General features: G+C 33.9%; 4 protein-coding genes across 6 annotated transcripts in view; 3 read left to right on the top strand and 1 right to left on the bottom strand.

Annotated features, from left to right (window-relative positions):
* The window catches only part of LOC145597544 (putative 26S proteasome non-ATPase regulatory subunit 3), a 6,326-nt gene extending 3,388 nt beyond the window's left edge, over window positions 1-2,938 (bottom strand). The window contains exons 1-3 of the mRNA XM_081653735.1: window positions 2,806-2,938; window positions 2,626-2,721; window positions 2,345-2,535 (exon numbers count right to left, since the gene is read on the bottom strand). Of these exons, the coding sequence (XP_081509861.1) occupies window positions 2,345-2,535; window positions 2,626-2,704 (270 nt within the window). The 5' untranslated portion in view covers window positions 2,705-2,721; window positions 2,806-2,938. The remainder of the gene's footprint in view (window positions 1-2,344; window positions 2,536-2,625; window positions 2,722-2,805) is intronic.
* A 26,091-nt stretch (window positions 2,939-29,029) lies between these two features.
* LOC145598209 (aspartic proteinase 36-like) lies at window positions 29,030-44,693 on the top strand. The gene is made up of 10 exons (XM_081654532.1): window positions 29,030-29,447; window positions 30,123-30,252; window positions 31,482-31,729; window positions 33,326-33,556; window positions 36,517-36,679; window positions 36,758-36,831; window positions 38,147-38,234; window positions 40,786-40,861; window positions 41,803-41,874; window positions 44,317-44,693. Exons 1-10 carry the CDS (start codon window positions 29,161-29,163, stop codon window positions 44,469-44,471), a joined length of 1,524 nt encoding a protein of 507 aa, XP_081510658.1. The 5' UTR covers window positions 29,030-29,160; the 3' UTR covers window positions 44,472-44,693.
* A 16,342-nt stretch (window positions 44,694-61,035) lies between these two features.
* On the top strand, window positions 61,036-63,858 carry LOC145596547 (chitinase-like protein 1). Its single transcript, XM_081652728.1, has 3 exons — window positions 61,036-61,669; window positions 62,389-62,548; window positions 63,143-63,858. The coding sequence occupies exons 1-3, from the start codon at window positions 61,291-61,293 to the stop codon at window positions 63,555-63,557; spliced, it is 954 nt and encodes a 317-aa protein (XP_081508854.1). The 5' UTR covers window positions 61,036-61,290; the 3' UTR covers window positions 63,558-63,858.
* A 124-nt stretch (window positions 63,859-63,982) lies between these two features.
* On the top strand, window positions 63,983-66,541 carry LOC145596546 (uncharacterized). 3 transcript variants are annotated; one of them, XM_081652724.1, is made up of 4 exons: window positions 63,983-64,444; window positions 64,977-65,124; window positions 65,325-65,512; window positions 66,076-66,541. In XM_081652724.1, exons 1-4 carry the CDS (start codon window positions 64,040-64,042, stop codon window positions 66,310-66,312), a joined length of 978 nt encoding a protein of 325 aa, XP_081508850.1. In that variant the 5' UTR covers window positions 63,983-64,039; the 3' UTR covers window positions 66,313-66,541. The 3 variants fall into 3 exon arrangements, with proteins under 3 accessions (XP_081508850.1, XP_081508853.1, XP_081508852.1); XM_081652727.1 differs by having other exon boundaries at window positions 63,985-64,444; window positions 66,006-66,140; XM_081652726.1 differs by lacking the exon at window positions 66,076-66,541 and adding an exon at window positions 65,985-66,020 and having other exon boundaries at window positions 63,985-64,444.
* The last annotated feature ends 5,548 nt before the right edge of the window (window positions 66,542-72,089 follow it).

Raw genomic sequence — 72,089 nt, 5'->3', positions numbered from 1 at the left:
GGTAGGTTGAAGAAAAGTGGCGAAATTGAAGATAACTCTATGTTGTCTATGTAAACAATCAGATCTAGAATTTTTTGAGGAGATAGAAAATGAAAAATATGAGGGTTTTGCCAGATCTAAGCTTATACAACCAACAAATGGTAAAATTACTTGAGGGCCTTTATAAAGGGGACAAAATCAAGCAAAGAAATAGACTTATCAATGAAAAATCCAATTCGAATACGAAGAGAGAGAAAAAGTTAAAACCAGAGGTTGAAGATGAAGTTTGAGGGGGGAGAGAGAGAGAGAGAGAGAGAGAGAGAGAGAGAGTGATTGTTACTAATTAATGCCAAAAGGGATGACCAGTACATAAACCAAGAAACACCATCACTAGTATTTGAGGACAATTGGGGAGTTTAATAAGTAAAATGAGGGTATTATTTTCAAAAATCACAATCCTATAATAGAAAGATTCTCTTATACATGTAATTAGGGGACGGAGAGAGTAACTACTAATGTTGTTCCAAACAATTCTAGTACACATCTATAAACTCCACACCCAACTCCGATATGAAAACAAATGCAGAGGAAGAGTAAATAAGATGCAATGCATCATATACCTCTACCGCTGCCTTTATTATCCGATCCCTCACAATAAAAGAGCTTTGAAAGAGAGTACTCAAGGAAGAAAGTCGGATTACACGTACTTCTGTAGCTTTCAACAGAGCATGATAAGACTTCTCCTTTAAAAGGCTTACTACCCCCCGCCCTATCTCTTAATGACAAAGGAGTGAGATAATTACAGCCTATCAAACAAGGCTCTGCTAACTTCAGTACAGCAATCTAAACCATAATCATGCAGACCAAAAGAGACTCGAGATACAACTTAGGATACTGGATCCACTTTGAGCCTCGGCCTTCAGACATGGAATACCTATCTTATCTATGAATAGCCTTCAAATTCACTTCTATGATTTTCAAATAAGCCATTCATAAAGTTGGATAGACAGCCTCAATTCATACAACAGAACTTCAATTGATGAAGTGGAAGAGGAAAAAATTAAAGGCTTTAATTTTCAGCAAGGAACAATATGGAGAGAGGCTTTGTCAGCACCCAAGTACTAGCCAACCTTGCAGGTCTACATGTACTTGGCAGGAAGGCACTATCAAGAGGAATAGAGGATTGCTTTGTAAAAATAAATAATACATATTAGATTCCCACGACCCCAATTCCTTAATACCATCACTGAACAAAGGGTGAGTTACATCATCTAGAGACCATAACCTAGAAATCCAAGACCATACACAGACACTAGGGACAGCAACACAGAGAGAGGAGAATGTGACAGGCAAGAGATTTATTGCATGGAAGGTATATTCTTGTCATTTACTAAAGAAATTTTCATTTGAGTTAATGATTTTTCTTATTGCCAATGATTTAGTCACCCTGTCGGTAAGATAACACCCTCATAACAAGTTTTCATCAACAGTTATTTTAGTTGAGTTTTATGTCACTATTCTTGATGCTATAATAGCCTAATAGGCCTCATCAGCTTTCTATAAATATATGTGACTTGAATGATTATATAACCCTCATATAGCACATAGTTGGGATCAAAAGGCAACTAAGAGCTCAGACATGATTCCCACATACCTCATTTGAACACGACATTTACTTATTCTAAAGCAACAAAATGCTCATTAGCAGGTCCAGAGCAAAAGATGAACTGATCGTGCAACTACAAAAAATTTTATTTATTCAGTTCTAGCCCAAATTTGACAACATGAAGGTAAAGGCCACTCCAGTGCTTCCGTCACAGATTCACACTACTACTCACAATCATAAAAAAAATTTAAGTGTTATTAATACTTCTTCCTTGATCTTGCATGTTCCTAGAGTAATATTTCATGACTAGCTGCTTCTCATGCTCTATAAGGAAGATTGCTAATTACACAGCCCCAATACTATTGATTTCAATAAGGAAGATCTCACACCCAACGGCACTAACCCACTCTTACTTGAATTTAAAAAACACGACTTGGGCACACCTAGGCACTTGGTGAATTGATTCACATAGAAAATAGCATTGACCTAGTAAGGGCAAGCGCGTTACAAAATGCAAGCTAAAGTAAGCACCGGAGCGCCTTTTGTGCAGACGAACATAAGTGAGATTTTAGGTCCAAACCAGAATTTACTCATTTCTTTTTTCACTTCTATCTATTCATTTGTTAGCTTTACTCTAAATTCCAATCAAAAACAAAAAAATTCACTCTAAATGATTACTTCCCAGTTCAGCTCATTCATATAACAGGAAATCTATATCTTCCTTGTTTCAATTCTGCATTAAAATCATATAAACGATACCTTAGGAAGAAATGCGGAGATCTTTCCATGGGCCTCGGAACCGGGAGAAAGAGCGTAATCAAGGAAGAAATGCAGCACACGGGCCGTGAGCTTATGACGAACAGCAAAGGTAAGACGAATTCCACGAGAAATCCGACGAGCTTCTTTTGTATAAGAACCCGTTTCCAACAACGACGCAATCTCCTTCAAATCTGCAACAAATCAAGTTCAATCAAAACCCTAAAATTTGGGCAAAATTCAACGAAACAGAAATCAAATCGGGGTGAAGGAATTAGAAATACGCTTCAAAGTAGGTGGATCGACTGAAGAGAGAGAATTTGAGTGGGGTTGAGTATCCTTCATTTCCACATCTTGAGTCATTTTATCGCCGATTTCAACTGTTGCGAAGGATAAAATTGCAGAAAATTAATGCGAAAAGTTGTTGAATGAAGGAAATTGGAATGAAATTGATGAATTTGTACCTGAATCTGTTGAATTTGGGGGAAAATGTTAGGGTTTGAAGCTTCGAAATGTAGTCGCTTATGCTTCAGTAGTTCCTTTCTTCTTCTGCAAGAAGCTCAATGATGCTGAAGGCTGAAGCGGCTTTTCTTTTTCCTTTTGTTGGAAAAACTTACTCCCTCCAGTTTTTTTTTTATATGCATTACTTTAACAATTGCACTATTCACATACTATAATTGACTTAATTTTTTCACCTATAAAAAATGAATAAATGTTATTATATTATATGAGTATATCATTAGATTTGTCATAATATCTAGTTTCATAATATAATTTTGTTACAATTTTTACTAATATAGAATTAAAGATATTTATGGTCAAAGTAGCGTTTCGGCAAATGTGCCGGTCAAACTGATACATATAAAAAAAAAAAAATAGAGGGAGTATACGGCTGTTTTTTATTTAGTGTTACAAAAAGAAAAAATTCGTTGATTACTAATGCATATTAATGTCATTTTGAAAATTACTTCTGCAAATTAAAAAAACTTGTGAATTATTCGTAAAAAAATTTAAAAATTTGATTATACTACTTAGATTTCCTCATTTATAACATCATTTTTTCCCTTAACACACGTTTAACCCTTAATTAATCTTTTAAATGACCCCAAAAAAAAAATTGCCCAAAATAATCTCAACTTTGCTCCGTCCACCTAAATTAAACCCATCTTATGATTATTTTTAAATAATCTCAACTTTATACTGTATCTGCCCAAATTAGTCCCAACCAGTCATTCAACTTGATATTACAAGTTACCAGACACGTGTCAAACTATAATTGGTTTTAAAAAAATAAAAAAAAATAAATAAAATTAAAACAAAAAAAAACCACCAGCCTTTAACCGTTCAACGCAGCAACCTCCATTGCTACGCACGCCCAACCCAACCCTTGCCTCCCATGCACCGACCGCCAACCAGACACCCTCCCTCGGCGCTGGCGCCGCACTGACTTGCCTCCCCCTTCCCCTCAAACAACTTTAAAAAAATCGAATTTAAAAAAAAAAAAAAAAAAAACAATACGTTTTGGAGGATGAAGTTCGAAGGTGTCATTGAAATCAAGGAGATCAAAATTCTCAATATGATAATCATCATCAAAGCAATCTTGATCCCAATAGTATTCAATCTCGATGATGCTAATGATCTTGGTGGTGAATTGGTGATTAACCATAATTTTTAAGGTTGATTCTTAGGGGAGAAAGGGTGGTTTTTGGGTGTGGGGATGGTGGTTTAAGGGGCCGAGAGAGGGGTAGGGGCGGCGCCGACCGTGGGTAGCTGGGTCCGGCGCCAGCTAGGGTAGGGGAGGGGTAGCGTTGATCGCAAAGGGGAGGCTTAGGGTAGTGCTGGATGATGGTGGTTGGTAGTGGTTTTTTTATTTTTAATTAATTAGTTGATAATAATATTAGGAAAAATTGCTCCCATTAATCTGAACTTTACCTCGTCCGCCCAAATTAATCCCTACTTTCGATTATTCCTCATCACTCCCAACTTTAGGGGGTATTAATTTCTATTGCACCGAAATGACTTGCAACCGATCAATCAGGTAAACATTGTGAATTAGTGTTTTTTTTTTTTTGCACACGTGTCAATTTGTAATTGGTTAAAAATAGAGAAAATAAAAAAAATGTAAAAACAAAAAAAATCCTAAAACCAAACCCAGCCACCCATAGCAGCTCGCTGCCACCAACGACCACCCCACAACAACCCACGACCAACCGAACACCCTTCCCCTTGAGAGCTGGTCGCCGCCCAATCATCCTTCCCTTCCCCTCTCCTAGTGCCGGCGACGCCTGACCACCCTCCCCTTTCCCTTTAAAAACTCTCGCTGAAAAACGACCACTAGAAAACGCACCCCCATTTCTCCCTGAAAACGACCACCAGAAATGGCCGAAAACAGCCAAAATCGGTTGAATTTCGGTCAAAGTGGTTGGTTTTAACCCTAAATTGGCCGATTTCAGCCGTCTGTGGCTAATTTTGTGGCCTCCTTGCTCAGGATTTGGGGAACTATGGCTGGTTCGCGTGGTGATCGAAGGGGAAAAGGAAGGTGGTCGGGGCAGCATCGGCGACAGGGTAGGGGAAGGGGGAATGGTCGGTGGTCTGCGCTCCGGGGGGGAAGGGTTGGGTAAGGGGGGTGGTTTCGGGGGTGGGGGAAGGGAAGGGGTGGGGGGGTTTTTGGAGGTGGGGGAGGGGTTTTCGGGGATGGGGAAGGGAAGGGGTGGCTGGGCGGCGATTTCCGGCATCGGGGGAGAGGTTTTCGGGGAAGGGGCCGATTTTCCGGCGGGCTGGGGGTGTGATGTTTTCTGGGCTGGGCATGGGTGGTTTGTGGGTTCTTTTTTTGTTTTTTTTTTTTAGCCAATTATAGGCTGACACATGTCTTGTAACCTGTAATATTTAGGGGTGAGCGTAGCAGGGTACCCTGTAAAAATATCGGAACCCGGAACCGGAACCTGTTGCAACAGGTTCCTAAAAATAGGAACCGGAACCGGAACCTGTTGCAACAGGTTCCTAAGAATTGGGAACCGGAACCGGAACCTGCAGGTTCCGGTTCCTAAACAGGGTACCCTGTTTTTCAAAGTAAGCTTAATAGTTACTTGATAATTGTGACAATTCTATATTTTTAAAAATGGATGTTCACAATAACTTACAACTTTAGTAAACTGTTTCAAATATAACAAACCAACACTAATTGTCTAGAATATTCAATACCATATAGGTTTTGGTTTCATGTATCCTATAGGGAACATGTACTAACAGGGTACCCTACAGGTTCTAGGTCCAAAATTTTACTACCCGGAACCGGAACCTGTTGCAACAGGTTCCTAATTTTATTACCCGGAACCGGAACCTGTTCAACAGGTTTCGGGTTTGGAACCTGCGGTTCCGAACAGGTTCCGGTTCCACATCAGGGTACCCTGAATTTTTGCTCACCCCTAGTAATATTAGGTTGGATGACCAGTTGGATGCAATAGAAATTAATACCCCCTAAAGTTAGGAATGATGGGGAATAATCCTAAGTAGGGATTAATTTTAGCGGACGAGGTAAATTTCAGATTAATTGGAGCAATTTTTCCATAATATTAATAATAATTCAACTTTTGACCAATTATTGGTGACAGGTGTACATAAAACGTAAAAAAAAAATATTTACCAGTTTAACAAGTTAATGGTCACTTGGGACTGTTTTGGGCGGATAAAATATAAAGTTGGGATTATTAAAAAAATAATCAAAAGTTTGGATTATTTTGGGCGGACAAAGCAAAGTTGGGATTATTCTGGCAATTTTTCCAAAAAAAAAAAAAAAAAAATCCCCCTAAATCGTGATTAGTTACTCTAGCTAACTAATCTTCCTCCTTCACCATTGTTAAACATCCTCCAAGCTTCTTACTCCAAATTCACACTAATTCTTCCCATCTATCCTCTAAGTGCTCCAAGTGAACGTGTAATCTGCCTCTAATAAATTCGTCTTTAAGGTTTTCGAATTCTAGAGTTTTCGAATTTTAAGGTTAATAGATTATGATTTTGGTTAATTAACATAGGGCTTTTGTATTTTTTTTTCAAATTAAGTTATTGATTAAGCATAATATGTGATTTTTCTCTGAATTAAGCTATCAACGAATTCTAACGTGGATTTGTAAATTGTTTCTATTCGGTCCTTTTACTTCAGCGATCCCTCCCTTTTCATTCATAACTCGAATTACTTGTCATTTTAAGTAAATGATTCGTTACAGAGTGAAAGATTCGTGTGACACCAATTTGTAGAGTGGTGTTCTTCAAGGAGGTTGAAGGTTAGAGGGTTAAAGTGAAATTATGAGAGAGAAAGAAAAGAAGGAGGGTGTTTTAGTTTACCTGGGGTAATCATGGGTTAGGGCCGGGGAATTTTTTTTTGTTTTTTTTTTTTGGGTCTTTTAAATGCTTAACTAATGGTTAAACATGGATTAAGGCGAAAAATGATGTCATAAATGGTCTAAAGTAGAGTCAGGTTGTAAAATCAAAACTAGTGTGTGGCCCGGGCGATGCCCCGGGTTGCTAGTTTGTACTTGTTTAATTTGCTAGTCAAATTCGACTGTTTAGACAGTTTGACTTTTTGGTTTCGAGTTTAAGTCTTGCTATAAACATTTTTTAGTTGTCAAACTCAATCACTACATAATGGAAACAAATTTTATAAAGACACAAATTAACTTATCAAAGTTAAGTATAATTTTACTGGATAAAAAAAAAAGCACAATTAATAAATGGCTAAGATGGTAAGACTCTTAAATTAAAACTTGTTGGTCTTGAGTTCAAGTCTTGTATAAGCATTTTTTAAATATGCATGTCATAATTATACAAGTGAAAATGACATGCATGTCATAATTATAATGACACGTGGCGCCTATTGTTCACATGTCGAACTTGAGAAATGTGACACATGGAACATATTATGTTTTAGGAACCCTTTTTAATATATAATAATAATAATTATAGATTTTAAAAAATTTTACGGTACTAATGCACAACTTTTTTAATCCGCAGTAGTAATTTTCAAAATGACATTAATACGCGGCAGTAATTGGCAAATTTTCCGTTACAAAAATAAAGAGAAGGTATTGTCTGCGTACGGATGCACGAATTGTTTGGTGCGGGAGGCTTGGTTGACATATTTTACTTGTTGGTTGATATGTTTCATGTGTTGGCTTATATGTTTCATTTGTTGGTTGATATGGTTTTTGGGTTGGCTAACATATTCCTTTTGTTGGTTTATATACATATATATATATATATATATGTATATATATATGTATGTATATATATATGTATGTATATATGTATGTATGTATATATGTTGTATGTATATATACATGTATATATATAGATTCCTTTTGTTAGCTGATATCAGACATCATTTGGCTTATATATTTCTTTAGTTGGCTGACATATTTATTTTGCTAGTCGATATATGTTTATTTTGTTGGCTAACTTGTTGCTTTTGTTGGATGATACACTTCATTTGTTGGCTTTTATGCTTCATTTGTTGGCTTTTATGCTTCATTTGTTGGCTGATATGTTCCTGTTGACTTATTTGTACCTTTTGTTTGCTGATTTAATCCTTTTGTTGGTTGATATGCTTCTTTCGTTGGATGATATGTTTTGTGTCTTGACTGATAAGTACCTTTTGTTAGCTGATATATTACTCTTGTTGGCTGACAAGTTTTTTGTGTTGATTGATACATTTTTATTAGTATCTCATATGTCCCGTTGATATGTACATTTTGATGGATGATATGAGTTGTTTGCTAGCTAATATAAGTTGTTTGTTGGCTAATATGTTATCAAGGAGTACTATATTTATTTCTCCCTCTTCTTTTCTCCTTTTTCTTCTATCTCTCACACAACATCCCACTCCTCTTTCCTCTTTGATTCAGTAACATCCCACTCCTCTTTCCTCATGACCTATATCTCACGCCACACCCGACCAACCTAACCTTACACCACACCCAACCACCCACGACCACCCTAACCTCACGCCACCACCCAACCACCCATCGCCCTAACCAACGACCCTAACCTCACACCACCACCTCCAACATTGCAGCACCACCACCAGCCACCATCAATCGGCAAATCGCAACTACCAGTCGCAGATTGCCTTTACCACCAACCACACTAACCACCAACCACCATTGGTCACAAATCACATCACCACCGGCCACCAACCACCAGTCATCAACAACCGCTTCACCTTCATCTCCGTCTTCGTCGTCATCGTCATCTTCAATTCAATCATAAGATAAATCATTTTGTTCGATTTGGTTCGCTAATTCAAGCATTATGATGTTATTTTGTGAATTGTGAGCCCTAAAATTTCAGTTTTATTTGATAATTGAAATCAATGGTGAAGTTTCAATTGGGTTTGAAGGCGAAATCGACTTGCCTGTGCAAAAATAAAACTTAAGGTGTGTGTTATTTACCTGAATTTTTACTTTTTTTTTAAACGAAATTTCACTTATTTTAAACTTAATAAAACTAGAGCGTATTGGTGTCCATGCACAGGATATATGGTGTTTTTTTCTTTTTTTCTTTTTTTTTTTTTTTAAATTTTGAGGAAATGCATGGTATATGTAGAGCAAGTACCACTTTCTCAATTGAGATACTGGGTTTGTTTCTCAAATGGCGTTTTTGCAATAAAAATAAAAAAAAACATTTTCCCCTAAATTGTATTTTCTCATATATGTAGTATACTACTCCCTCCGTCCCCAATGAACGACCCATTTGGGTTGATTATGCGGGTATTAAGAAAGTTAAATAAAAAGAAGTAAAAGTATATTGAAAAGATAAACTTAGGGCCTGTTCTCATTGACTGATCTCAGCTGAACTGAACTGGACTGAACTGAACTGAGCTAAACTGAACTGAAATGAATATTTTATAAGAGAAGGAAATTAGGAGCTGACCTTCAAGGCCTAATTCCCCAAAAGCCGCCAAAACGGGGGCAGCCCACCAAATCTAGGTCATAGTGATCTACGTAAGGGCACAATTTCCAATGACCCTATAAATAAGGAGATTTCCCCCATTTTGGGGACACATTCATTTATTACATCACCCTAATTTTCTCTCACATCAGAGAAAACACCTGATCTCGGAATCCGAGAAGATCTCACTTTTACCTTTTCCGCACTTTTCACATTCTCCTTCGTGTTCTAACTTGATCGTCGGAGGCGGAGATCCAACCACCTGGAGTCTCCATTGTTTTGCGGGTACAGGCATCCCCGGACCAGTCTTCGAGCCGTAACTCTCTCGAGGGACTAAAAACCCCTAAAACATTTGGCACCGTCTGTGGAGAGAGTACCTCAAAGATGGTTTAATAGTCTGTACCACCTCCTGATCCCAAAGAACCTCAACCTGAGGTCTATAACTCTATACAGACCATGAAGATGATAATGACCGTCGGGTCTAAATTAACATGGGTCATTCATCTCTAAACGCATCCGTCCTGAGGATAGGCTGGAACGGGGAGACAGTCAGGCTCGTCCAATTAACCCTCCTGTGCAACCGTCTGATAATCAGGCGGTAGGATCAGCTCCAGTCACCCGGGACAAACTCGAGAAATTCATGAGTAGTTTCAAGGGTGAGATCAAGGACTTGATCAACAAAAGCAAGGCTAGATCTAGCAAGGGTCAGTCGGCAAAGAAGACTCCTCAAGCTGAGAGGAGGAAACCCGTCAGGAACAAGCAGACCACTCCACATCCAAAGGAGAAGGCCGTCGCAACACTTGACTGGTTTAAAATCCTTTTGCCCTAGAAGGGCCCGAAGAGACACATTCGCAGGACCAACCGGGTGGCAGTAAGAAATCAATCTATGATGCTTGACAAATCATTAAGGCCCTGTTCTTTTCACCTTAAAAAAAATATTAAGTAAAAATAATTTCAGTTCACTAAAAATAAGTTCAGTTCAGTAAAATTAATTTCAGTTCAGTAAAAATAATTTCAGTTCAGTAAAAATAAGTTCAGTTCAATAAAATTCAGTTTTCTTAAAGAAGAATTATAATAGAAAATCAGTAAAAATAATTTCATTCAGTAAAAATAATTTAATTTCAGTAAAAATAATTTCAGTTCAGTAAAATAAAGTTTAGTTCAGTAAAAATAAGTTCAGTTCAGTAAAAATAATTTCAGTTCAGCAAAATTAAGGTGAATCAAACAGGGCCTAAGTGCAAGAGAAATCAGCAGCTGTTTGAGTCAGCCTCTACCTCGAGCTTTCCAGACAGCTTCAAAGCAACCTCCGTAAGGAATTCACAATCCTTACTTGAGAGCCATACAAAAATGGGGATTACCACCGGTAAAAACACCGGTGGAAGCCCCTACAAAAATTTACAATTGAGATCAGAAGAAAAGAGATGAAAGAGAGAAAAGGAAAATAGGGAAGAAAAACCTTCAAAAAAGTAGAAAAAAATCTAGCAATGGAGGTTAGAAAAATCCTCCCAAGGGGAAACCCTAGAGAGAACCAAAAAACCCTCCCAAGGAGAAATTAAAATTGGTGAAATGAGGAGAGAGAAAAAGAAGGAAATTTTGTCTCGGAAAAACATTATATACTTAAGCCCTGTTCTTTTGAGCTTCTGAGCAGAGCAGATTTCAGCAGAGTAGGGCAGATTTCAGCAGAGTAGAGCAGAGCATAGCATAGCAGAGCCGAGCAGATATTATTATTATTATTATAATTGATATTAGTTATAAGTATTATTATTACTATTATTATCATTATTATAATTACTATTATTATTAATTATTAATTATTAATTATTATAATATTATTATTAATTATTACTTATTAATTATTATTATTAAATATTAATTATTATTATTATTAAATATTAATTATTATTATCAAATATTAATTATTATTATTAAATATTATTTATTTATTATTATTATTAAATATTAATTATTTATTATTATTATTATTAAATATTAATTATTATTAATTGTTATTATTATTAAATATTAAATATTAATTATTATTATTAAATATTAATTATTATTATAATTAATAATAATAATAATTATTATTATTATTAAATATTATTTATTTATTATTATTATTATTAAATATTATTATTATAATAATAATTCAATATTAAGTATTAATTTTAAGCAGAGTAGAGCAGAGCAGGGCAGAGCAGAGCAGAGCAGATTTCAACAGAGCAGAGCAAAGAGAGCAGAGCAGGGCAGCTCTAAAGAACAGGGCCTTACTAGTTTAGGGAAAATTTTGTAATATTTTCTCTCTCAAACACTATCTAATTTTTTGATATAGGGCTAGGGCCCACAAATATTGTATCAATTTATTTTTGTGAGATGAAAATCTATAACTATAACTAAAGTAATTACTGCTGACATCACTACTATCCACGTGTCAACCTCTAAAAAAAAAATCCCCGCCAAGATTATTAATGACATCATTATTTATTTTTTTAAGATAAATAAAGATTTGAAAATGGTAAAGTAATTATATATTTTCCTAAAAGATTTTTTATATAAATTGATTGACTACATAATCTTCCATGGAGTGATTAGACTTTCATTTTCCTATAAAAAAATTCTTTCCTCCTAATCTGTAAATTTTAAATAGATTGTATGAAATTGGTTCCACTCTTCATTAATTCATCAATTTATTACATTTTGCTTAAATCATTTATAATACGCATCACACACAAAAATAAATAAAAATTTTTATTGTTAAAATCGTGCATCGCACGAGACTAATCTAGTTGGGAAATAAAGTCTTTCAAAAAACTTCCGCCACACCGTAAGTTTATGTAAATCCGTCTTGTTAAAAAATTTATCGTATGTTTAAGAAGAGAAAAAAATAGAAGTGAAATTAAGGGTGGTTATTGATTAATCTATTACTCTATACTAAAGGAGAATAAAAAATAACACGTATCGAAATCTAGTTAAAAAAATTCCCGCCTTTTGGCCAAATGAAGTTAGAAAATATTTAATTTCAGTCATAATTTCCTTTCTACTTATATATATATATATATATATATATATATATATATATATATATATATATATATATATATATATATATATATATATATATATATATATATATATATATATATATATATATATATATATATATATATATATATATATATATATATATATATATATATATATATATATATATATATATATATATATATATATATATATATATATGTACATTGATGTGTCTCAAAATGGCATATTTTTAAAAAGAGGAATTATATGATTTATTTTGTAATTTTTTTTATACTACTTTTTTTTTTGGTGAATATTTTTTGTACTACGTTTTGTTCTTCTTCCTGCCCCTCTTCTTCCTACCCCATCCTCATCTTCTTTATGCTTCCTCCTCCTCCATATAAGTGAGTTGTGAACAACCACTGTCACCACATAACTGTCGACGTCATCGCCAATTAAACAAAAACCCTAACTGGGAGAAAAGAAGGGCAAGGTTAATCCTTACGAGAAAGGTTTAGGTCGTCCTCCATTGAAGTTCTTTCATTTTCGGTTGAAGTTCTTCAATGCTCCATTGAAGCCTTCTGTTATGTAATATCTTGAACATACATATCTTTTTGACAAAATTACAAAATTAACCCAAATTATGCACTAAAAATGACGAATTTGCCCCTTTGAGATACATAACATGTATCTCATGTTGAATACTTATATTTTCTCCTTAAAAAATGGTTTCCTTCAAAAAAAAAAACATATCATGTCTTCCTAACAAAAAAAATATCATGTCTTTCAAAGGGGTATATTCGTGTTTTTGCTCAAACAAGCAAGGGCCGGTATATGTGTCATTATAGCAAAACAGAAAACCTCATACTCACTGCCCTCTCTCCTCCAATAATGGAAGACTAGAGATCGAAGAATTCTTTAACAATAGACGGAAAGTTCACAAACAATAACAAACACCTACCATTTAGGGTCAACCATGCATGTCCATAATTTATATATTTTTTTCTTTGGGTTTTACTTAAATTCGGCGGCGGGGTTGGGGTTTGTTGTAGTGTCAGTGGTTTTGGACATGATACTGGTGTGCTAGAATTGATGTTTGTTATGGTACTGCAATTCATCCACCATATAAGATGGGAAAGGTTGAAGAAGATAAGGAAGGTTGAAGGAGGATAGGAAGAGGATAAATAAGCCACAAAAAAACAATAAAATAGTTATAAATTTGATATTATTAACATTTTTTCATGTTGACAAACATTATTGATAAATTGGGGCAAGTCCTAAATAATGTGTTCGTTTCTCATATTTTATACATCGTTCGTTCCACAAATATTGCAACAATTACCATTTTAAGAATTTTCACAAATATTGTAACGTTTTTATTTATATACATTTTCTCTCTCTTCATCACATGAGTCCCTATATCTATTCCATTCTATCGCTCTCATCTTCTCAAAATATGTGTCCCATGAATCTCATCCCCATATTGCAATACTTGGGGAACGGAGAAAGTAGTAATTAAAGGATGAAGGGAATACTTAAGGAAAGGCTAGGGGTACACTTAGGGCTTGTTAATATTTGCTTATTTGATTTGATTGTCTGTTTTGACTGAACTTTGACCTTATTTAATTTGTACGATGATCTATAAAGAAGAAATGTATCGAGTGAGGTCTTGTTAAATTCGTATTAATATGTATTTTATTACTATGTAATTTTTATAATTTTTTTTATTTTTTTCATTACATAACTAAATATATATAGAATTAAAAACCGCACGTCTAATGATGATCTGGTCTGAATTTAATTTTACTGAAATAAGTAAAAATAAGTTAAACTAAACAAGGCCTTAGTGTACAAATGAATCTTATATACCACTAATAATATAAGGAAAAAATGGTTTTATTAATCCAAAATTTACGCCATTTACTTTAATCTCAATTGTCGATTGTTCTTGAATAATCCCAATTTTGGAGGGCGTTTTCTTTTGGCAGATCCAAACGACCAGTGATGTGAAGAAAAGCTCAAATTTTTTTGTTTAATATTGCCACCCCTCCCCCTCCCCTTCCTAGCCCAACCCTCTTTCCATCAAAAAACCCATTTCTCCAAACCCAAATTGCCTCCACCCCCAGCCGACGATGCAGTAAGGGACCCTACCTTATATAGCAACTTACCCAACCCTAACCCCTGCCGACGGACCCCATCCAAAAAACTCCCACCTACCCAAACCGCTGCCCGCAAACCCTATATAACAAACTCACCTACCTAAATCCCTACCCGCGAACCTTTAGCCCCCTCCCTTGCTTTCAGTCACCAAAATTAAACCCCATCCCATTGTGTAACCTGCACTTCTCGCCCAGCCAACCACCATTACGGTGCACGCCCGTGGTGGTCTAGGGGAAAGGAGGGGGGTGTGCTAGCCAAATCGAAGAAGGGGAAGGGAATGGGGCCTTTTTCGAGGCGAGGGAAGGGAGGGGGAGATTTTGGGGGCGGGGAAGGAAGTTTCTGGGGTGGGGGAAGGGTAGGGAGGGGGTTTCGGGTAGGGTTTGCAATTTCCGATAGGGGTGTAGCTGCCGGTAATGGGGGTAGTTTATTTTTTTTTTATTTCTATTTTTTTAATTTGTATGCTTCCTCGCTGGCTTTTAGAGCCGGAATCTAAAGCTAAGCTTGCCCCCCCCTCCAATAATGGTGCTGCTTTTGCTTCGATTTTGGTCCTCCTTGCCCTATTTCTATGAGAACCGTGACGAAGAATCCTATTTTACGAAAAAAAGAGGGGAGAGAGAGAGAGATGGTGATGAATATATCAGTTGGCATTCAATTTGGGTGGGTGAGAAATCGGTTTTGAGGGTCGTTAAAGAAGAGAAGGGGAAGAAAAGGGAAGACCAGAGGTGAGAATTGTGAGATGAGAGAGGGAAATTGAAAAGGTCGGGGGTAGTGAGTGGGGGCTACTATAACGTCACTAAAGAGGAGTTGAGCAAACATGTGGTAATTTTTGATGTTTTGAAGAATTGTTGGTGGTAATGAAAAAAAAAACGAAATTGTTGGTGGTTATTACTAAAATGACTATAATAGTAGGTAACATTTTTCAAATTTTACTTAAATTAAGAACCCATAGCTTACTTACCCATTAACGAAAATTTGAAATTCTTTCATAAATTATTAAAAATAGCTTCTACATATAATTTTCAGCAATATAAAATCATTAGAACTTGTTTTAATTTGCTGTAAAAAAAAACCAATTTCAACATTATTTATCAACTTCACAAATTACTGATTAAAATGCTTTAATTCCATAATCCAGGGTTTGTAAAAATTGGGGCTTTTTACCCTAACAAATATTTGAAAATTACTCAATATTACATTTAACAAATTCTTCCAAGACCAATAATCAACAACTATAGCACTTAGAAATTCTTTTCCTTTAAAAAACCTGTTTTGCTCTTTAAAACTCAAAATAGGAAATTCTAAGATATTATTGCCACCGTGAAAATGGCTAAGGCAACTACCAAAGACACACAGCGGAAGACTAAACTCAAAACCATTCAAAACAAGTCAACTTAAAAGCTAACCAAACGAAAGTAAAGTCAAACCAAAGTCAAACGAAGTCAAATAAAATCAACCTACAACTTGGAACCATTGTAGGCCCTTAATAAAAACCAAACCTAATTCAAAACTTTGCGTTAGTCTCATGAATAATAATATCAAAAAATAATCAAAGCATTAAGCACATCTTAAACTAATAGAAACTAGCATGATTCGCTCTTTACTCATGCCCTGTCATGAATATGCTTCAATCACCTGAAAAGCTTCTCTCTACTTGTTTCCACTACTCTCCATTAAAAATGGGTCATCATAGGGCCAAGGTAAAGACAGACCAATAAACAAACAAACACACAAACAGCAAAGCTGAGTACATAAGCGTATTTAAACACACTAACATGCTTTCACCTATCAACACATACTCACCTCAATGCACCTGTATACAAGCACACAACACTCAACAAAACTTTTCAACTAGACACTAAATATTTAGCATTAATTACGTATCGAACGGGATTCCCAACCAACCTCCCCCAATAATTAAGGTTTCTAGCACGGGAGCTAACCGTGCTAGCATCAAATAACCACTCGTAAGTGGTGGAGTTCCTGCGCATAATAATAATAAAAAGGAATGTACAACGTCCTGTACTCCAGTAGAAGTTATGGTTAAATATAAAACCTCATAACTCCCCCCATGTGTTCATACTCAAGGTATATATATATTCTAAGAGTTTTGGTGTGTAATCTCTTTCACTTTACGTTATTTACATATTATTTGACTTGGTGATGACTCTTAAACTATAATCATGCAATCAACAATAATTATTCTAAAAATCAACGTACCAATTTAATTCTTGATTAATTAGTGACCACATAAAATTTAATGTTGAACCCTTTTTAAATTTACCTCGGTGTCAAAGACACCTTAAACGCATAAAGCGCCCAAATCCTATCCCTCGGTGTTAAAAACACCTTGAGTGCACTAAGACACCAACATTCAATTTATTCCTCATGTATATAGACAATTACATAGCTCCTTTCCCATGCTTATAACATCAATAAAAATTATATGAAACCATAATAAAATTCCTTTTCAATATTCCAAACCAAATTAAACATGTCGTTTAATTAAACATGCATTCTAACATGCCATAAATAAAAGTGTAGTTCATATAAAACATGCCAAAATATAATTTTTTTCCAATCCATAATCCATTACAAATAAATCATGCTTCATAATTCAATCACCAACATCAATAATCCATAATTCCAAACATAAATCTTAGCATGATATGTAATTCAATTAACCAAACCTAGCATGCTACTACATCACCCATAAATATACTAAGTACGCGAACGTACCTCAATTAAACCCTTAAAATAGCCGATTACACTACAACAATTCCCGAATCAAGTAACCTACAAAAAGGGACAATGACCCTATATTACTTCTCCTTGTATACACAATTTCCAGCAACTTAAATTCACTTTAGACTACTTGAAATAATATGAAAATTATAGTAAACCCCTTAATTAAACTCCTCTTTAATGGGTAATTAAACCTTTTTCATAAAACCATCAAAAGTAGTACTTTTGGCAAAATTCCAGCATTATAGTTTACTCAAAACCCCATTCAAACTTCATCAAAACACCATAAAGATACAATCTTTAAACTTTATTATCACTTACAATCAATAGGTATATAAAACCCTCAAATCAATTGTAAGTTAGAACCCTAAAAATCAACACTTTAATAATAAAAACCCTAACTTTTAATACTTTGTAAAATCTGAAAACTAAACACTTTATAATCTAAAATTTACAATCTTTAATCATCAAAACACAATTATAAAATATATTAATCATGTTTAAACAATTAAAATCAAAAACCCAAATTATAAAATTATAGGGTGATAATTAAAACAAGATAAAGGAGGAGAGAGAACCACCGAGGGGTGGTGGCCGCGGCTGGGCGCCGACAAAAGGTGGCGCAGGTGGTGATGTGGCGGCGAGGTGGGTCTTCAAGCAAGCCAACTTGCTGCCATGCGTGGGATGGTTCACGCATATGAACTCCCAAAAACAAGGAAAAAGAAAGAAAGAAAATAAGAAAAAGAGAAATAGGGGGAAAAAAAGTAAAGAAAGAAAAATAAGGAAAAAGAAAAGAAAAGAAAAAAAAAAGGAAAACTTACATGAGAAAATCTGAGCCTCTTTATGTGGGAAAATTTTGGGGTTTTGAGAGTGTTTTGGGGTTTTTTGTACGTACCCGAATGGAGGGCGTGTACGTCCCTCAGGAGACAGATCCGCAATGCAACACTCGAACGGCCCGGACACCTGCAAAACAACGGACCCCGGGAGGGCGGAGGTCCGCCTCCGACGATCAAGTCAGTGATCGAAATAATGTATTTTAGAGAGAGAAAGTAGAGAGAAGGGAGAGTAATTGTGGGAGGCATTGCCCTTGGAGAGAGAATTGGATCCCCTGAAACTGATGTAAAGATCAGTATTTATAGAGCATTGGGATATGTGCCTCTTAGGTTATTTAACCTAAGTAGATTGGCTTTCCCATCATTTTACGGTTTCTAGGGTTGTGGGCTTAGAGCCCATTTTCACCCTTCTATCATTGAGTGACACGTGTCATGCTCTAATTGGCTCATTAAGCGCTGAGCTTGCGGACAGGTGTCGAGGTGGCATTAATTATGTTTAAAGTTAATTAAGCATATAAATATTTTTTTTTTTTTAATTTTAATAAGTTTTTCATCATATTATATTGTTGGAAATTACTTGGGATAGTAATATTAATTGTTGGTTGTTTTCTAGGAAGTGATTATTCCCTAGAAGAATTTTAAGTGATTAAAAGTGGCTCAAAGGATTGTTTGTACGAGGTACGTACATGTCTAACTCGTTATAAGTAGTATCATGTTTAGGTACCAAAAAGAAAGAACTTAGTTTCATGATTAGGGAACACTTGGATGGAAATTGTTTGGTTACACATTGATTTAATTCATGTGCTTATGTTTATGAAACATGTTTTGGTGAATTGATTATGTTTGTATGGAATTATGGATGCAAACATGTTGAATTATATTGGATAAAATGTTTGTATGGAATGTTGATACAAGCATAATTTTATTGGACTGGTTTGTTAACCACATTTGGATTATTAAAGGATTGGAATCGAAAGAACACTTCGTTCTGAACTCTTTCTTAAAACATCGTTTCCACATGGAAAACACTACTTTTTTGTCAAAATCGGATGAGTTCAGAACCTGATCGGGATTAAAACGGGATTAATATTAACGAACCGAAATCTAAACATTAAAACACGAATTTACGTATTCAAAATAATCTGGAATTAAGTTAAACTAATTAGTATTTATAATCACCAAAATTTCAAAACATCATTACTATAAAAGCCCTAAATCAATTGTTCATAAAAACCCTAAAATCATGATTTTCAATAATTAAAAACCCTAGGTTATTAAATTTACAAAATCTGAAAATTATAACATTTATAAAATCTGAAATTATAAAGTTTAATCATCAAAATACAATTTGATACTAATTAAGTTGATTTCAAACAATAAAATCAAAACCCATAATCAATAATTATAATTACACAAATTAATAAAACAAAAGAGAAAGAAAATAAGACTAACCTTTTGTATGGGGAAATTTTGGGGATGTATGGGGTATTTATAGTTGAGAGAGTGGTGTAGGGTTAGTTTTAAGATTGGGCCTCATAAAATTAATGGGCCAATTAAGAAAGGAAAGTGGGTTTGGTTTGTTTGTTGGACATAAATTATTGAAGAAAGGTTCATAAAAAGTTCTTTGTAATAAAATCGTTTATCAACCCCAAAAATAATTTGAAACTTTTGAAATTAAATCCGAAAAAATACAAATAAATATTATGAATAAAATATAATTTCATTAATAATATATTTAAAAAATACGGGGGATTACATATATACTTTAGTAGTAGTGCCGCATGCTTTCTTTTTCCACCAAAATGTATGTACATACAAAATGTTAGTGCTGCATGCTTTCTTTTTTTTTTTTTTTTTTTTTTTTTTTTTTTTTTTGTAATCATAATAATGATTGCAATTTTGCATGAACCCAACTAACTTCACGCAATAAAGCTGCTTCATGAGTGGTACAGCCGGTCAAGAAGACCGATTTTGAATGAAAATGCGACCCACATATGGTTATGGGTGATTAGCAACCCTTGACAATCGAGCTCTCTTGCAAGCTCACATCACAGCCGGCTTTGAGGTTGAACAAAGCAACCATGGCAGCCAGCTTTGAGGTTGTTCAAACCAACCCCTACAGCCGATATTTAATTGGGTACAACCCAGGCGGTATGTAGCGCAAAAATTATAAATTGATTGATCACGACCCAGACGGCTTGGAGTAAGTGCGAGCTCAAAGAGCCAATGCTGCAGCCGGAATAGATTGGTTACAATCCAATGGAACAACTGCTAATTTGATTAATATAGCAGCCACGCATCCGGACTTAATGAAGAATAAAGCACCCCTACGGCTGGGTTGATGCTCCATGCCGCCTGCAATGCAATTGTGTTGAGCTTGTGCATTTAAGTACAAAATGATGGCAGCCGGCACAAGATCCGTCTCCATTGTTGCTTTCAACATCACCATTTCCCACTATGAGGAGTTTGGTATTCAGCCGTTTGGGTGAATATACGACAGCATTCTCGGGTCTTTATTTTACATAGGGGGCCATATCATAGGAAGCCGAGTGACTAAGCTTCAAGAAACAAATAAACTTGCTCTTATCAGATTACACAATCGGCAATTTATGTTATTGAACAAAAGGTCATCGAATGCCGGCTGCCGCATTGATTAGGTGCCAACTTGAAGCCGCTTGCTCCCTCATGGTTAATTTGACAATATTGTCGAGTCTGACTTGTTAAGGCAATAAATAATGGAGCTTTTACTTTTTTCCACCAAAGTTGTATGTTCATACAAAATAGTAGAACATCAGTTCGGTTTTTTTTTTTGTTTTTTTTTTTTGGAATCATAATAATGATGAGTAATATATCTGCCATTGCAAGTGGCTTTGATAAAAGAACAGAGCAGACATGGCAACCACTCGATTGAGACATGAAATAGCCATGCTTAAGTGATGCATACAGCAGCCACCACAGCCGGCTTGATTGATAAACAAAACAGCCCTGCGGCCAGCCTCAACTTGGGAGCAAAGTAGTCCTGCAGCCGGACTTAATTGAAGAACAAAGAAGCCCCTTTAGCCGAGTTTATTTTACGAGCATTTGAAATGAACAAAGCATCCCACAACCGAGCATATTTGACGAGCAATTGAGCCTTGGCAAGTGGGATGAATTGGCGAGGAGAGCTGCACCTACAGTCGGCCTTTGTGACGAGCAAAGCTGTCACTACAGCCGGGGTATATTGGTGGGACAAGCTGCTCACACACAGCCGGATTTAAGGTTGAACAAAGCAACTACGGCAGCCGACTTTTGATTAAAGAACAGAGCAACCATCACAGCCGGGGTAAATTGAAGCGCAACGCAGCCATGGAAGCCGTTTAATTGAGGTACCGTTCATGGCTATGACCGGCTGCCACCTTTTCTAGCAATCACCGGCTGACACCATTGGAGGAAAGCCACCCCTACGCCGCCTGCATTACATGATGACTGCATTATGGAGTTCGTGCGGCTGCTATATTAGTTGCAAGGCTGATTGTATCAATCAAGCATCCACTTTCTAAATGCCGCCTGATTAATCAAACAATCAAAATTTCAGCATTGCAGCCAGACTTAATTTAAGAGCCAAGCTGCTCTTACGGCTGACTTGTTTGCCAAAAATTTTCATGCCACTTGATGGTGCCGATTGTGTATGCTAACACAAGAAAAGAGCTTGGTCACTTGATGGTTCTCTTGCTTGGGTTTCATTGAGATTCAGCCTTTAATTGCCACCTCACGCTTGTGTTCACACACGAGTTCTGAAGTGTATGTGTAGACACCCATTTGTGTCTCCCCAAAACAAAACCCAGTGATGAATACCTGTCACGTCAAACATAATCGAATGAGGTAAAAGTGTGAAAAGTCAAGTGTTGCGGTTAGTTTTTATTAAAATCTTTCTTTCTGTTTTCAAAAACCATTTCTATTTTATGAAAACGTCCAATTCAGTTTATTTTGGTCCATAATTAAGGTCCAATAATTGTGTAGTTGGATGGGGCTTTAAAAGACCTTTCCAACGATATATTATAAGCCCAATTCCGATGAATAATGAGGAAGTTATGGCCAAAATACTAAACTGGGCCCAAACCGGATTTTACCTACGATCCAATGATCATGAGGAGGGTCCAAAGGTTTAATCCTATTCCTAAACTAATTAGGATTGATTAGAATCTTCTATAAGTTTCTAAAATATCTTAATTATCCTTTTTTGAAAAGATAAGATCATAGAATTTGATTTAAATATAAACTTTCCTTTTTTAAAACTTTCCTAATTCTATTCGGATTTAAAGATGATCAAAGATAGTCAGATATTATTTTCGTGCCTCATATTTTTTATCCAAATTTTATATGGTTGGATAGATCTTGAAATTATCTTTCCAATGATATATCATAATAATAAATCCGAGCTATAACGAAAAAGATATTAAAGATATACGAAACTCTATCCAAAACTGACACCGTCCTACTATTTCGGCCATATCTTTTTATCTACAAAAGATTTTAATCTGATTCTAATTGCATTAGAAAGTAGACTTCAAGAGCTTTCCAACGACATATTATATGACTTATTTGGACTTCTAGATCAAAAGATATGATAAAAACAAAATCCGCAAAAACTGTTTCTGTCGCCAAACGACAGGCTTGTCGCCTGGCGACAGACTCTGTCGCCTGGCGACAAGATAAATCTTTGGCGACAAGGTCGGTTTGATTGGCGACAGAGTGGAGTTTCATTCCTTATCAAATTCTATGATTTTCCGGACTGTTTTCTTATAAATAGGGTCCGAACCTCTGTTTTTATCCATCAATTCTCTCAATCAACTATCAATTCTAATCATCAACTTTCAATCATCAATTCCAATCAATTCTCATTCAATTCTTCCTTAATTCTTTCTTTTCTCTCTCGAGCAATATTTGCTTTCTTTCTCCATCTCTTTCTAAACTACCTTTTTACAAATACAATATTCCGCATTCACAAGACTTAGAATCTCTTAGCCAAGTTCGAAGTTGTCTTCGCCCTAGACGTGCAAGGTTTGATAATTTCTGAGGGTCTGGTCCAAAACTAGTCAAAATCTTTATTTAATTTGATTTCAATTTAATTCTTTAATTATTGTTTATTATTTTCATTGAAGTTTACTAACTTGTGCATTTTGTTATTAGAAAGAGGTACGAGGCTTCAAAGTAAGTAGATTAGCTTACTCCTTATTTTATTAACGATGTAGATTGTATGCTTATTATTGTTTATAATTCCTAATATCATGTTAGGATGTATTTAATTCCTAGTATCATGTTAGGATGTTATTTTATGCTTTCTAGTGTCATGTTTAGGGTGCCTTTACTTATTTCTAATATCATGTTAGCATGTTAGTACCATGTTAAGTTGAAAGCTTTGCTCTTTATTGCTTAGTGACATGCTAGGATTTGTTATTAATCTTGTTAGTATCATGCCTAGGATCTTGCTATTATATTTAAGCTTTATTATGCCTTATTATGCTATTATCATCATTATTGTTATTGATTATTATCCTTATGTTGCTTGATATATATTTTATTGTTATTGCTTGATCACACCTTTTATGATTGTTAAAGGGAATTTGTACTTGGAATCACGCTTAATAAGATAATTAATAATTTGGTTTAGGCTAATGTGATTTTAACTCAAGTGATCGCCAATAATAGTCTTATTTGTGCATTAATTTCAACCAACATAGATTAAACGGGGTAGGTTTAATATAATGTTTGTATGTTATTCGAAAAGCGCACATGAATACGAGCAGAACAAAGTAGAGTTCTATTTTATAGGGCGGGTCCTTTCTTTTGTAGATTGGATTCGTACCCTCATCTCCGGACCCTGTTTGGTTCAAGACCTTATGGAGTAGTTGACGGTCCTTTGGATTGTCTTTTGGGTTTACAAGTTCCTAAAACTTGTTGGCGACTCTTTTTGCTCTTTGTCTTTCCCTTTGGAACGCCACCGTACTTTAGTGTATGATCACAGTGGGATTCAAGTTTGGGGTTATCATAATGCTTGAAATATTCCCTACAGTATGTAAGCCAAGTTTGAAGGCCGCCTCACCCATGCATGCAAGCTTATCGAAAAGCATATTTGATACTATAAATTATTCTCATAAGCCGCCTATATTATTCTCTTGAGTCAATGCAAGAGTAGAATATGGAGTTTAATAAATTAAACTTGATGGCTGTCAAAATTTTGGTAGTGTGGAAGTGAATGTCACTTGCCGCATGCATGTACCCCACTAATAACAAGAGTTTACTCTTAAAAATTTATTGTATTGTATTATGTATAATACAATTTGTAACATTCATATACATATATATTTGTTAATATATATGATGCTAATAGTATCAAACTATCAACCATGAATAGCATGCGGCCATGATGTTGATAGTATCAAACTATCAATCATAAATAGCATGAGGGCCGGCTGTATGATCCGGCTGGGTGGCCTGAGCATGCAGCCGGCTCATTAAATGAGTCGGATTAAAATATTGGAGTTGACCAATTTAGCCGTCTCTCCCCTAATAAAATTTAGATTAAACGGCATTGCCCTTTAACCTTCAAATATGCATGACTTAGTCTGACAGGCCTTTTTGGCCGCCTGACTCTCAACATTCAACCTCACGACGCCTGATGTACTTGACATCCGGCCTCATGATGTCTGCTGCCTCCCAAAGGAGGCTTCCCTCTTGAGTCGGTGATCCACAACCGTTGTGCCATTACAGATGTGTCTCCCCACAGACGGCGCCAAATGTTTTGGGGTTTTTTGTACGTACCCGAATGGAGGGCGTGTACGTCCCTCAGGAGACAGATCCGCAATGCAACACTCGAACGGCCCGTACACCTGCAAAACAACGGACCCCGGGGGGGCGGAGGTCCGCCTCCGACGATCAAGTCAGTGATCGAAATAATTTATTTTAGAGAGAGAAAGTAGAGAGAAGGGAGAGTAATTGTGGGAGGCATTGCCCTTGGAGAGAGAATTGGATCCCCTGAAACTGATGTAAAGATCAGTATTTATAGAGCATTGGGATATGTGCCTCTTAGGTTATTTAACCTAAATAGATTGGCTTTCCCATCATTTTACGGTTTCTAGGGTTGTGGGCTTAGAGCCCATTTTCACCCTTCTATCATTGAGTGACACGTGTCATGCTCTAATTGACTCATTAAGCGCCGAGCTTGCAGACAGGTGTCGAGGTGGCATTGGTCCACATATAGGGGGTATTTTTACCCCAAACAGAGAGGTATTTATAAAGTAGAGAGTAAGGTTAAACTTTGGGCTCAATGAATAAATGAGCTTGAATTAAAAAAAGCATTTGACCTACAAGGGTTCAAATGAAGGGTTGGACTTATTTAAATGAAAAGGATTATTCCAATAAGAGAATGTAGAAATAGTTTATATACAATATTTAAACAAGACCCAATAATTAGTAAACATTTGACCCAAAATATATATATTACGTACTTTTATAAAACCTTATAGTTAAAATACTTTAACCCTTTAAAATATTTAATTAAAATACTTGAACCCTTGAAATATACTTTATAAATACTTAAATACTTTATAAAAATACATAAAATTACGGAGTATTATAACAAGCCCAAAATTAATACTAATAAACAACCCCAAAATAATACTAATTAACAGAGAAATTGTGACAACCTTGAAGAATTCCCACCCTCAAAATTCTCTCTGTCAAGGTAAAATCCTCAAGATCATAAGTATCTATACTTTTATCGTTATCACTACACTAACCATTTTTTTACATTCCAACTTTTTTTTTTCATAACTCGAAGGACCTACTAAACCAGCAACTCTCACATATAAAGCCAGCTACCTACAAACGACCACATTGTACTTTAAAATTGAGTATATGAGAAAAAGTATAGAGTATACACTCCCTCCGTGTGTTTAATAAGTGTTACAGTTTAACTTTTTTTCACTATTCACATAATGACTTTGACTATTTAACTAATATATAAAAACCAAGTATTATTGTTTAAGACATTGTTGGATTCGTTATAATATATACTTTCATATTATAATTTTTTTTTTTTTTTATGATTTTACTAACATATAATTAGATAAATTGATGGTCAAATTTGTGTCTCGACATGCGTATTTGGTCAAACTGTAACACTTATTAACACGGAGGGAGTATCCAATTTAATTATCTGTATCTATCGATTATATATATTAAAATAACAACAGCTGATGTCATCATTATCTACGTGTCCACTTTTTTATTTAATTTTTCCCTCCAAAATGCAAGGATGATGTCATATTTCTTTTCCTTTTTAAGCTACCCTATTTTAACATAGCTTTGAAAATATATTCAATTTTAAATTTTAAATTTTGGGTTTCTACACATATTATGCTACTAGATTAGTGCCCGTGCGATGCACGGTAGTGAATTTTTTTTTTCCATAATTAAATTGTGATATATAATATAAAAGTGAGACAATGAACTCATGTACATTGAAAACAATTGCAATGTGTATAAGAAAAATGAAATAATATAAGAAAAATTAATAAAACTAAAATTGAGAGAAAAAAATATATATACGGAGTAGTTGATTAGTTATGTTGAAAATATCTAAATGTAGAATACATTATAGTCTTACATTAATGATGCATGTTTTTCTAATAAAGCTATACAACGTACTTCTAAAAATTAAGCTAAGTAGGTGTAAAACAATTAAAAAAAATATGTATAAACCATAAATTTGACATCATATATTAATTGTTTTAGCGGGAATTCTTTTAATGATAACTCGACATGTGTCCAAAGTAGGGAAAAAAAAGCACCAGGAAATGACACGTGTCATTCCTGGTGTCTGTTTTAGTATTATCTATACTCTATACTAAAGTAATCATCGGTGAAGATTCTGGAATGACACTTGTCACAACGAGGTTAAAAAATTTCCCGCCTAAAATTTTATTTTTAAAGTAAAAAAATTAAATTAAAAATTTGTGAACATAAGAATAGGAAAGATATTAAGTAAGAAGATTTTTGTACAAACGAAAAATAAGGCAACAATAAAATAAAATAGAACAAATATGTCAACTAAGAGAGAGATTATGTTAAAACAAATAAAAAGTCAATTAAAATTTTATATTTTATATTTTATATTTCAAATATCTATAACAAACTCACTACAAATTATCCATTAAAATTTCAAATCTATATCTATATATTACGTATTACTATTACAAAAGTAATCACCAGCATTATATTTTTTAAAATATATGAACAATTCATATTTCATACCGAAACAATTCATACAGGAGTATATAATATGAATCAATTATAAAATCTTTTCATAAAAATATTATGAAACAATTACAGTAACAATTCAGAACCATACCATCACGTCCATAAGCCAAATTTTTTTATTTTTTTTTCTTGAAAGGTTTTTCCTTACCATTTTATTAGAAAAAATTAAAAAAATTACGTTGATTTCTTTTTTTTAGGTCCCATTCTCTTCACCTTATTTATGCTGAACTGAAATTATTTTTACTGAATCAAAATTATATTTGCTAAACTTAAATTATTTTTACTGAACTTAAATTAATTTACAGAACTAAGATTATTTTTGCTGAACTGAAATTATGTTTACAGATTTTCCTATTCTAATTCTCTTTTTAAAAAAGCTGAATTTTACTGAATTGAACTTATTTTTATTGAACTGAAATTATTTTTACTAAACTGAAATTATTTTTGTTTAAGGTGAAGAGAACATGGCCTTAGAGATAATTAATAAAATTGCATAGATTGTTGGGGATATTGTATATTTAAACAAGGGTCACAAAAATAGCAAACAAATTAGACCGGAAAATCTTCGAGGCGTGAACGGAATCACTTCCCAAAAGTATCATTCCGACCCTATACTACAACCGGGTTTTCACGGAAATTTACTTAGGAGATACAACGAAGAACATTTGCAATCACAAGTATGATGATTACAAATCAATGTAATTAAGCGTATGTGATTTGTGATGATGATAATTAAAGAACCTTTGCAAAACAAAGAGAATGAAAAATGAAAGTTGCTCTTCGTATTTTTTCATACCCCCACTTTCATCATATATTAGATAATATATATACAAGAGCATACCCACGTGAATAACCGTCAAATGCAAACAACATTAAACCCAGAAAACGTCCGGGCCCGATCGGGCTAGCAACCGCTCGATCGGGCGGAAGAATTCCAGCAACTATCATGTGCTTGTGGGCCCGATCGAGCGACTGTGGCTCGATCTGGCGGCTGATCGTCAATTCTTCACCTTGCACACGCGCCCGATCGAACGATGGTGGCCCGATCCGGCGGTAATCCAGTGAGATTCACCCTCACTCTCGCGTTCGATCGGACTGCCATGGTTCAATCGAGCTGCATTAATGGAGTTCTCAACTCCTTTGGTATGCTCTTATTATTTGCTTAATTAATTGCAACACCTTTGCCTAAGCAATCTAATTAAACAACATGAATTTTGTCAACAAGACTCTAAATTATTCAACATAGATAACTAAAAAGATAATATAGATATATCAATTATTAAACAAATGTTTCTTAGCTTTTATTACACATTCATCATATATTTTTTGCTTACAAATTTTTTTCTTTTTCCTTTTTTTTTGTTATAGATTATTAAGATATTAAATAGAAGACAGGAGGAAAAAAAATTAAGTTATTTTTTTAATAGTAATCCGAGCGTTGCTCGGGTAAAGAACTAGTATATATAATATATAATTTACTTACTTACGAGTAGTTAACAATAGTTAATAATAAATATAATTTAATTGAAATTTCTTAATTAAATATGAAAATTATGCACTTTTGGGAATTGTATATTCATAATTAATTAGATTTAGTTAGAAAAAAAATGAGAAAGTCATTTTCTTTCGGTATGGGTTTAAACTTTAAAGTGTATAACTCAATTCTTATTTTGATGCACGGGGTTAATCTAATTTCCCAAAAGAAAAAACAACCTTTCCAAAGGGAAGAAAGAGGGAAAGTAAGAACTAAGAAGATTCCAAACACCAGGAGAGTCGTCGCACCAATCTCTCTCCTACCTTCCTCGTCTGCTGACAACCATGATCATCTCCAACACCTTCCATCTTCGCGCCGGAGGTACTGGTTCCAGAGGTCGAGTTTCTCCCATCATCATCCCTTTATCGCGCGCAATTCTAATCATTGCAACAATTGTATTCACAACAATCTCTTCAACTGTATCTTCAAGTGCAATCTTCAGTTTAAAGTTCAGATATGCGGGAACTAATCGGTCTCTGAATTCTCTTAAACTTCATGATACTAATCGTCTTCAAATGCTCTCTAATGTTGATCTTCCTTTGGGTGGTAATGGTCGCCCTGATTCTTCTGGGTATCTTTTTTAACCTTTCTTCTTTTTTTTTTGATTTTGAATTCTGCTGTTTTATGGGGTTATTTCTGGGTTTTTGATTGTGGTGTGCTTTAATTTTGATTGTGTTTTTTTCAATTGATTAGGCATTAATTTTTCTGGGTTTGTCTTAATTTGGTTAATTATGTGGTTATTTAGCTACTTTGTGTGATGGGTATTAATTTAATGTTAATTGGGTATGTTCTAACTGTTGTGTAATTAAAGTGATCGATATGAGATCCAAACTTTCTATCCAGGTTGCCTTTGTATTAATGCTTGTGTTGTTAGACATTTATTGATACTGTATCATAACGTGAACTTTTGCATCCCCAAATTCTAAGAAGCTCCAAACTCGGTGATTCAGTCCCGCTTGTGTTGGTCTTGACCCGCTCGGTTGTTACAAGGCGCGAACACCCCGGCTCTTGTCAGTTGTCACCAAAGGCAAGAGTGCCTTTGTCGAATTAGACCCTCATTTGTGTCATGACATGCTCACAAGCCCCTTCTTCACTAGGCTAGCGCCCTTGCCATCGGATACACAAGAGCGCGCTCCAGTGTCAAAACACATGGATAATCATATATTGCATGTTCTTTGATTGTTAGACTTATTTTGTCTTGTGCTATCTTATTTGGTTTATTGGTTTCCTTTTCCTTGATTTGCAGGTTGTATTATGCAAAGATGGGTATTGGCACACCTCCAAAGAGCTTTTATATGCAAGTGGATACAGGGAGCGATATTACATGGGTGAATTGCATTGAATGTACTGAGTGTCCTAAAAGAGGCTATCATGGCGTAAGACTCATTTGCTAATGTCTTATTCATAATATTTTGCATAATCTATTTTTTTTTCTTCCCTTTCTTTACATTACAAGAGTTTTGTTTTCTCATGCAATAGGACTGAAGATTTTGTGTCATGGAAGTGAGTTTGTAGATTTTTTATATCTTGTTGAAAAATTGACTCATCATCTAATTGTTAACAACACTCTACCTTGTTTCAGTTGTTATAAAGAGTTCATAGATACTGCTTATTTGCTATGCATTAGATGAAAGCTGTCAATATTGGGGATGTGTTTAGTCTGGGTTATGTAACTTGCCACCCCCTTGATTTGAATTCTCTTCAAGGATGAATACATTGCTTATCCCCATTCATTCAAGAGAAAGAAAAATTTCATTATTTGCAGAAATGGTATAATGGCTGCCAATTATTAATAATTAAAGACTGCTAACCTGTAACTTCCCTAAGTATAAAATGTTTGAGCTTTAGAGGGGCTTAGAGTGCATTTGGTACAGTTGGAAGTAACATTATGTAATGGAACTGAATCTGCGAGGGAATGGGACAATAAGCTTTGCTTTTATGGATCGTTTGGTATCACAATTAAATGGAATGGAAACAAATGACGGAGGGAGAAAGGATATGAGGAGGGTAACACAATGTGTTACCGTTGGGTAGGGAAGGGTAATTGGTGTGTGGTGTGACTTACTATCAAGTAAGGGAAAATGTTAAGTCACCATTCAAACCAAACAACTTTCTAAGTTCTAACATTAATATTTTAATGATTTAGTTTCTAGCCAAAAACGCATCATACTAAAGATGCTTTAATGTGCTGTTAGAAACAAAAAGGTAAAAAGAAAAAGAATAAGTGTTAGTCTGGTAATAGTATTGAACTATTTTAATTCATATCCTTGAGTGGTTGCTCCAAAAGTAAAATTATCTGTTTTGGACCTATAAGTGGTCTAGTAGGCATACCATTTGAGCAAGAGCTGCTGAAATGATATACCTACACATTAACCTAATATTACGATAGATCAGTTTTATTACAAATTGATAGATGAAAAATTTTCAGAGCAGGTATGGTGACAGTGAAGATTTTACTGCTATTAACATTATAAATGCATCAGATTTTGCTCAATTAAGTAGGTTATGGAAACAGCCTCAATCAAGAAACTTGTTATGCACATAGGATCATCGTCTAAGCAAAACTAACATATTATTACTTTATAATGCTGATTTTTTCTGGCAGATAGAACTCACACTCTATGATCCAAAGGACTCTTCAACTGCTCAAAATGTCTCTTGTGATGAACCATTCTGTTTAGATGTAAATGGTGGTCCTTTTCAAGTATGCAGAGCCAATGAATCATGTTCATTTGCTGAGTTTTATGGGGATGGGAGTTCTAGCACTGGATACTTTATGGAAGATATTGTGCACTATGACCAAGTGTCAGGGGATCTTCAGACTACTACTGCAAACGGAAGTATCAGTTTCGGGTGAGATGTAGATCTATTTTCTGGAAATGCATACATGCAGTAGTTATATATCTGGTTTTTACTATGCTGATAGTTTGACAATTGACATAAAGAATGCTCTATCCTATGTGTCAAATTTGATACAGTTTTGTTTTTATTTAACTGTGACAATTGTTTTTTATGAAGATTTCACATCAATTGCAACAGTTCCTCTTTGGGAAACAATTTAAACCTGTAGATTAATTTTCCCTCAATTCCCATGCTTTTTTCTCTCCTTTTGTATAATCTCATGGGTTGTTAGGACCACCCCATATCTCTTTTCCCTTTTCCTTAATCTTTGTGCCATACCCAATTGTAGCATGAATAAAGAACGATACTAAAAGAATTATGTAGTGATGTTATGTTTGCATTGTTAACTAGAAAAACTGTTTAGGTACTGCGTGGGTTGGAAGTACCATGATTACCATTCCATTAATTTAAGAAAGAAGGAGCTTTCTTAGTGTTGGTTTGTCCGTCTTAAAACAATAGTCTAATCTCATCAAGGAATGTTACATGGGGAAAATGGTGTATAGGTCTAGGGTATTTTGTTTAGATATCTAAGCTTAGGTACTTGGACCCTCAGTTCCTTTGTACAGTTATATTTGTTTGAGGGTTCAGAAAAACTACCTTGGATTACTGTCTGTAGCTTTTCATGACATGCCTTTCTTACTTTTGGTTTGTCCATCCCAAAGTAATAGTCTAATCCCATCGAAATATGGGGTATAGTTCTAGGATAATTTGTTATGTTATTTTTAAAAAATTGTATCTTGTAAGTGAAAGGCATGAGGAAATCCATTTAGTTCATTGTAAATGGAAACCAAACTGCAATCTAGGAGACGTGAAGTACAATATTGCCAAATTTTCTTCATTATTAGTCATTTCCTGTTGTAGTACTTGCATATGTTTCAAAGTTTTTTTTATTTTATTTTATTAAGGGTAATGCTATATGCACCCCTGAGGGCTGTATATAAGCATTAAATACACTTTCTAAAATTGTACAAATTTAGGAATTCATGACAAAAACACACATATATTAGTGTAATTATTGCTTTTTTTTTTCTTTTTTTTTTTTTTTTTTTTTTTTTTTTTTTTTTTTTTTTTTTTTAAAAAAAAACATGCGTAGATCTACAATGATTTACACGTGTTATTGTCATGGATTTCTAAATTTGCACTATTTTAGGTAGTGTAATTAATGCTTATATTAGCATTACCCTTATTTGTAATATAATTTAATATTATATATTTAAAATTATTGTCTCATGAGTGATTTTATGAGAGCATTTCAACATACTCATAATCCAGAGAATTTGATCACTACAATAGTAAAATTGCTAGGTGATGCATTATTTATTTTCTTGTTTCTGATTCTCGCTGTCTTCATGTTGGATTTTTTTAATGTTCTTTAGTGATCAATCATGGATATGACATGTATATAGTCAGTTTTATCTGTTTACCTATTGTTCTGTGACTCTTTCCTCTTTTATGATCAGATGAGAGCTTGCATCTTATAACCAAGAAAGCCTGCATGCATCTTGTTAATAAGGTGGTTCACAGTGTATATGATTCGTCTCTCAACAGGTGTAGCGCTGGACAATATGTGGACCGAGGTTCACCTAATGCTGATGAAGCCCTTGATGGTATTCTTGGGTTTGGAAAGTCAAATTCATCTGTAATCGGACAACTAGCTTCATCGGGACAAGTGAAAAAGATGTTTGCCCATTGTCTAGATGGTGTAAATGGTGGGGGCATCTTTGCTATTGGAACTGTCGTGAAGCCGAGGGTTAACACAACTCCATTGATGCAAAATGAGTATGTAGCTCTTCTACCTAAATTAAGATGACGTAAAGATATTGAATATTAGGATTCTCATCATTTCCAAATTTTCTTAGCTTTAAATCTATTAATTTGACATTTCATGCCCTTAGATTTCCGGCTCTTTGTAGTGGTTGCACTCTCTCCCTCATTTTTTTTTTTTTTTTTTTTTTTTTGTATGGAAGTGTGTATGGTGCAAGTAGGTTCAAAAGCATGCATCATCGTATGGGAGTGATTTTGTAGACCAATGCCACTTTCAAGTTTCGATTGTTTATAAGGCTTTGTTGTATTGTTGCCTGAATTCACTTCAGATATTGGTTAGGTCATATTAAAATTGACATGGTGCGAGAATGCTAAAGTTTTTGACAGAAGATACTTGCTAATATACAAACTGACAGGTTTTTAGTTTATAGTGAAAGCTATGGTTTGTTTAGGATATCATAATATTAGTATATTTCCCTTCATGCTCACCTGTTAGGCTGCTACTAAGGTATGTGTGTGCAAAAAATAAAAATAAAGGGAGTTGTGGGGGGTGGGGGTGGGGGGTGGGTGTTGGATCAATCCTTCAAGTATGAAGAAAAAGGAGTTGGTTTTTAATTACACTCTTATAAAAAAAGAGTAAGAAATTTTTACCAAAGGCTGGAAAGATTAAACATTTACTTTTTCACTGTGTTGGTTCTGCCGTCATGTTCAAAAGATTTCTGTTCTCCATGGCTGCAAGGGGAAATATAGGTTGGTGGGTGTCACTAGGAATTTATATTATTGACTAGACCCTAGGAGTGTTTGAACTACTATGTTGTAGGTTTTTGGAAAATGTAAGAGTTTGTTAAAAAACCTCATATTATAGTTATAATCATCATTTAACTGGGGTTTAGTGATAACTGTTACAGTGAAACTGTTACAGGAAAGTCTATAATCTGTTAGAAGCTGGTGAAAGATAATGTGGCTTGTGAATGCCTCATGCTCTCCAAATCCCCTATCACAGGCGCACAGAAAATGATAGATTGACGTGAATGATTTAGGCAGTCTGATCAATTTTAATACCAGGAGCTTTTTTATAAAAATGGAGAGAAAGTAGCATATAGGAGTGTCAAGAGGTGTAGAAGTTACGAAAGAATAGTCTGCAGGAAAAGCATTATTGGTAGACAACTAGCAGTTGCTGATATTGTTATAGGCCTATAGAGAGAAAAAGGCTTCACCAATGAAGCTAAAGGCTCAACCTCATGTTGGCTGTTCCAAAATTTATTAAAACTATTAAGGACTCCGAACCATGCCTAGTCATCATACTAGAAAAGCTCTTGGCTCTAGAAAATCTGTAAGACTGTCCACGTCTCTATCAAGTATCAACACTTCTGAAGATATCTTTTCTAGCATCACAAGGCCCAAACCAAGGCTTAAAGGGTCTCATTTACTTTAAATGAGGTTTGAAAAGGTGACTACTTTAAGCTGCTATCATCAACTCACTAACCTACTGGCTATAGCACCCTTGAAAAAAAAAAAAAATCTAAGGTGCATCAACAGATCCTATCATATTTTTCCTCAACCTTGAACTTAAAGCCAAACTAAACGAACTACGTATCTGTTATGTTTTCAAGAAGTCTCAACCAACTAACGTTTAGCTCAGTATAGATTTATAGAAGCATACTTCAGAACAATTGATCTGAGAGAGTTCTATTCTTGATATGATCCTTTGGTTTCCAATATTATGTTTTGAAATATTGAAACAAAGGAAGTCATCAATCTCTTTTTTATTGTTATTGGAACTTTGATTTAGCTCTTCGGCTGCTCAGCGCCTCAGCCGTGTAGTTTGTTTTGATAAAGATTATGACTCGTTAGCCACACTGTTTTTTCTAACAGCATTGTTTGCGTAGATATCTAAGCTTGGAGGTGAAATGGCTAAAGTGCCATAAGCAAGCCATACAGTTTTGTAAAGATTCTAGAATGGCCAAGATTTTTCATGGCAGGCCCTTTTTAATTTATTTTATCAGTAGCCAGACTGCTATCTGTGATCAGACCATATTCTATATGTTGCTTTAGCAATTCCAGTGTAAAGTTTGAGGAGCAGCAATTAGGGGTTATAAGGTTTCACTTAGGAAGGAGAGGGAGACCTTAAAAGTGGCAACAAGTGGCAACAAGTGGCATCTTCAATGTAATGGATAGTGTTGTCGTCCTACTCCATCAGAATAGTTAACATAAGTAATGAATTGTCACAAACTATAGTATCTCAGCAAGTGACATATTCAACTGATTGGCCATTCTTTCAGAAGTTTGTGTGACAAATCAAAAAAAAGGATGAAAGGGTTGTATGGATGTACTTTGAATATGGCTGTGGTGGCTTTTGATTGTATGCTGCAAAAGAAAAAAAGAAGAAGCTGTGGGTCATGTTTCAATTTAGGTTGTGAGCATAATGTACTCCGTATATCTCATTCCCTCCTTTGTTCCTGGTTCTGACTGATTATTTATTTATTTATGTTATTACTCATCCCAATAAAAGATCTCTCAGTAGCATCCCCTGCTTGCAGGATCTTTAGATGCTGCATTATATGAATTGCTTGCTAAAGCATTTGCATTTTGTTGGCAGTGCATTACTTTGTTGGTTCTTGCTATCTACTTTTTAATAAGATGAGATGAATACTCGTTATCTTCTATTTGAGCGAAACATCTTTACTGATAAAAATGAAGTAATTATCAAGTGTGGTGCATTGACCATAGGGTGGGAATGTGGGTCTTTAATTCTAATTGGCAGATCCGCAGATTCCGGTGTAAAAAAATTTCATGCTTACGTGTATCTTTGTTAATGCCGGTGTGTTGTGTATTTTTCAAGTGCATGTATTTTGGGGGCGTGTAGTGAGGAATATGTCTTGACTATCCATTTTTTTTCGTTATGGTCACTGTATTATGTCTCTAATCTTTTATGCAGATTCAGTGCTAATATTAGTTTCTACGAACATTTTCAGGCCACACTACAATGTGAACATGACTGGGGTAAAAGTTGGAAATTATACTTTGAATCTTCCATCGAATTTATATGAGTTAGGAGGCAAAAAAGGAGCCATAATTGATATTGGTACTACACTTGCTTATCTTCCTGAGATTATTTACGAGCCACTTGTTATTCAGGTAATTATTGGCTTGCTCGTGTTAATTCATGTTATGCATTGGTGTTGAATGTTTATATATTTGAGAATGCTTCAACAGATACTCTCGCGACAACCTAACGTGAAATTAGTTACTGTCCAAGACCTTTATACATGCTTCAAGTATTCTGAAAGGTATAATTTTCTGATCAGATTATTTTAATGCTCTCTTCTTTTTCCCTTTTCTTTTATTTTTTTTGCATGGGTGCTGATACCAATGTATACAAAAGCTCATAGCGCACTATAACAATAGACGTATTGTTACGCCAAGTGCGCCTCATTAAAGTATGGCACACTATATAAACATTTAAAATTTATGATTGATGTGCGCCTCAGATATGCCTCTGTTTTTGGGGTACCTCACGCACCTTAGTCCTTAGGTGCTCCTATGTTAGAGCAAAAGAAGCTCTCTACCTTAATACGCCTCAGTGTGCCTCTTGCGCTTCTGGTGTACCTCATGTGCCTCTTTGAACACGCCTTGCCTAGAGCAAGGCAAGTGCTCTGCCCCAATTGCCAAGTGCCTTGCGCCTCAGGCACTCTCTTTTACACACTTACTGATGTCACTTATGGTAGTAATGAAATGGGTTGCTGTTTGTGAGAGGCAGTACCCCTTCAGGCTGTTTGAGTGTTGTGCTGCAGCTGAAGGTAGGCAGTAGATTACTTTTGCAGTCAAGATCGTTTTGCTTTCTTTGTGAAAGATGCTTTTAGAGTGTATGAGAGTTTACAGAACTTTTTGGGTTAGCCACGAGGAAGGTAATTATTGTGTTTGCTAACTAGTGAAAAACATGAGTTAACAGTGATGAGCATAAGATGTGAAGGGATAAAATTTAGTCCTATAGCTTGTTCAAATTAGTTAGTTGAGAAAGATGATAATATAATGAAGCTTGTCATATCTTCTGTTAGAGCTATTCTTACTATGTTAAATATCTTGATTAAATGTGAATTTTTAGCTTTATATAATCCCTGCCTCTGGAGAGTGAGTGGTTTGGTGGACGGTGGACCAAGAGTTCTGTATAACATAAAATATACTTCCTTAATCTCATACAAGGGAATAATTGCTTTACCAGCTATATTAATTGTGTGATGCAAGGAGTTAAGCCAATTTCAATCGCATTTTAGGAGAACTCAAAATGGGTTTTACCTACTTTATGGAACAGAGTATTACCTTTCTGGGTCCTGGGTCTACTGAACAGAATGATTTGTCAGAGACAACGTTTGAGGTCTAAGTCATCCTTACTGTGTTTTTAGAAGTTAGTTCAACTTGAGATGCACTTTCATTACTTAAGCCCACATCATATGATTTTGCAAGGAATCAATTGCAATGGTAATACTGTCATTTTTGAATTTTTGGCGGTTTGGGGGGGGGGGGGTAATCGGAGGAAGAATATTGATATGCAATTTAAGTACCTTTGACGGCTCACTAATGTCCTTTTTTTCTTGGTTTCTCCAGTGTTGATGATGGATTTCCACCTGTTACATTTTATTTTGGCGGTGAGCTCTCGATGACAGTTTACCCCAATCAGTATTTTTTTCCTGTTGTAAGTATATTCTTAAGCCACATCGTTTATTGATAATCAATTCTATGCTACTCTTGAAGTGTGAATGTTTTTTTCCTCATTTGATTTGTTGCAAAATTCTTGCTTTTGTGCTACAGTATGCTCATTTCTGAATTCTGTAGCTACTTATTCCAACTTTATTATTTATTGATCTTGATTTTTGTGCTATGTATGCTGCTATGGAAATTAAAATTTATGCCTTAGTAAAGTATGTTATTCAGACTCTATCTTTCCTTAAGGACTCTGTTCATCACTTAGCACTCCAACAATTTGGACTAAATATGCGAAACTAAGATGTCTCAGTTTGACTTGTCAACATATAGACATGTCTAACATGAGTACTTGAGATCTCACAAGTCTGGGTAACATAGCTGGTAACTAACTAGCCATGATTTTTTTTTTTTCTTTCCTGGTAGTGTAATATTCTCTTGATGATGATTGATTTCTAGATTTCTGTTGCCTGTTCCCAAAGGCCACCAAAACCTCGATGATGGCCATTGCTACATGGACTAAATGATACTTTGAAAACTGTAGAGCACTTCTGACTAAAGTTTTTGGCTTTGTTCTCCACTGGATTGTGAAAACTTAAATCTATAGCCAACAGGATATTTTAAGGGATACAATAATTTGAGATGTAGAAGTCAAGTTTGTGAAAGGAAATGTTTACGAAATATGGGTAAATTAAATTAACAAATATAGTTCAGCAAAGTGGGATCAACCGTGGCAGAAGCAATCTTATGTATAGTTTCACCCTCTTCCCAGAAATGTAGTGAAGAGGAGATATAAAAAATCATTTATGAGGAAAAAAAGAACTGCAATCTTAGTCCATTTGATGGCATATTGTACTCCAAGCTTTAAGGGTTGTTAAGGTCTACTTTTGTGATAGTAAAAATTAAATTTGGGAGTCTAGTTTCCGTTGTTTCCAGTTTGGTTGTTATTATTCATTTTCCTGAAGCATTGTGCAACTGATAGTTTAAATGAACAGCTAAACTATGTAAAAAAATAAAATGTGATTCTTAAGACAGAAAAAAAAAAAAAAAAAAAAAAAAAAAGGAAAATTACTGATGCAAAGCTATTGTTAATCCAAATTCCTACTCTGAAGCTTCTCTCTCATCCTTATATAACAATAGTCGGTCTGTGTGGTCTTGATAAGTAGTCCCTCAGTTGGATCTTTTTTCCCTTTTTTTTTTTCCCCTCAGGCCTTGCTGTCATGCCTTATGTGACTTTCAGTTGAATTAATTTAACTTCAGCACTGGACATGTGAGATTGGAGAATAAATCAAAGCTTAGGGCTGTAATTGGAGGCTGAACAACTAATCTATATGTATAAATTTACTTCTTTTTTTTTTTTTTTTTTTTTTTTTTTTTTTTTTTTTTTTGGGGGGGGGGGGGGGGGGGGGGGCGGGTGGAGGAATAAAGTTCCTCTTGGGATAATATTCATGATATTATACTAGCTATTTTTTTTTTTTGTCCGGCTCACTACTGTAGATATGTAGTTTAAGAAAAACTTAGGGAAAAGATGATGGAGTGTAAGATAATAAAGTAAGAGAGTGTAAAAAGATGGGTGGGTGTAAAAAAAACTAGTAATGGAGAGATTATGGAAAGTTGTAAATTTATTGGGGTAAGATGGCAAATGGGGTATGCAAAATATGAAATAATATCAAGTGAGTTGAACAACAAATAATAAGACAAACTTTAATGGATAGTAAGTAGATACAGAAAAATAGAGGTAGTAACTAAGTTCTTGAAAGTACTCTGTATGCTGTTAACTACCCCCCCTTCAGTGGTCTTATACAAATTTAAGGTTTGGTATTCCCCAATATCAATCATTATCTCATTTCCTTTCAATGCTATATATCATCTACATTGTGTAAGATATAATCTTGTGAGGGAACTAGTGAGAAATTGATGTTAAAGCTATCTAGGAGATGAGATTATAGCTGGCATGTTGACAAAATCTATTTGAAATGTCATGCTGTCATAAAGTATATTGCTTTGTGTGTTTCAAATAGATGCTTTGCTTTGACTTTCATGCTTGCAATCTTATTTTTGACCATGAATATATTTTTTATATAATGAGTAATAATTACATTTTAAATTAATCATAATGCATTTTACATTATCCTATTTTACTTATATACCTTCTCTGTTCCATATAATTTTTTAATTTATTTCTATATTTTTACATGAACAGTTGTCAATAGTTTGGCCTTTGCTATATATATAACGGAGTATGTTCTAACTTTGACCACATTCTTTTAGTTTTAAATAAAAGTCTACATAATTTATTTTTTTATTATTATTTTTTTTTTAGAGATATCAATGATCAAAGTTGTTCATGGCATACGTAAACATCAAATTGTTGCAAATTTTATGAAACAGAGGAAGTATTAGCATAAAAGATAAGCTCAAAATTTGTACATGAATAGTGCAAAAGTCAGAGTGTAGTTTTGACTGATAGTTATCTACTTATCTGTATAGTGTGAAGTTATATCTTCATCATTAACTGTTTTTATTTCTGCAAAATTTTGTAGGATGATTTTTGGTGTATTGGTTGGCAAAATAGCGGAAGGTTGTCAAGGGACAAGAAGAATCTCACTCTTTTAGGAGGTACAGATAAATACTTGTGTTGGTCTTGAAATATTGTCTGTGCAGCTTAAGAGGTTTTCTATTTTCATTTATTGATTATGTTCAGTTAAGAACTTAAAATGGACTCTGGGTCATGCTCTTGTAGTTGGCTTCATAGGAAAGAATTGCTATATTTCAATAACAGCTCAATTTTTTTTTTGGTAAACATTCGAAGTTTCACATATATGCACTTTTCTAGTGAGAGCAACTCATTTATACTTACGGATTTGATAAATTCCTCTATACTCCATCCATTTGTCCTAACTTTTGTAATTTTGGGCTAATTACAAAATAGTTTTTCCTCTTCTGCATGGTCAAAAACCATGACTATTCCTGTGATTTCTTTAAACTCCTCAAAATAATGTCAACATTCTGTCGCCAAAAAAAAGTAGACATAAAAAAAAAGAAAAGAGTAGTGTCAAAATCAGTTTTTTGATTGGATGATGTTATCTATTCTTTAATTTGAAATATATACTACCTTCTGGCTAGGTGGCTATCTGGATTTAGAAACATTTTCTTATAAATTACGGTAGTCTTTTTTGGCTTTGTCTAGCCGCAGTTTTCTGAACTGTTGTAATTACTAAAATTCTTCTTTAGCCTGCTAGTTTGAAATCTTTCTAATATAATATTTTTTTAAAAAAAATAATTAGAAACAGCTTTCCTTTTCAATTGTACACTCATGCTCAGAAGACTTGGTATCTTACAAGTGGGTTCAGTTTAAATTGAGATGTGTGTGTTTGTGTGTGTGTGTGTGTGTGTCACACAGTAGTCGAAGGCTATGAAAAGGAATAAGATACAGTAGCATAGATTTTATAATAATTTAATGTTTAGTTTGTACATTTTTATTTTAGAATTTATTTTGACCTTTTCCTTTTCTCATTGTTGATACATGATTTCTTTTCCCCCTCTTTCCACACTTGCAGATCTAATGCTTTCAAATAAGCTGGTTATATATGATCTGGAGAACATGGTGATTGGATGGACAGACTATAACTGTGAGTATAATGACATATCGTCCTTACCAATTCTTGATATTACTCTCAAAGTATATTGTCAGTGTCCAAATGCATGAGCGTAGCATTTCAGAATTATCTTCATAATTGATTTGAATGTCACGACTTGAGTGAATTGATGTGTGCTGCTCTTGCTTGCTTTAAAGGCTTTTCTATCCCTTGTTTTTTCAATTTGGAGATGGTACATTGTGTCTTCTGCTTGCCATTCTTAGGTTGAACTGTATCATTAACAGTTTGTTTGGATAGGCATATAGGAAGGAAAGTGAGGGGATGGAAGTTAAAGGAAGAGAAAGGAAAGTGAGTAGAGCAAAGGAAAAAAAAAAAAAAACTATGTTTGGACTTTGGATAGCAAAGAGCATGAGGGAATTTAAGTGGAGGGAACATCGCTTGAGTTTATTTCTTTCCATTTTGCTCATTCACACATCATCAATGGGAAAAGTAGGCATTGTAAATTTGTGATAGAGCTTGAATGAACTGATCAATTTTATTTAACACTCTAAATTCATCAATCGCTTGAGATTTATTTATTTATTTTATTTTATATTATTCACCCCCCCCCCCCCTTTTTTCCATTTTGCCCCTGCCAATTCACGCACACCGTCGATGGTAGCCATTGAAATAGAGCTCAAAAAAGCTGACAATCAGCTTTAGCACTTCAATTTCTTCAATGCCTTCAATTCTCCTTCCACCCCTCCAATTTCTTGCTGTCGGCAATGGTTACAGATGTGATGGCACCGACCTTTATCACCTCTGAGCACTTTCCAATGTATTGTGATTATTGCATTTACGATTCCACCTACCTTAGTCGTCCTTGATGCTGGCATCTTGGTTTTTTTTATCAAAGATGAAAGTAGAATCCTTATTTTGAATTGAGGAAAGTAGTTTGGTATTTTCAGTTATAGAGCAGAGGAGAGTTACACATTGTTTGGATAGATAGAAATGGAAGGAAAAGAAAGGAAGAGAAAGGGAGGGGGACAAACTCTCTTGTTTGGGTAAAGGATTGGGGGAAGGAAGGGAAAGGAGAGGGAAGGATCCATTTTCCCTCTCTCTTTAATAAGCATAATAATCCCTCCAAATTTGGAGAGATTTGGAGGGAAAATGGAACTCACCTCCCCCTCCCTAACTTTTCCCTTCCCTTCCTCCTTTTTCCCTTCCCTTCCTTCCTTATTTGCTATCCAAACAAAGCGTTAAAGTGGCAGAGCATTTGTAAAAAGACGAAAAATGAGCCAACAAAATAGAGATGGACTGGAATGTGGGAAATGGCTGTAACTCTATGTTTGGATAACAATAGTGAATGGAAAGGGAGGGAAAGAAAAAAGAGGGAAGGGGAAGGGAGGTGAGGGTAGGGACAAGGTGACCTTCCATTTTCTTTCGAAATCTCTCCAACAATTTGGTTTGTTAAAAGGGTAAGGAAAATGGATCCTCCCAATTCCCTCCCCTTCCCTCCGCATTAGGTATCATCCTTTCTTTTCTTTTCTTTCCCTTTCCCTCCATTCCTCTTTATTTAAACATAGTGTAAAAAAACAATAGAAATAATAAGGGCAAAAAAAAAAAAAAAAAAAAGTTCTGTCATTATTGTGAGGCCTAATTTCAATTCTCTCCATTTTTGGAGGGATATGTTTCTTAAAAACTCAAGGTTTATAAATTCTCTACAATAAAGGAGAATGCATTCGTACCCCTCCAAACAAGCTGTAGGTGTTAATTTTATTTTTTTTTTCTTTTATGTATGCATTTATCCAGGCAACTTTTAATCTGTTCTTTATAAAAAAAAAAAAAAAAAAAAAAAACTCCAGCATGAAGCTCTTCCCCAAGCATATAATAATCTAAGCTTTTCTTATGGTTGTCTTTTCTACCATCTAATTTATATGGAGTACATCCTTCACAATTATAGTCAGTCAGTATTTTATTCCCGCAGTTTGCTATTGAATTATGGGTCTATTAGAAAATAGAAACTATTGGTTTCACTTAAATAATTCATATTTAGATTATAGATAAATAAAACTGCACTGTTGTTAAGGGCTTATATGCACTTCTGAGTTAATCAGTATGCTGAGGTTTAATCTCAGCTATGAGAACTCCATGTGTCTTAGATTTTTCTTCATCTTCTTGATCAGCCAATGTTTCAAGTACTTTTCTGTGGTCTTGTGTAAATTGTCATATTGCAGAAGTAGATCTCAATCTTTGCCTGAAAACCATCAAATAAGATTTACTTCAGAAATTGTTTAGCTCTTTTAGATGTACGGATGAAAGATATAATTTCGAGTTGCTTGAATATTCTCTACTTAGTTCCTAAAAGTACACAGTGAAGACTTTTTAGTTTACTACCTTGAATCACGGTTGCATACTTGTCAAACGGGTTATCAGAAACCTTGTATCAAAGTGGTTATTGGATGGAGTCTAATAGGTTTATACTTGATGTCGCAGGCTCTACAAACATTCAGGTCAAGGATGAGCAAACGGGAACAGTTCATCTAGTAGGTCCCCATTTTATATCCTCTGCTTCCATTGTAGATATTCAAACACCTTTAATTGCGCTGTGTATAAGCTTAGCTCTTCTTTTTAAATCGTTATTAGTCTGAGCTGCTGATGTTGATAAACTGCATATAATATGACACAACATGAGCAGTTTCAGAAAGTTAATACAGATTACAGATATAGGAACTCGGTATAAAATTTCTATGTAAATATTCCGGGTACTGATGCAAACCATTTTTGCACAAAAAGAATGCAAATCATATTTGCACCAAAAGAGTGCATATTGTAGCCTTCGTCCATTATGCAATTCATAATTTTACCTCTTAGTTGTATGCATTCTTTTGTTATCTTAATTTCCTATTTTCTTGTGCTCCTTGCTTGACAGACATGAGCAAATCGTTCATTTGTCAACTATTTATTCAATATTGGCTATACCTAAGTATGGAGGTTACAGAACTTAGTCTATCATCCATTGAAGATGGAGTATCATTACATAATGTAGTTATATTGGTAAAAACATTTTATTAAATTGGGCAACTTTTATGTGGTTACTCTATGAAAGTGGAACTATCCTAACTCCCTAGTGTGAATTTCTCTTTTGCCATATTATTTTTACATTTTCTTGTTTTATTTAATGTATTGTAGATTTACATATCAAGGAAAATAAACAAATTAACGTAAGTTGGAATTTGCCATTGAATGGAAAAGAGTTATAATTAAAATCATAGCTTTACGAGGTGGAAATTGAAGATAAATAATCATTTAAACCACTTTTTACCACAACCTTTCAAAATCTTTGTATTTTATGAAGATTCTTATTCTTCCAATAAATATATATATATATATATATATATATATATATATATATATATATATATATATATATATATATATATTCATGCAAGAACTCGCTACGAGTACATGTTTTATGAGACTGGAAAAAAAAAGTTGATAAAAATATCAAAATATTTTGATAAAACCATAAAAAAAATAATAATAAAAAATAAATAAAAAGAAGTTGATTATACCATAATTTTTTTTTTGTTTTTTATATATATATATATATTTTTTTTTTTTTCTTTTTTTTTGTCAAAGTTCATCATTGGTAGGTCCTGGAATTATAGTTGTGTCTGCTCCCCATGTGACGAGCAGCAGAAACATTAGTGTTTCTTCTTTTTTTTTTTTTTTTTATACTTCCTCCGTTTTCTTTTACTTGCAACACTTCCCTAAAAAAAAAATGTCACAATACTTGCAACACGTTATAAAAGGAAAGTTAATTTAAGGAAAAACTATACTATATCTCTTATTTAAAGCACATGACCCACTAAATTACACTCCTAACAATCACTCATCATATTTTAAAGTTTATTATATCATGTAAACCCCACCTTTCTTAATTACCGCGCTAAAGGATGTGTTGCATCTAAAAGCAAACGGAAGAAATAATTTTTTATAATTTAATTTTTATATTCTGCAAAGTACCATATGAAATAAGACAGAATCACAGTCCGCAAAGTCCACAAGGCAGCAAAATACTTGTTTTCTGACATCCAATATTTTTATTTTGTTTTCATCTATGGAAAGATCAATTATAAAACCTAATAATATTTCCAAAATTTGAAGTCAACTAAATAATCTTAGTCGTCGACACAATTATTTTTACTTCTTCAGATTAACTATGGAAGTCTTTTGTATATTTATTAAATGACTCCTTCCATTGAATTAATCACCGTAAGTATAAGTAATAATGCATTGATTTCACAAAAACAACATAAACAAAAGCATTCTTAAAAAAAAAAAAAAAAAAAAAGAATCCCATAAACAAAAGCAAAAGCAAATTAGTTTAGACGACAGGTTTACAAACAATTAGAAATTATGTTACTTACTCTTCAATTTACCTCAAATATTTATGTTCGACTCTTGACACTCACTCAAAAATGGGTATGATACTTGAATACTTCATTTTAATTTTCACAAAGTATTCGAGTCGAACACTTGGACATGTACCCGTGGGCCGTGTCAGACATGAGTACCTGAGTCCGAGTAGTATAGCTTTGAATTACTTAGTAAAAACACAATTCTTCAGTATGTCAGAAACAACAAAACTTACAATTTGATGAATCAAATTACCATAAAACTCAGTAACACAAATTACAATACTCATATTTCACTACTTAATCATCATCTAAAACACATTAAAGCAACTTAATCATAAAATTCGCGCTCTTCGGACCAATCACTCACATTGAAAGTACCAAGTGTTGGGGAGCAAGGGATATTTAGTAGGATGAGAGTAATTAAAAGAGATAATCTGAAGTGGAAGCAATGGCATGCCATAATTAACCACACAATCATCAAATTTCAACACCTTAAAAAGCTTTGGATCAACTTGTTTTTGTGAAAAATTGCCACATTTGATATGAACATCGATCACCGGGCACGTTCCGCAGTTGTTCTTCACATCGACTTGATACTTTCCTTTCCCTACTTGTGTCTGTTTGATACTTGGTACGTTTTTCTCGCACCTACTTATCGTGTCGTCCTTACCTGTTACATAAAATCAAGATAGTTAAATTATTTTTAACCCGACCTAAAGTTAAAACTCAAACCCGACCTGACATAAATTAAAATAACAAGTTCAAAATTGACCAATGTATTATTTTACATTATATATCTATATGTAACAAATGTAATATATTTCGACCATAAAAGTAAACACAAACACGACACGTTTACTCGAATGAGAAGGAGGAGAGAGGGAGAGAGAGACCATGTGAATGTGTGACGAGAAAGGCGAGGAAAATAAGAGAAGAACATAGGAGGAAGTTGAACAAGGTTGAAGAAGAAAGTTGTTTCATTTTTTGAAATGTAAGTGTGATGAGTAGAGTGATTGAGATCCAATTATAGGTTTGTTGGGGAGGTAAGGTATTTGGTATTGGTGATTAATATTTTGCAGTTGGATTGTGTAGATGGAAATGAGAAGGGGGTCAGGTCACGTGCAATTTGCATGGATAAATGCAGGAGTTGGGTCAGATAATATGGGGGAAAACTCAATTTGTACGTTAACATATAAATCTGTTAGTTGCCAGGTTTCGCCTACTTTCACTTACTCACATGAATTAAGTCAGAGAATACTAACGAATGGAGTTTGGGTCAAGGTTACCCTGCCTCCGGAAAAGTAGAGTCATTTTCGGTTCGGTTCAAAACGGATTTGAACGGGTTAATTTTGGATTTGATGACTTTGGGTTGGGTTGATTTCGATTCGGCTAAGTTCAGGATGATTAAGATATGGTTAATTCAGTATTGGGCCAATTCCGATTCAGATCCATTTGGTTTTTGGCTGAATTTTGGGTTAGGTTGACCAAATTCAATATTCGAATATAAGGTCACTTTTAAACTAGAGTAATTATTGACTTATTACCTTATTATTAGGTCTATATCAGGTCATTCATGTGTCATTTTTCATATCATGTCATTAATAATTATGGAGTATTAGTTTCCTCATTTGATTAGCTCTTGTGTCATTTTTGTCTTTATAAGCTAAATTAAAATTGAATTATCAGTGACTTATCATACCTATATAAGTGAGACTGTAAGCAATGAACTAGTGACATATTGATACTCCCACTGGCCTATTATTTTTTCCCCATCCAACACATTTGCTTTATTAAGAAATGGCAAGGGAACGGAATTGGATGTGGTCCCTAAGAAATTTAGTGGAATTTATGAAATGAATGATGTCCTTCGCACAAGTGTATTATTCTGATAAAGGGTTCGAAATAATTAGAAAGCTAATTATTCAGTGAGGTCAAGTGATCGGGATGCTTAGGTGGAGGTCGCTTCCGATCAATAATATTAATGTATAATTAATATTACAGCTTAATCTGATTGAACCCTTCGGGTCACACCCATGCAACAAACGAACCGACACGACGAATTATGTTTATTATGACTTTTGATTATATTACTTGTGAGTTTGATCTTGGCTCGGGTTTTATCTACCACGATGAGTCGTTAAGGAAATGTAGAAAGAGAAAGTAACATCATATAATAATTAATATATAAAGCTAAACTTTTAGCCTAGCCACAAAGCAGCGACACTTGACATTCTAACTTTAAAGTTACTTTAAAGTTCTATTTTCAATCAATTTGGATAGAATTTTAGCATAAAATTGTTAGTTTAGAGTTTTATTTTTGGTAAAATACCAATATTTCATTATGTACAAATTGAATTTGAATTTTATTCAAAAAATATTAGATTATAATTCTCAATAATTATCATCTAAATTTAGTTTTTATATATAATTACCTGATATATTCTAATCAATTCAAATAATATACTTCACAATCTAATATGATTTTATAACAGCATATAGACTGGTCAACTGGATCAGATCATGAGTCATTTCAGATCAGGTCAACCCAACGTGCTTAGAACAATTTTTGCTACTATTTATGTATTTAATTGAACATTTTCACTAATTATTATTAGTCATTACATGTCTACTACATAGTTTAAATCGTCACAAAAGCACATCAATTCCTAACTAATTTTGCATCAATAATAATATATTTTAAAATTTGACGTATAGATTAAAAAATTAATCTTAAAAACCAATAAACAACCCGCACATTACACACGGGGCACAAAACTAGTTATATATATATACTGAACATCGCGTGGGAGGAATAACAAACAGTGAAATAAATATTCCACCAACTCATGTTATCAGGGCAAGCTATTGGGCTATGCAAACAACCCAACATCATAGGGCATTAGGGTCTCACAATATTTGGCGCTCCAAAAGATGGCTTTTGATTTTTGATTTTTGATTTTTTAATTTTATTTTATCTTATTTTTTAAGGGAAAAACTGGCTTCTAATGATATAAAATCTAGTTGATGAATATTGTTATCAAAAATCTTGTTAGCGAGTTGGTAATTGAACCATGCACACAAACAAAGAAAAAACTTACCATGGTATATATTCTTGACTCAAATCCCTTGTTCCCCGATTTTTTGTTTTTGTTTTTTTTTTAAAGGATTTTTTTACTTTTACCACAAAAAAAATCACAATATTATTTTTTACTACCAAAAATTTTAATAGTTACCACCAAAAAATTTCTAAAAATCGTTTTTTACCACCTACCGTTATTAAAATCGTTAAATTTAACGGTTTAAAACAAAAATTTTCGATTTTTGTGCGCAGAACATGTTGTTCATAGGTTTAGGGGGGCATTTTGGTCCTACAAGTACAATTTGAGGTCAAAATTGACAAAAAATGACCGGATTTGCCTTGTTTTGCGTGTTTCACGCGAATCAGAGAATTTAAGCGCGCTGAAGAAAGCATTTCCGATGGTTTTTTTGTCAATTCTGACCTCAAATCAAATCCAAATGCCCCTGAAACGCCTCAAGATCATGTGTTAGGCATAAAAATCAGAGAATTTAAAAAATTCCGTTAGGTTTTTTACGGCAGATGGTAAAATTTTTTTTTTTTTGTTTTGTGGCCTGGTAAAATATTACTTTTAAAAATTTGTTATAAAATATGTTATTATGGATGGTCATTAAGCTTATAATTATCTCTTTTATGACTACCTTAAGTATGGTTTTAATAGCATCCTTGTAACCCTCCTTTGTCATTAGTCCACATTAACCCTCTCATGAATGGACTCTTCATTGTCCATATAAGTTACAATGTTCACATCTTGTATATATATAGATGGTCATGAAATGGATGAATATAGACATAACACTATTACCTCTCTACATCTCTCTCTCTTATTCTCCCTTTCCCCTTATTTTATAATACGTTATCAGCATCATTGTTTTACCTAACAAAAGTCGGAGGAAAACATAGTCAAATATCATAACACTCACGGGAACAAAATCATCTATGTAGGTTTTTTTTATGTATACTATTTTAGATTCTTACAATTTTTGATGAATTATGTCACATGTTTATGTTAGCTATAATCATGAATTATGTCACTTTATTTTGCCGCAAGTATACAGCATTGTTGTGATGCATTGTTGTATTATTTTGCCAATATTGCTATGCCGCATTATTATGTATGACTTTGCTATACTCATGAATTATGCTGCATTGCTACATACACGCTACTATATTTTATTATGGTTGCTATTTATTCAATATATAGATATTGAATAAATAGCAACCATAATCAACTACTCATACAATACTTAAAAATAAAAAATACTTCTCTACATTAATGATGAAAAGGATTAATGTGAGTACCATATCGGGTAGTACAAATATTATTGAGGGCTCCGAAAGAGCCACTATAAAATTGCCTTGGGGAACTGAAATTAAAAAAATTGATGCTTTATACTCCCCATTGTCTCAAAGAAATTTATTAAGTTTTAAGGATATTCGTAACAATGGCTATCATATTGAGACAATCAATGAAGAAAAAAGCGAATTCCTTCAAATCACAAAAATAACTCAAGGCACAAAACATGTTTTGGAGAAACTCCCTACATTCTCTAGTGGTTTGTACTAAACAAAAATCAATACTATTGAAACTCATGCTATAGTAAACCAGAAGTTTATTGATAATTTTGTTGTTTGGCATGACCGGTTAGGCCATCCCGGTTCAATAATGATGCGAAAAATAATTACGAATTCATATGGACATTCTTTGAAGAGCCAACAGATTCTTCATAATAATTTTTCATGTGCTGCTTGCTCAGTAGGCAAGTTAATAATTCACCCATCACCAGCTAAAATTAATTTTGAATCAATTAGTTTTCTGGAACGTATACAAGGAGATATTTGTGGGCCCATACATCCCCCATGTGGACCATTTAGATATTTTATGGTTTTAATTGATGCATCAACTAGATGGTCACATGTGTCCTTGTTATCAACTCGTAACATGGCGTTTGCGAGATTACTTGCCCAATTGATTAAGTTACGGGCACATTTTCCAGATACTACTATTAAGACTATTCAGCTTGATAATGCTGGTGAATTTACATCTCAAGCTTTCAATGATTATTGCATGTCCATTGGGATAAATGTTGAACATCCTGTAGCACATGTTCATACACAAAATGGTCTGGCTGAGTCATTAATTAAACGTCTTCAGTTAATTGCTAGACCATTGCTTATGGAATCCAATCTCCCAATTTCTGCTTGGGGACATGCAATATTACATGCAGCAGCACTAATTCGCATTAGGCCAACAAGTTATCATAAGTTCTCCCCATTACAATTGGTTTATGGTCAGGAACCAAATATTTCCCATCTAAGAATTTTTGGATGTGCGGTTTATGTTCCAATAGCTCCACCACAACGCTCTAAGATGGGTCCTCAAAGGAGGTTGGGAATATATGTTGGGTTTGAATTCCCGTCAATAATTAAATATCTTGAGCCTACAATAGGGGATTTATTTACGACTCGTTTTGCAGATTGTCATTTTAACGAGTCACTTTTCCCAACATTAGGGGGAGAAAAAAGAGAGCTGGAAAAGGAAATTAAATGGAATGAATTATCATTATCCCATCTTGATCCTCGAACTAAACAATGTGAACTGGAAGTTCAAAAGATAATTCATTTACAAAGTTTAGCGAATTAATTGCCAGACTCGTTTGCTGACCCAAAAAGAGTGACCAAGTCACATATTCCAGCTGTAAATGCTCCATTTAAAATAGATGTCCCAGAAGGACAAAATAAATTTGCTAATGCGTCTAAACCACGTCAGAAACGTGGAAGACCAATAGGTTCCAAAGATAAGAATCCTCGGAAAAGAAAAGGAGCATTGATTGATGATGGTCAAATTGAAGAAACAATTTCTGAAGGATCTCCAGAAGAGAATTTAGACATGATACAGGAAGAAATTCAGGTACCTGATAATGAAGAAATTTCAACAAATTATATCTTGTCTGGAATTACATGGAACCGAAATCAAATTGACGTCGATGATGTTTTTGCATGCAATGTAGCATTAGATGTTATGGATAATAATGAGGATCATGAACCAAAATCCATTGAAGAATGTAGACAAAGAAATGATTGGCCAAAATGGAAAGAAGCAATTGAAGCAGAATTAAAATCTCTTGGAAAAAGAGAAGTATTCGGACCTGTAGTCCGTACAACTGAAGGTGTAAAGCCAGTGGGATATAAATGGGTCTTTGTGCGAAAGAGAAATGAAAAGGGTGAAGTTGTAAGATATAAGGCACGCTTTGTTGCACAAGGATTCTCACAAAGACCTGGTATTGATCATGAGGAGACATATTCTCCTGTGGTGGATGCAACTACTTTTAGATTTTTGATTAGTCTGGCAATAAGAGAAGGACTTGACTTATGTTTGATGGATGTAGTCACAACTTATTTATATGGCCCACTGGATAATGACATTTACATGAAGCTCCCAGAAGGATTCAAACTGCCAGAAGCAGCAAAATCTAGTTCTCGAGAACATTTTTGTATTAAATTGAACAAATCTCTTTATGGATTGAAATAATCTGGGCGTATGTGGTATAACCGTCTAAGTGAGTATTTGTTAAAAGAAGGTTATAAGAATGATCCTATCAGCCCATGTATTTTTATAAAGAAATTTGGATCGGGATTTGTTATAATTGTAGTGTATGTTGATGATTTGAATATCATTGGAACTCCTGAAAAGATTTCAGTGACTGTCAATTATTTAAAGAAAGAGTTCGAAATGAAAGATCTTGGAAAGACAAAATTCTGCTTGGGGTTACAAATAGAGCACCTAGAGAATGGAATCCTTGTGCATCAATCAACATACATAGAAAAGGTTCTTAAAAGATTCTCTGTGGATACAGCACATCCATTGAGTAGCCCTATGGTTGTAAGATTACTTGAAGTAGATAAAGATCCATTCCGACCTCGGGAAAATGATGAAGAGATTCTTGGTCCTAAAGTACCATATCTTAGTGCAATTGGAGCGCTAATGTACCTTGCAAGTCATACACGCCCCGACATATCATTTTCAGTTAATTTATTAGCAAGGTTTAGTTCATGTCCAACTCGGAGGCATTGGAATGGGATCAAACATTTACTTCGTTATCTTCAAGGTACGATGGATATGGGTTTATTTTTCCCAAAGTTGTCCAAAGAAAATTTGATTGGTTTTGCATATGCGGGTTATTTATCTGATCCTCATAATGGTCGATCACAAACTGGATATGTGTTCACATATGGTGGTACTGCCATTTCTTGGCGTTCTATGAAACAAACTATTGCAGCTACTTCTTCCAATCATTCTGAGATTTTAGCAATTCACGAGGCTAGTCGTGAATGTGTATGGTTAAGGTCGGTAATTCAACACATAAAAGAAGTTTGTGGTTTATCATCTGGGAAGGAGGCACCGACAACTTTATATATATGAGGATAATGCAACTTGTATTGCTCAACTTAAGGAAGGATACATCAAAGGCGACAGAACAAAGCACATCTTACCCAAATTTTTCTTCACTCATGATCTTCAGAAGAATGGAGACATAAAAGTATTGCAGATTCGTTCAAGTGAGAATTTAGCAGAATTATTCACTAAGGCTCTTCCGACCGCAACATTTAAAAAGTTAGTTTATCGTATTGGATTGCGTCGTCTCAAAGATCTTCAGTGATATAATAATGAGGGGGAGTAATTGCGCGCTGCACTCTTTTTCCCTTATCCATGGTTTTTTCCCACAGGGTTTTTCCTAGAAAGGTTTTTAATGAGGCAGCATATATGCGCATTATTCTATTTTTAGATAATGACCATCCAAGGGGAGTGTTATAAAATATGTTATTATGGATGGTCATTAAGCTTATAATTATCTCTTTTATGACTACCTTAAGTATGGTTTTAATAGCATCCTTGTAACCCTCCTTTGTCATTAGTCCACATTAACCCTCTCATGAATGGACTCTTCATTGTCCATATAAGTTACAATGTTCACATCTTGTATATATATAGATGGTCATGAAATAGATGAATATAGACATAACACTATTACCTCTCTACATCTCTCTCTCTCTTATTCTCCCTTTCCCCTTATTTTATAATACGTTATCAGCACCATTGTTTTAACCCTCTCATGAATGGACTCTTTGTATCAGCAAAGTTAATGTCGTTAACTTCTAAAGCAACATCTCTTCTTCCTCCTCCATCTTGTTCCTCCTTCACCTACTTACTGCTCCTCCATTTACTTTCACCATTCATAGCTAGAGCAAAAATGGAGTGTGTTTTCCCCATTTGCAGCTCCATTTGCAAAGAGGTAATTTGTTGATCGACAAAAAATGGAGCAAAAATTAAGATTAGTAGGCAATGGATTCACAATTATTGCAGCAAATACATTGGCAGTCAAGAACATTTTGGTGCACAAAACCAACGAAGACAAGATCATGAAGCTCGATTCCCCCACAAGCTTTTGGGCGCAAGTGGTGAAGCCGAAATAATTTGTGATTTTTACATTTTCCCCCATTTTTGCAAAATAATTCATTAATTTGTGATTTTTTGAGGTTTAATTTGAAATTTATTGTTTGGGTTTCTGTTTGATTGGAATTCAGAGTTCAATTTATGAAATTTATTGTTTTATTGAAATAATTTGTGAATCTTACATTTTCCCCCATTTTTGCAAAATAATTCATTAACCACCATATTTACGCGGCTTCGCCACGAATTAAAAGAAAAACCTAAGATAAAAGGGAGAAATAAAGGGAATGGTAAACCCTTAAGGGTAGAATTTTCCGTTCTCTTTCATCTTCCATTGAAGCTGCTCATGAGTGTTTGAATTTTTTTAGTTTTGGGGAAGAAGATGCATAACAGGGTGGGTAAATTTATTTTCAATTTTGGGGAAGGAGATGGAGATGCAGATGCTAATGAAGAAGATGAAGCTCAGCAATTGTAAATTATGACTAACGACAAGGCTAACATCGTTAGCTGAGTTTGTCTAACCAAAAGTATAATATGACAAAATTGTCCCTACTATTCATGAGCAAATAGTCCAATACACCCTTTGATAAATTTCACATGTTTCTCATAGATAAACTAGAATTAGCTCATAAAGAGAAGAGAAAATACAAGTTCATCTACAAGATAAACATATCTTGTTTATCAAGGGGTTTAAATGACATTTCCTTCCTTATTTTAGGGGTATTGTGGTACATTTACTTTTTCATTTTTAGAAGTACTGCCATGTAGGAAGGTATCATCAGAAACAAATGCATTCTACATCATGATGCCGTCCTCAAACGATTGTTAATAAATTTAACAGTCATCAAACGCCGTCATACAAGTTTATGCTTAGTAGTTAGGACTATTTCACTATTCAATTATGTTTTACCGACAATCAGTGAGTTGCTATTGGGGAAATACGTAGTACTACGTAATATGTTGGATCATAAATCATAGAAAGTAATTTTATTTTTTTTATTACTTTTTTTTCTTATTTTCTTTTATTTTAAACTATGGAAGTAATTTGTTAGACAACTAATAATTTAGTCAAGAATTTTTTTCTATGAAGAAGGGGAATAAAAAGTTGAGGTTTGAACCCACAAACTCTGATAACAAAGTTGATTGTTTAATCATCCAACCCGATTATCAACTATGTTATTAATATGTATAAAAACTATATAACTGCAAATCACAAGGTACAATAAAAAAATATTCAAAGAATAATTTAACTTTAGTTTGACAATGACAATTGGAGTTTTGAAAAGCCTTTTAAAAATTTATCAATTGCTCGTCTACGACAGTAACAACCCAAGGCAACGCCCGAGCTAATCATTAATAATCAATAATAACTAGTGAGTAGCCCGGGCATTGCCCTGAGATGCTACTGTTGTAGACGTGCAATTTATAATTTAAAAAGGCTTTTTAAAATTGTAATTTTCATTGTCAAACCAAAATTAAGTTATTCTTTGAATATATATTTTATTATACCTTGTGGTTTTCACTTATATAAATTTTTTTACATATTAATAACATACTTTATAATTGGCTTAAATGGTGAAACTAATTAATTGTTATCATTCTTATAAGAGGTTGAGGGTTCGATCCTTCTTTACAAAACTATCTATATCTATACTATCTATTAAAAGGCGTTCCTAAGAACGTCGATGTGCCACGTAGTCCCTTTTTTGTTGCGCCACATCATCTTTTCAATATATTGTGATGCCACATCATCACTCAAACAACAACACATCACCCAAGCAACCAACATCTATACTAATCTATACTAATCTATACTAATATATTAAAAGGCATTTATAAAAACGTCCATGCGCCACGTAGGCTCTTCCAATTTACGCCACGTCACTTCACTAACAATTCATGACGCCACGTCAACTCACAAGCACTTGATGACGTCACGTCACCTATCCAACATCGATCACAACATGACACATCATCACTAAATATAAAAAAAATATGTAGATAAGAGGATTCGAACCCCAAACCACTTACAACAAAATTGACTATTTAGCCATCTAAGCTAATTATCAAACATGTTATAAATATGAAAAATAAATATATATATAGTAGTATAAACCACATGGTTTAATTATTTTTTTAAAAACACATATTCATTTAAAGAAAATTAAATCATAAATTACAATGTATATTAATGATCAATTAGTTTCATGTAATAATGCGGGGCATCGCCCGGGCCCAAAAACTAGTTATTGAATTTTAAAACATAAGGATGTGCCACGTAGTCCCTTTTTTGTTGCGCCACATCATCTTTTCAATATATTGTGATGCCACATCATCACTCAAACAACAACACATCACCCAAGCAACCAACATTATTGAATTTAAAAACACAAGGATAAGAAGGATCGAACCCTCGACCTCGTATAACAACAATAGTCATTTCACCATCTTAGTCAATTATCAAGTATGCAAAAGTTATCGCAATTTTAAAACACATAAAAAAACTGGAATCGTCGCGCAAGCAACAAAACTACCGCATCGCGGGGGAACTTGACGTGGCACGGGGCCAGGTACCGTGTCACAGCAGTCTGTACTGTGTCGCGGTACACATATCGTGACACGGTGCTTTTCCGCGTCATTCCCCACGTGATTTTTTCACCGTGACACGGTGTACTGTATCGTGCCACGGTGGACCTTGCCGCCGCGGTACACACACCGTGACACGGTGCTTTCATTTTCCACGTGCTTTTTTCACCGTGACTCGGTATACTGTACCATTCCACGGCGGACTTTGCCGCGTCACGGTACACTTACCGTGACACAGGGCAGCTCCGTGTCCTTTCCGCATAAACCCTTCACGCTTTTTATCTCTCGTAGCCTAATAATTTCCCGCGTCACACAATATTCTCCCGTGTCACGGTATTTTCTGCCGTGTCGCGGTAGAATCTTCCGTGTCGCGGTAGCCTTTTTAGGGTTCCTTGTGTTCCCCCTACTCATTTTCCCTATAAATACCCCTCCTTTCTACAGTTCGGGGCACCAAATCATTATCTCTTCCTCTCTTTTACACTAAAAATCATTCTCTTCTCTCTTTCTCTCATATTCTAAGCCTTAAACCTATATTTCTAATTGCATCATTTCTTCCCTTAAGCACTCCAAGGAGTCTACACTTGACCCGAGGTTCCGTCCTTAAACCAAGGCGTGAAAGGTACAAATAACTGAGGGTTTGGACCAAATCAACTCTAATTTTATTTAATTTAATTATTTCAATTTGATTTTTATTAAAGTTACTAACAGTTTATTCATGATGTAGAACGAGCGTAATGTGAGTAATTAATTAATTTAATTACTTATTTTATTCTTGTTGCTGTTATCATGATTAGGGTTATTATTTGATTTGACTAACGATATTATTGTTAAATTACTACCAATATTAATGTTTATTCTATTATTATTTATTGATCACCATATTGCATGTTTAAAGGGAATATGTAATTGAAAATAACGCCTAATAAGATAATTTGGACGACCGTTTAGATTACTTTTTAATCTTGTTGTTTAATTGAAGTGGTCACAATATTTTAGAATTATGTGTTGCATTAATATTCAACCAATTTAGCATAATTAATAGTTTGGAGCAAATTGAATCTTTGTTTGTATGCCTTTGAGATCACATGAATGCTTTTTTCACAATAAGAATCGAGTAGAGGCCAATACGGGCGAATGTGACTCCATGACTCACTTCATACCATCATCCCCGATTATCCTTTCGTGGTTCCGAACCATATGGAGTTAGTAATCTCATGGATTATGAATGGGGTGTAACCTTCATGGGTCAATCGTTGTTGCCTATCGTTGTCCCTTTTCGTGGTTGCTTTATAATGATCCGTGAACGGTTTACAAGTTCCTTAAAAACTTGTTGGCGGCTCTCTACTTTCCTTGTCACTAATCGTTGTCCCTAATCGTATATGTCATTTCCCGCTTCCTATGAGTGCCAAGTATATTCACCACATGTTTTAACGTAGGTGCACTTCAAACGACGCCTACAGGTGGTAAATTAAAACTTTGAGAAGTCTTGACGGTTAAAAAAAATTTATTAATTTTTTTTTGGTGATAAAAGTAAAAAAAAATCCACTTAATTATTAAAAAAGAATCCTAAAAGTAATCATTGGTTAGCCACCAATTATGGGTTAGCCACTAATTAATTACTATGGTCATTTGATAGAATTTGTTAAAGTTGGAATCACTATGTAAAATGTTTTTGTTTAACCTTGTCATCACTACACATAGAAAACTTGAAATTTAAAGGTTGCCGGATAGAATTTTTCAATTTGAAATTAAAATCTAATTGTCAATTCCCATATACATTTGTACCAAAACTTATTTTTTGATAAAAATGTTTAATAATTTAGTTCATATTTCTATTTTATTTCATTGTTTTTCTTTGAAGAATCTTCGAAGGTGCACATAGTTCTTTTTCTAAATGTCTAGTCCTCCATTGCACTTCATTATAGATTTTTATTTTTAATTCCTATATTACTAGATTTTATATTCAAAAAAGAACTTGTCTACTCTTCTTCCTCCTATTTTTGTGTCCTGCATTGAAGTTTATTTTGGGGTTTATTCTTAATTTCTAAATTATTAGTCGTAATCTTCCTCCCATATTCTTTTCCTTTATTAAATTTAAATTTCATTTAGGAGTATTTTTTCAGAGGGCTAAAATATAAAATCTTTAATACATCAATAATCAATAACTATATACTAAAAGACTTTAAAAAAAAAGTAATAAATTAAAAAGCATCATTTGATGATTTGATATTCGCATTTCATTATTTAAGCTTATAGATTCAACAACATAATTAAAAAAATCAAGAAAAATTATACGAAGTATAATCTTGTTGTGATAAACGTATATGATACAAAATATGTCTTTTCTAGCTACAAAAATAGCCCATAACAAATTATGTTAAAAAATATTATTTTTAAATTTTTTGCTTGAGTTTATAGTTGTCGATCAATATGTTTCATTTTAGAAAGATTCATCAAAATCTTCACACCAGTAGATAACACGTTTATGATTAGAATTTCAGTAAATTAGTACTCTGTGGATATTTCAATAATACTTGCCAAGAATGACACATGTTGATTATTCTTAGTATGATTTTTCTTGCAATTTTTTTGTTAATTTTCAACATTCAATTGATAAGACTGTAATATATGAAAAGAAAAATATAATACAACAATGTTAATTTTAAAAATAGTTATTGAAGCTTTCAAAAAAAAAAAAAAAAAAAAAAAAAAAAAATTGAAATCACTGTGCATAGCATGAGACCTAATTTAGTTGATTGTTAAATATAAGATATTCAAGAGACATAAGCCACGGTTCACTAGACCCGCACGAGCCCAAGCCAACGTCCATTGAACTCATTTCCCTCTGTGGCATATCCTTCATTGGAATTCTTATGTCCAAGGCTATGCCCATAGCCCATGGCCTTGGGAGTCACCACCCTTGGTTGACCGCGCATTAGCCCCATATAGAGGTTTATTTTGCTTTAATTTGGCTAAGAATTTATATTAAACATCCAATTGACAATAACGCAAAAATGACCGTGTGGGCCATCTTTTTGTCCTTGGTTCCACAAAGGGTGTGATTATAGGGGTTCCCTTTGACCTTTTATAATGTGTCCCACCTTTGCGTGACTGAGCTGACTCCTTGCTAGATAATCATAACACGATAGGAGGATGTTCGGATTCGGGATCCTCGTGACCTCTCCGTGCACCTGACTAGCATTGGCGGACCCATGAAAGAACAAGGAACATTCCTCATGACTATATTATCTCTAATAAACTAACAAAGTAACAATAATTTTTGGTCAAAGTTTATAAAAGTTGACCTATAAATTAACTACCGAATAAAAAAAAAAAACGAGTCTAAAGTAGTATTCGTATGTACATATATAGATTATAGTCAAATACATCAAAAACATGTGATCTTAATAAAAATAATTTAACATTAACACATACTTCATACTATTTATTTATCATCTTCATTGATTTAACATTACACTAATCACACACTTGAAATTACTAATTAGGTGTAATTAACCATAAACAAAAAATGGAGCTGGCTGTCGGTGCTAAGGAGTTGAGTCGTCGCCTTCGCATTACATCTTAAAAATATATTCAACCAGCCTGTCTTTAAAGCTAAACTCAATAAACCCACCAACTCAAATCTCCACCGTTGATCTCTCTCCATTCTCAAATCTCCACCGTTGATCTCTCTCCTCGACCCCACATTCCTCTTTCTCTCTCCTACTTCGACAGCCATAGCCCACCTCCCAATTCCTTCCTAACACACACACATTCACTCTCTCTCCTCTCTTCCCTTCCACCCTACTCAAGATCCAAAACACCCATTTAAAGCAATCACTTCAAATCACCTGTTAATCTATCATTTTCTCTCTCTTCCTTTTTAATTCATCCATCCAACCTCATAACGTATTGTACCATTGTAAGCGAAGATGTCGGCATGGAAGGTGTCGGCGGTGGTGTTGATGGCAGTGTTAATGGCGGGGTTAGCGATGGCGGATATGTCCGAAGAGACGAAGGTGAAGAAGGTGAAGGGGCAGAAGGTTTGTACTAGAGGATGGGAGTGTACTACTTGGTCTAAGTACTGTTGTAATGAGACAATTTCGGATTTCTTTCAGACTTACCAATTTGAGAATTTGTTTGCTAAAAGGAATCTTCCAGAAGCTCATGCTGCTTATTTCTGGGATTATCAATCCTTTATTACTGCTTCTTCTTTGTTTCAACATCTTGGCTTTTGTACTACTGGTGGTAAACTTATGGGTATGAAGGAGCTTGCTGCTTTTCTTGGTCATGTCGGCAGTAAAACTTCATGTAATTTCTCAATCTCTTTGTTTTTTTTGTTGGGTTTTATTTGGTTTTGATTGATTGGTTTTGTTGAATTTTTTGTTTAATTGATTGATTTATTGAATTATGGTTTCTGTTATGATATAATGTTATGATCTGTAAATGGTTTTGTTGATTTTGATGTTGTTGATGATCTTTGGTTATAATGTATCATTGTTGGGTTTGTTGATTTTTGAAGAAGAATTATGATTGTTGTGAGGTTGTAAGGTGTAGGGTTTGATTCAATTATAATTATAAATGTGGATTGTTGTATTATTGTTTTTGGAAAATTGGATTGATTGTGCTAGAACTTAGAACTATTTTGGTGTTTTTTTATCTGAATAGTGGAGCATTTTGATGGATTATAACATTGTAGTTGCTTTGATTCCTACTTGATTTAGCTAAAGCGACGAATTGTTGTATGTTGTATGCTTAGAATTGGTCTGGATATCGTGATTCCAAGCCAATTTTTGCCAAGTATGTCTCCAATCTTCGCGGGAGGTTTCTAATTGTGCTATGTGATTTTAATATATTAGGTTGATGTTGACTTTCATTCTGTGTGTTGTGTGGTTTGAGAATTGCCTGAATGATCTATTTGATATCCGTATTCTGTTTGTAGTGAGACTGGTTGAAATATAATGGTTTATGCCCGAAATTTTGCATTGTCTTTGATCATACGAGGCTTAAAATGATTTCGTGTGTATCAGGCGGTTATGGAGTTGCCACTGGTGGACCATTTGCTTGGGGACTTTGCTATAAAAGGGAAATGAGCCCAAGCCAATCGTACTGTGATGACAGTTACAAGTATACTTACCCCTGCGCACCTGGTGCTGAATACTACGGCCGAGGGGCTATTCCCATTTACTGGTATGTGTACATTGCCACATTCATTTGGTTGCTCACCCCTTTATGATGCATGCCTTGTGCAATTTTTATTTCCTGAGGTGAACTCTATTTGAACTATGATTTTACCAATTATTATCAGTTTGATCTCCCACGAGTGTTTGGAGGACTGTTTGTGTGTGCATGCTCTATTGCTCTAACCTGTGATTTTCTGTTAGATCTGACGTGTCTTTTATCTGTCACACTAGATATTTAATCATGCTGATATTGTTTCCTCTTACTATTAATTACAGATTAATTTTAGCTATACCTTATCATCTCTCCCCTAGTCCCCTCCCCAAATTCAAAATCAATGCTCTATTTGATGACGAGTTATAGGCCAAAAGGCTCAGTTTAGATCAATAAATGGATGGCAAGTTAGATCATTCAGGCAAAATAAAGATTCAAGTGATAATTAGAAATGTTACAATTTCCTTTCTTTTTTAATTTAATTATCTTGCTTGATTATCAGATATCATATGATTATGATGAATTACTTTGTAAAAAGAAGGTAGTATACTCTGCCTATATATTTTATGAAATGGAAAATATTAATAATTGCTGATGCCCTTTTTCTAGGAACTACAACTATGGAGCCACAGGTGAGGCACTTAAGGAGGATTTGCTGAATCATCCAGAGTACATCGAGCAGAATGCTACACTTGCCTTCACAGCTGCAATATGGAAGTGGATGACACCATTGAAGAAGGGACAACCATCAGCACACCAGGCTTTTGTTGGTGATTGGAAGCCTACCAAGAACGATACTTTGTCCAAGCGTGTCCCTGGCTTTGGAGCCACCATGAATATATTGTATGGAGATAGTGTTTGTGGGAAGGGTGATGTCGATGATATGAACAACATCATGTCTCACTACCTTTACTACCTTGACTTGTTGGGTGTTGGCCGAGAAGAAGCAGGGCCCAGTGAAACGCTCACCTGTGCTGAACAAGTTCCTTTTAACCCATCAAATCCTGGGAGCTCCTCCTCTTGAGTGTAGCAAATACTTTGCTTGTTATTGTATTCTTTTTGGAATCGATTCCCTGCAGAAATCCATTGATATCAATAAGCTAAGGGTCATTCTTGATGTCATTGTTACTTGTGAGGTGGTGCATTTTTATTATTCGTTTAATATGAAGTAGTCTGTTGTTGAAGTTTGAAATGAATATCTGGTCTTGCTGCTATACTGTAGTTTTATGAAATGTGTTTATGATGTAATTATGTCGCAAATCACAAGGTTGTGTAAAACGATTTTGAACAGTAAATGTCGATATTATAGTGTTCTTGTATTCAAATCCTTTGTTTTATTGTCTTAATTGGCTTTTTGTAGTATTACTAATAGTTAACGCAACTAGCATTTAAAATATCTGTCTTGTGTCTATATCTGCCTTTGGTCTAACCACAAATGCGTCCATGAAATATCCCATTATGTGGTTAGCAAGGAAGAGGAGACAGAAGGAGATCAGGACCTAAGCAATGCTGTGTGTACAGTATCGACGAGCTTTTGCCTCTCCTGGTTTTCTACCTTTTTCTTCTCACCATCTACATTGTCTCGTTACCTGTGGTTGGAATGTTCACAATCCTAATATACCAGTCATTGGGTTGATCAAATGCAACTTACCCGATGCAGGAAGAGCTCAAAGGCATCTACCCCGATCCTACCGTTCCATCTCCTTTGAGGAGGAAGAAGAATCAAGTCTTGACTCTAGCTCCGACCATTTTTCGAGGTTTGAAGAAGCAGTGAAGCTATTCAATGGAAGGGAATACTATGCATGCCACGACTTGCTTGAATCTCTTTGGTTTGATTCATACGACCCTCTTCGTACCCTTCTTCATGCCCTCCTCCAATGTGCTGTTGCTTTCTATCACCTCTTCAACCAGGTGGGTTGCATCTTCTTAATCAAAGTAGTGAACATTATGCAATCGGATTTTTAAATATAAATCGCAATTATAAAAAATTAAAAAAATTAAAAAGAAATTAAACTCTTCTCATAGACAGAAAATGTGCTCTACAACTTATTCAAAGTATAGAACACAGCTCTTATTGTTCAGAAATTTAACTTGCACATCCCTCGAAAATACTTATAGATGAAGATCATACATTGTAATTTAGTTACTCCCTCTAATTGGAATTAGTTTTAACTTGACATCCCTTATTTTAATTTTTGACAATCATACCCTTTTGGTTGGTTCATTTCTTTTCATTTGTTACCTATGTGATTCACTTAGTTTATGTTCCGGCATATCAGTAAATCTATTCATAAACCATTACTATATTTAGACACCCTAAATAAATATACAAACACGAAATAGTATGTGATATTAATTCTATACATACGGAGTACATAAACTTTGACAGGGTTACAATTGAATTTACGACTGGCAAAAATTCAGAAATAAAGTGGTTATGCAGAATCACAAAGGTGCAATGATGGAGATGGGAGAGAGTCTGTGCAAGCTTCGAAAGATGAATTTTGAAGGGGGGCCTTTTCATCAGTTTGAACAAGAGCTTTCTACTGTCCTGAATTTCATCTATCAAACTCAGTTGGAGCTTGCTGCCTGTAAGTTCTCACATCAAGTCCGTGTTTGATCTGTTAAAAGGCGCACACATGACACATTCTCCTGCATTTTCCCCTGATTCCCCTCCCCACCACCTCTGCCTCCACCCCAACTGTCGCCACCATCCTTTCCCTCCTGGAGTAGTATGTTGCATTACTATATTAATTGTGCAGTGGTTTTTATATGTCAAATGATATAACAGGTACTGAAGACTTTTGTCTGACAATGGAACAAACTGAAAGATCATACCAACTCCTTGAGGGGTATGGTGCAGGGCAACGCCTGTATTTTCTTGAAGAAAGCGACGATGAGGATCACAACAATCACATTACATACCTCGTCTTTGATCCTCGAAAAAGTTATGGTGCCACAAGCCTTCCTCCAACAAAGGTTAAGCTTCCTATCTTGGAAGCAACTCGAAACCATATCATGTCCTTTGAAAACTACTAAGTTTTTACAATGATGGTTAAAAACTAAAATCATACTTTCAAGTTTCAATGTGACAAATATATTTTTGAAGTAATTGTTTGCAGTTTTTGTGTACATCAACATTACTTGGTCATAAGATTATAGATTTAGATATGTATATAAATATGAAGTATGAATTGTATGTTATCAACCTACACAACAATTCAAAATTAAAACTTGACAATATTATATTAAATCAATTGGAAATATTCACTTAACACAAAAACTCAAACACACAACACATTACATATCACAGTACATCAGCATCTTTATTCAATTATTCATGTACTCTACAATGCATAACTTTAACCATTATCGACTTCAAACGAAGTAAGACTATATATTATAGCGTCATCTCATTATTTCTCTTCAATCTCAATAACCTTCTTCTCAGGCTTCTTCATCTCTTGTTTAGGAATAATCACCTTAAGCACACCATTCTCCATATGAGCCTTAACTTGATCAGCCTTAGCATTCTCTGGCAGTTGGAATCTCCTACAGAACTTACCCCTGCTTCGCTCAATCCGGTGCCATTTATTTGCATCCTTGACAGCCTCAGAACCCGCCTCCCGGTGATCAGAGGCACCACCTCTATCCCCACTTATTTGGAGGACCCTTCCTTGATCAACCTCTATCTTGACGTCGTCTTTCGTAACACCGGGAAGATCAACCATAAAGACATGATTCTCTGGTGTTTCTTTCCAATCTACTGGGCTGTTTAATACAGGACATGATTGTGCTGCCCAATAAAATGGATCCCAATTCTCAAGTGACATGTTCTTCATGTTTTCTACTAAGTTGCTCTCCAATGACATTATTTTGAACCTTATGAAGAAACAATCTAGAATTTGTTAAAGTTGTGAATGTATTAAAACTTTTTTGTTACTGTATTTGACAACTTGAATAGGTTTATAAGGTGGAATACTATTTATACAAGTGATTATCAAGGCAGTGTAACAAGTCCTGAACTTTCTTGACCATTCTAATTGTTGGTAGTATTATTAAATTTGATAAGGTTATATAGGGTGGGGTAGAAGATGATAAAATATTGGATGAAGACAATGGACTAGAACTTTGAAAAATGGAGGGAGTATATTAGTATCAAATGTATTACCTTCGATTTTTATTAGTTGTAACTTTGGAATATTTTATATCTTACATGTTATAATGTATATACATACTTTTGACAAAATACATGTTACAATATTCACACATCGTTTTAAGAAAGTTATACTTTTGACTGAATACATGTTATAAAAATCTTGTAAATTTTGCTCAATTTTATCACCCTGAACTTTTGATTTTATACAATAAAGGAGAGATAGTTAAATTTTAAATGTGTAAGTCGTAACTTAACCAAAACTAAAAATTAAAAAAAATAAAAATAAAATAAAAACTTAAGGCTTGTTTGGTATTGATGTGATTTTTTGTTTTTGTTTTTGTTTTTTTTTTTTTTTAATTTTTCAAAATCATGTGATAATGACTTCCGTTCTGTTTTTAAAATCATGTGATATATTACCACCGTTCTATTTTAGTCGATACTCATTTATTCTTAGAAAGTTTTTTTTTTTTTTTTTTTTGGTTGAAACATACCTTTTTGGCTTTTTGGGAAGTTTTATTTTTGTTGATCCCATTACAAATTTGATTAAGGGTCTGTTCACATTTACTGAAATGAGGTTAGCTGATCTGAACAGATGAAGTTGAATTGAACTGAACTAAATAGAGCTGAAATGAATATTTAATGAGAGAAAGAAATTAAGAGCTGAACTGAAATGAACTGATTGGAGCTAAACTGAACTGAACTAATTGGAGCTAAACTGAGCTGAACTGAACTGATTGAAGCTAAACTGAACTGCAATGAAGTTGAAATGAACATGCCCTAAATAAGCTAAAGTACCATGGTCTACCCACTTGATTTAACATTCTCTCATCTCTTTAGAATGTGTGCTTAAATTAAAAGTGTCATCAAAATAGAAATGAAGGAAGTATGACATATAATGAGTCATAAATTAGTCAAACTTATTAGAATCATCATATTTTTGAAAATTGACACCATTTTTTTTCTTGTTTCCTATTTTTTTCAGTGTTTTCTTGTTTTAAAAGGTTAATTTTTTTTTAAAAAAAAACCAGCATCTCCCTAGCCGATTGATAGTGAAGGGGTTTCCTCTGAAAACAAAATGATGTCAAACATACCCTATAGATTTTGTTTGTTTCATTTTTTTTATTTGTTTTTATTTATTTTGTGACACTAACAGTTTTTGTTTAAAGCACAAGATTAGTTTTTTTTTTTTTTTTTTTTTTTTTTTTATATAGTACACTAATCTATAAATTTAATAGTGTGTCTTGTGTGTGGTTGGTCACACCGTGTGACCACTTGTAAAAATACAAAATAACATCTATAATATTGACTAAGTAACCACTTGTAACCCCTGTAATATTGACTAAGTAACCCCTAAGTATCCTATATAACACTGATGAAGTAACCCCCGTAAAATTAAACGAGTAACCCCTATAAACTAACGAAGTAATCCTCATGATGGATGGCCACACCGTGTGACTAGCCACATACAAGACTTTGTGTAAATTTAAAGATACACAGGAAATTAGCGAAAATGAGTGAAAAAACTACCTAGCGTCTCGATTGATCCAAATTGTTCTACGATGTTCACGTAAGAAACTAAGAATCTAGATTCTATCTATCAAAAAAAATAAAAAAAAAAGAATCTAGATTCTAGAACTTTGTTGCGCTTTTGCTTTCTGCCTACTACCAGCATTACTACTATTTATTATGGTAAACATGAATGCATGAATTAAGATATAAAAGGATCTATCACACTTGCTAAACGAAGGGTCTCGGTTCTCGGACATGTAAGATGCAATATCTTACCTATTCTTTACATTTTACTTTATTTTATATTTATTTTATATTTATTTTATATTTTTCATTTTGGGATAACACTTTTAATTAATACACAAAGTATAAGATAAGAAGATTTTATTTTCTCGGATTTTAGTAGAGAAACAAAAGATCTAATTATTAATGAAAAATAGACTTTTTTTCAAAAGAAATTTATAAATTAAAGAAAAATTACCAGGAATTATACGATATTTGCCGAGTCTTTTAAAAATAAAACCATCTTTCTATTATTTCAAACTAAAACGACAATTTGACAGACATCTACTCAAAAATAGAATAACAAAATCATTCACTTGTTAAACAGGTTATATTAAACATGTTGCACACTGCCACGCTAAGATTGGTTAGAATTTTTTCAACAATTAAATACATTTAAAAATATATATTTTTTTTCAAAACGTTTTGCGTGAGACCGGACTCACGTGAGTCCGAGCTCATTAATTAAAAAGGCGCGGGCCTGACCAACCCGACCAAAGCCCGCGCGCCATTTTATAAATTGTCTTAATTTTGTCGTTTTCATCATTTAATCATTTTCATAAAATTTCGAGCGCCGTCATTCACTGAAATTCAACCACTTCATTTTCCCAAATTTCATAAAATTCAAATCTGCAAAATTCATATAATTCAAATCTGCAAATTCCAGAAAAACATGGAGAAATCAAACAATAGGATGATGATTGAAGGAGATTCTGATTCACCTATAGAATCAATTTCCAGCTCAATTACTGCTGAAAAAGGTACAATCTAATTCATAATTTTCATTGCATGTAATTTCAAATTTCATATAATATTGATTTCGATTTATAATTCGCATGATTTCAGATTGTATTATACCGATTTTGAAATATGAATTTCGACTTATAATTCGCATGCAAGCCAAATTGAATTTCAGATCGTATTAAATTTCAATTTAATATCAGATCGTATTTAAATTGGAGTTAATTTCTACTTATTATTAGCAATTAATGCCAATCGAATTTCAGATCGTAGTTAATTTCAACTTATAATTTGAAATCAGGCCTAATTTATTTTCAGATAGTCAGTTTACTATAGTATTCGATCGAATTTAATTTCAACTTATGATTTGCATGCAAAACTATTTTTGATAATTTCATATTGAAATTCAAATATACTAACACTAATGATGAATGCAGCAGATAATGTTATTCTAGAAGAAAATATAAATGAAGAAAGAGATGATGCAGAAAGAGATGAAGATACTGCAAGTATAATAGGTATACAGATAATTAAATGTTCTGTAAAAGTATACTCTGTAATTTATTGATGTAATTGCAGATAATATAATTCCTGGTTAATAAAACCTATTTTCTAAACAAAATTAGTAAAATAATCTAATTCCTGAAAATTTCAAAATAATTCTAACTGCATTTAAAAATCTTGTATCCCTGCCTGACTATTATTATTTTAAATGTGACTATGATTATTTTATAACTGACTATCATTATTTAAAACCTGACGATCATTATTTATTTCCTGAATAATTTTATTTTAAACCTGACTATCATATATCTGAATATTATTAACCTAAAAATGACTATCAATATCTATTTTATGACAAAAACTATCTAATTCCTGACTAATATATGATAATTCCTGAGTATTATAAATTTTAAAACATATAATTATTGTATTTTATACTAATATTACAATTCCCGACTATTATTATCTATTTTCTGACTAATATTATCTTAAACCTAACTAAGTTATAATACATGAGAATATTATTATCCTAAAACTGACTATCCATATCTGTTTTCTGACAATAATTATCTAATTCCTGACTAATATATGCTAATTTCTGACTAATGTTATAAATCTTAAAACATTAAATTACTTTATTTAAATATTAATATTATTATTCCTGAATATTATTATCTTTTTTCTGACTAATATTATATTAAACCTGACGAGTTGTAATGTATCAAAATATTATTATTTTTAAACTTACCATACATATCTTTTTTCTGACAAGAACTATCTAATTCCTGACTAACATGATGTAATTACGCTATTTAAATATAGATATTATTATTCCTGAATATTATTATCTATTTTCTGACTAATATTATATTAAACCTGACGAGTTATAATGTATCAAAATATTATTATTTTTAAACTGACTATACATATCTAATTCCCGACTAACATCATGTAATTCCTGACAAGAACTATTTAATTCCTGACTAACATAATGTAATTCCTTGGTATAATAAATTTTCAAACATTTAATTACTGACTATTATTATCTGTTTCCTGACTAATTTTATCTTAAACCTGACTGAGTTAATTTTATTTCTGAATAATATATCATAATACTTGATCTATAAAATTTAATTCCTGTTTAAGATATGCTAATTCCTGAGTATAAGCTACTGATATCATCAACTAAAACAAAAAAGAAAATAACATCAACCAAATTTCCAAAAATAAAATAACATCAACCAAATTTCCAAAAATAAAATACATAAACTAAATTTTAAAAAATAAAATACATAAACTAAATTTCCAAATTATATATTACTGAAATGTTATTTAATTATGATAAAGTACAAAACATTGAAAATAAATTACAAAGATAATCTTCCTCAATTTTAATTTTTTTTGCCTCTCTGCATGGATGATTTGCCTCTTCTCTTTTTCTCTTTAATTTGCTGGCTTCTTCTTCGGCAAAAACAAAACGTAATCCATTCAGAAATTCAGCCCAGTCTTGCACCATGCCATTATGAAACCCATAACCCTTATGCCTCATAATGTCATATGCAACCCACCATTCATTTGAATTATGATTTCTTCTTACTGTTTCTGGAATCCAATATTTATAATACCATAATTCATTATAATATCTACATGTACAGTTAATCATTGCCTGGGCTTTGAATGTGCACCTAGGGAAAATATGCATGCAAAGTATTTCTTCAACAGTCATTGCTGGATGTGCATCTTCTAAGGCTGATTGGGTGTGGGATTTGATTAGCCATCTAAACAAAACAAAATGAAAACATAAATCATAACAAAACTCAATAAAACAACAGTAACAAAGGTATAATCATAATACGAAAAAAAATATACCTTTTGTAATAGCAGTAGTTAAATTCTTATGAGATTAATTAAAATATGGTTACTTATATACTTCCTCCGTTTTCTTTTACTTGCAACACACCTTTTAGGCACGCAGTTTTAGGAGATGATTAGTGAGGGTAAACGAGCGATTTTATCAATATAATTTTTACACGAAAATTAGAATAGGGTTAAGTATCATTTGTAAAAATTTTAATGAATAATTAATCCGTTTACATTACATAAACCCGACCTCAAAACACGTGCCACAAGGCTGTGTTGCAAGTAAAAAGAAACGGAGGAAGTATAATGTTAAGAATGTGAATAGATGCAGTTTATACGGATTTTTGTTTTTGTTTTTCTGAATACAGTTTGTTAACAATATGGTTACTTATATATAATGTTAAGAATGTGAATAGATGCAGTGTTTTGGAAGAGGGAGAGTCATACCTTTTCAATTATGTCTTTTCATTTATAATTAACCTCTTTTCTAGTAAATTCATT

The sequence above is a fragment of the Chenopodium album genome, chromosome 20, assembly GCF_948465745.1.
Source record: "Chenopodium album chromosome 20, dcCheAlbu1.1, whole genome shotgun sequence".
Taxonomy (NCBI): Eukaryota; Viridiplantae; Streptophyta; class Magnoliopsida; order Caryophyllales; family Amaranthaceae; genus Chenopodium; species Chenopodium album.
Note: the sequence above shows the minus strand (reverse complement) of the source record. Positions and strands in the feature narration are given on the sequence as shown.

Excerpts from the sequence above, each read along its gene's own strand:
- LOC145596547 (XM_081652728.1), top strand. The coding sequence starts at position 61,291 with ATGTCGGCATGGAAGGTGTCGGCGGTGGTGTTGATGGCAGTGTTAATG. Across the intron at positions 61,670-62,388 it reads TGTCGGCAGTAAAACTTCAT|GCGGTTATGGAGTTGCCACT; the intron begins GTAATTTCTCAA and ends CGTGTGTATCAG. Across the intron at positions 62,549-63,142 it reads GGGGCTATTCCCATTTACTG|GAACTACAACTATGGAGCCA; the intron begins GTATGTGTACAT and ends CCCTTTTTCTAG.
- LOC145596546 (XM_081652724.1), top strand. The coding sequence starts at position 64,040 with ATGCTGTGTGTACAGTATCGACGAGCTTTTGCCTCTCCTGGTTTTCTA. Across the intron at positions 64,445-64,976 it reads TCTATCACCTCTTCAACCAG|AATCACAAAGGTGCAATGAT; the intron begins GTGGGTTGCATC and ends GTGGTTATGCAG. Across the intron at positions 65,125-65,324 it reads TCAGTTGGAGCTTGCTGCCT|GTACTGAAGACTTTTGTCTG; the intron begins GTAAGTTCTCAC and ends ATGATATAACAG.
- LOC145598209 (XM_081654532.1), top strand. The coding sequence starts at position 29,161 with ATGATCATCTCCAACACCTTCCATCTTCGCGCCGGAGGTACTGGTTCC. Across the intron at positions 31,730-33,325 it reads AACGGAAGTATCAGTTTCGG|GTGTAGCGCTGGACAATATG; the intron begins GTGAGATGTAGA and ends GTCTCTCAACAG. Across the intron at positions 38,235-40,785 it reads ATCAGTATTTTTTTCCTGTT|GATGATTTTTGGTGTATTGG; the intron begins GTAAGTATATTC and ends AAAATTTTGTAG.